The 71,684-nt window shown below is 40.5% G+C and overlaps 2 protein-coding genes and 1 pseudogene across 2 annotated transcripts; 1 reads left to right on the top strand and 2 right to left on the bottom strand.

Moving 5' to 3' along the window:
- The first annotated feature begins 4,980 nt into the window (after nt 1-4,980).
- On the top strand, nt 4,981-54,348 carry CDC5L (cell division cycle 5 like). The gene is made up of 16 exons (XM_032340137.1): nt 4,981-5,306; nt 7,590-7,693; nt 9,479-9,640; nt 10,678-10,805; nt 12,331-12,430; nt 19,698-19,916; nt 22,360-22,504; nt 24,204-24,392; nt 29,361-29,509; nt 31,539-31,701; nt 33,704-33,868; nt 36,928-37,008; nt 37,348-37,590; nt 40,884-41,081; nt 52,943-53,155; nt 53,916-54,348. The coding sequence occupies exons 1-16, from the start codon at nt 5,262-5,264 to the stop codon at nt 54,018-54,020; spliced, it is 2,409 nt and encodes an 802-aa protein (XP_032196028.1). The 5' UTR covers nt 4,981-5,261; the 3' UTR covers nt 54,021-54,348.
- On the bottom strand, nt 17,545-18,031 carry LOC116588699 (40S ribosomal protein S15a-like). Its single transcript, XM_032340138.1, has one exon. It carries the CDS (start codon nt 17,987-17,989, stop codon nt 17,597-17,599), a length of 393 nt encoding a protein of 130 aa, XP_032196029.1. The 5' UTR covers nt 17,990-18,031; the 3' UTR covers nt 17,545-17,596.
- Nucleotides 50,977-51,785, bottom strand: LOC116588698 (annotated as a pseudogene).
- Nucleotides 54,349-71,684: the final 17,336 nt, after the last annotated feature.

A 71,684-nucleotide genomic window follows, 5' to 3' on the forward strand; every position in this document is an offset into this window, starting at 1 on the left:
TTATGCTTCTATGTGTTAAAATATAAAAAAAGTCAGTTGCGACCGCTTGTGTGGATGGATAATGGAGAACACAATAGAAATGGAAAAAGTGATTCTGCAGGAATTTCCAGATGAAATTATCTAAGGAACAGGAAACACTCTGCGTTGTCAGTTTTGGAGGGAAGAAGTCCTACACAGTAAAGGTATTAAGGAAACCAACTGAAGGACAGTTTCAGAAGGTGTATATTAGCCTTTAGATTTCAAAGAGGTCTATGTAATTCTAATATATGGCTCTAAACAGAAGGAGATAGGATTAAAAAAAGAAGGCTATTGAATAATTGATCTGGAGTTGTGGTGCCACATTCCATCTCCTAGAAATCATTCACTGGATTTGGGGTGCTCTGTGAGCACATCTGAGTGGCCAGGTCTTTCTTACTCCTCGGCATTGCCAACCACGAGCAGCTGAGGAGTTTCGCTGCTAACTTTGGGCAGGACATAAATCCACGTGCATGCATCTTTTGGGGAGACTAAGGCATAGACCAAAGGGCTAAGTGGGAAAAATATGTGGCTGTCCTAGCTGTTCCAGTCCTTCTTCTAGGCTCAAAAACGTTGGACCTTTTTTTTTTTTAAGACTTTTATTTATTTGACGAGAGAGATCACAAGTAGAGAGAGAAAGAGAGAGGAGGAAGCAGGCTCCCTGCCCCGCAGAGAGCCCGATGTGGGACTTGATCCCAGGACCCTGAGATCACGACCTGAGCTGAAAGCAGAGGCTTAACCCACTGAGCCACCCAGGCAGCCCACGTTGGGCCTTTTAAGGCTTGAAAATACCCTTCACCCACTTTAGGTTCCTTGGTAAATAGCATGAGTGTGCAGGTGTGCGTATGCATGTGTGTGTGTGTGTGTGTGTGTGTGTGTGTGTGTGTGTGTTCATTTCTTTAAATAACTGCAGCTTGCAGTCTTAATAGAAACAACTTGTATGTGACATTTCTAAGTGAATGCATTAGAGTAACAACTTGACATTGTATGCAAGGTATTCTAATTTTGGATCTTGGGAAAAATCAAAACTGGCTCTTGTGGCCTGGAGGGAATATTCTGTTTAGTGCTAGTGGCCCCGAAGTCCAAATAAGCTAAATGAAGACCATTCCAAGACTGTTTCTCCAGTCTCTGCACTCTCAGTTGCCAAAATATTAAGATATTAGGATGTTAAACTTCTACAATTCCACACACAATTTATGAATATTTTGTATAATTCTGCATTTCCAGAAATGAGTATCCAGTTGGATTAGACTGTTTTCTTTCGCTCGTAGGCATTTGGCCCTCAAAAGTTGGGCAGATAAAAGCCTTGTTTATAGGATTTGACTTGCTGAAGTATGTTAGAGCTGCGATTCCTCTAGATTATGCTAGTGACTGAGAGACTGGAAAATCAGGACAGAGTGATGCCTTGACCTGAAACTAAGCAATGGGCTTGATGTGGAATGGTGTACCTCTTAGGGGGTCTACTGGCCACGTTCCCAGTGGGCTCTGAGAAAGGATGTGGGAGATCATTTGGTGTCCTTCCAATGCTGGGGAACTCTAGGAAGGATTATGGCTTGAGCCTATTCTAGGGATGTGGGGGCCCCTACTGACTTGAGGAGCCAACACTGAGGCTCCCAAACCCGAACTTTGTAAGAAATACATCTGCGAGAAATAAACACTTCTTAATGTGCATGGAGGGACCCAGCCTCATATCAAGTGCAAAGCCAAAAGTCCCAGTGATTTGTCTTCCGAGGAAATGTATTTTGGTCTCGACCATCAAATATGGGAACAGTGTGGGGACAGCTTCCAGGAGTGATGGTGTGCATATGGCTCTGATCATCTGCTTAGAAATGTGTTCTTTTGTTTGGGTGCACTGGGGGTCAGAGTAAAAATTGGGGTCCTTTTTTTTTTTTAAGATTTTATTTATTTGACAGAGAGATCACAAGTAGGTAGAGAGGTAGGCAGAGAGAGGGGGGAAGCAGGCTCCCCGCTGAGCAGAGAGCCTGATACGGGGCTTGATCCCAGGACCCTGGGATCATGACCTGAGCTGAAGGCAGTCACTTAACAGCCACCCAGGCGCCCCGCCTTCTTCTTCATATAGGGTTCCTCCTGTGTGTCAAAGTCTCTTCTCTTCTTCTAAGGACACCAGTCATTGGATTAAGGTCCACCCTACTCTAGTATGACCTCATCTTAACTTGATTACATAAGGTCATGTTTACAGGTATCAGGGATTAGAACTTGGAACATATTTGTTTGGGGTGCACAATTTAACCCGTGACAGGGAGAGACAGATTTCTTCATCTTACATCTATACTGGCTTTGATTTTGGCAACTGTGTAAAAGAGAGTGGACAGGGCACCTGGGTGGCTCAGTGGGTTAAAGCCTCTGCCTTCGGCTCAGGTCATGATCCCAGGGTCCTGGGATCGAGCCCCGCATCGGGCTCTCTGCTCCGTGGAGAGCCTGCTTCCTCCTCTCTCTCTGCCTGCCTTTCTGCCTACTTGTGATCTCTGTAAAATCTTTAAAAATAAAAAAATAAAAAAAAAGAGAGTGGACAGAGCATGCTGCTTTTTTCAAATTCAAATAATTATTTTAAAAGCCTGTTTATTTTTAATGGTCTGTCCCATGTAACCAGAGCTCTGAGGAACACATATGGGTGAATTAGAAGGAAGTGGAGTCTCTTTCTCATTAAGCCTCTGTCTGGAACTGACCATTTGCTTTCCTGAAGATCACAGTGACTGACTGTATAGTCTGGTTGCTTGATGAGGGCTGCTCGTTAAGGCTGCCATGCCAGAGATCCTTGGCAGCCCCTGGGGTGGCAATGGCCTCCTGAGTCCTGGCTGATGAGGTTGGAGTGACATAGTGGGGGTGCTGGCCAACCCATGCCATGTTGGAGGACAACTTTTTGTGTTCATGGCTATGCGGTCTTGTTTTAAACATCCTGAACTGGCATGATATTGCATTTTCTGAATCCCTAGATATGCAGTCTGCATAGTCAAGGGAGCCTTGGAGGACATTTGTCAGGGCTGCACCATCCCAGTGGGCAGGCTGTACAATGCATGCTCCTAGCGGGCACCATTTATGCTGTAGACATGGTTGATCTCACATTCGTGTACCAAATCTTTTGTTTCCAAAACATCAGTATTTTGTGACAATTATCCAGCAGGTGTTAATAAAGTGCCTTGAAGAAGAATCACCTTTTACTAGTTGGTACAGAGGTTGACATGTAGGATAAAGGTGGTCCTGAGGAGGAGAAGCCATCATCATGGACACTTGTAATGTTAGATCTGAAACAGCTCTTGAGAGAGGATGGTCCAACTCTGATTTGTAGGAATCTTGGCTACAAATAGAAGAAACCCAACTCCAACTGGCTAAAGCCAGAAAGGGAACTAATCGTAACTCAAGAACAGGGATGCACCTAAGATCGAGGAACATACTGGATTCAGGGACTCTGGCATAGTCAGGACCTACCTCTGTTGTTTTATGCCATCCTCTCTGCTGCTCTCAACGAATCGAGAACTTGCTTTCTTCTCTTCTTAGTCTACATCATACAGAAAAGTGGTGACAGACAACTCCTGGTGTCACATGTTAGAGATTCATTGGCCAGCAGAGAGACTGGCCTCTTCTAGGTTCCAGGGTTAAAATTCCTGGGGAGGAGACTTAATTGGCTCAGCTTTGATCAGATCAATCAAATGGCCAGTGTTGTGTGTGTGTGCGTGCCTGCGTTGTGTGTGTGTGTGTGTGTGTGTGTGTGTATGTGTGTGTGAGAGAGAGAGAAATATATACATATATATAGAGAGAGAAAGAGAAAGAATGAGACATTGTAACCACAGTAACTGAGTGGATGATGGGAGCTGGGGTGGGTAGGAGATTCTACATTCTATAGAGGAGGTCACACATTCTATAGAGGAGCATTGTGAACAGAGGTCCAGAGACAGAAAATGGCTTGTCACTGGTCACAGAGCCAGTGGATAGCAGAGATAAGAGTGGACTGAGATCTTACCTGGACAAGTCTATGTGTCCTTCACAAGCCAACACTGCTTTCAACAAAGTAGTCATTTTATTGGTACAACTTCCCATTTCAAGGCAAAAAAATTTAACAAATATGTAATTAGAAGATTATGTAGCTTTTCCAGAAGAGGCAAATGAAGAAATACAAAGAGAAAAGCATTATATAAATACTCAGATGTTTCTTAGTCCACTAAATATTTTCATACTTTCCAGGGTTGGCACCAAGGGGATGTTTTGAAATGGCAAGGGACACTGAGTGAGGCCCTGGGAGGTAGAATGGCAGTTTGACAATCTCTACTTCATTGGGCTTTAGGTATGTTTCAATTAATTTGCCACCCAAATTTATGAGTTAGGCTTTAACCCCACTTTTCAGTTGAGGATACTGAGATTCAGCAAGGTTGTTACCCAAGTTGATGGGAGAGCTAAGATTTGAATCCAACCTGAGTTTGTCTAATACGAGTACCTGTCGATGATAATTCTTTAATATCAATCCACATAGACTGTCTAGCGATGTATGACAAACTCTGACGAGGTATTTTTGCAGGTTTCTGGGACAATCACCGATCATCCGGTGTTGTCCTTCTTGTAACAACAGCTGCCACTTTCGGGCGCAGTTATGTATCAGATACTGGGCTAGGTTTATGATCCCATTTAATCCTGGGGACAACGCTATGAGGTTGCTATACTATTACCTCTATTTTACAGATTAAAAAAAATTAGACTTAAATAAGCATTTTCCTTTTCCTGAGTATTTTGCGAACAAATCCCTATTGGTTAAATGCCTAATAAAATGCTAAATTAATAAATTAACAAAGCTTTTCTCAGAGGAACGGCGCCAATTCCGCACGCGTGATGTTCCCTCTCTTCGCCACTAGGTGACGTCACGATCAATTCCACCACAACCTTTTCTATTGAACATTGCAGGTGATATCTCGCGAGAGCCGTGGTTTCCTCCAACCCGTTTTGGGCATGCGCGCGGCGCAAGGCGCTTTACCTAGAGGTGTTTGATGGTTTTCTGCCAGTCTTCCTAGAGCTGAGTTTTAACAAACAAGGCGCTTATTCCTTTCAGCAAACGGGTTCTCGCGATACTTGCTACTCTGCTTCCCCCACCCCCACCCCAGCCTTGCGCCTGCGCAGATCTCTTCAAACCAGAAGGTCGCGCTTGGAGGAAGTGGCAGCTTTAGGTCCCGTGGCCATAGCGCCGTTACTACTTTTGTGAAGCTCCTCTCGGCCACTTGCCGAGACACCCCGCAGCCAAGATGCCTCGAATTATGATCAAGGGGGGCGTGTGGAGGAATACCGAGGTAAGTCCCCTTTTCCCGCCGTCCGCTGCCCTCCGCCCCCTTTGGCAGCTTTTGCGCACGCGCGCGGAGGTCGGGGAGGAGAGGAGGATGCCCTGCGGGGTCTGCATGGCGGGGCGGGGGGGGGGGCACCGCGGGGCGGACCCTCGGGGTCTTAATCTGGTGTCCCGCCTGCGTTATCTGAGCACCCCAAGGACAGGGACTGTGATTTAATCACTTGACGGCGCGCGAGGCACATGTTAGGCCCTTACTGAATATTTGTTGGATTGAGGACGCGCCCCCGCCTTGGAGGAACTCGCAGTGTAGAGGGGGCGGGGCAGAACAGCAGTGAGAGTTGGTAATCTGTTACACCCCCTTCCCTCAGCCCGGCCTGGGTGCCTCTCTGGTAACTCAAATGTAGAGAAGTGCTATGGCCACAACTTTGTTCCTTCGTTGACTTCCTTGCAGAGGGGAAGCAGCTGGAGTGCCAAGTTCAGAGCCCGTATATGCGCGCAACCTTCTTGTTATCTGTTATCAAGGCATAGCTTGTCTGTCGTCACCACAGATTCAAGGCCTGTCTTCCTGTCACTCCGCCTCAGCCAGAATAGAAGCCAGATAGGACAAACTGCGTACGATAGTCTCTCTGCTTCCAGAAATGCAATGGATGATGCCAGTGGCTGGCTGAAGGGCAGCGGCGAAGGAGTAAAATACTAATTAAGATTTTGGTGCAGTTTGTGTTCAGAGTGCACTGAATTTGTCAGTTTCTTGAGCACATTGTATCTTTTTACGCAGGGTCTTTTTACTTCTTGTACCTTCTTGGAATGTTCTCCTCCTAGTGCTTGACATCTTCCTGACCATCTTTCAAAACAGAAACTCTTGGAATTTTGCTCAGTCACTCTGTAAAAATAATTTACACCCCCAGTGGTCCCATGGCACCTCTTGCTTTACCCTTTTGCAAGCATCACATTCTCCTGTGTGATGCTGGTAAATTTCTTACCCTCTCAGAGCCTCAGTTTTCTAATGGGAATCTTCTTCTTCGAGGATTAAATGAGTCAACAATGTAGAACGGTCTGGCACGAGGAGTCTTTCAGTAAATGCTAGTTGATAGCTGCTTTTTCCTAGCAGACAGCACTGCAAGAGGACCAGGTCTTGGAATCCTTAGAACCTAGGACTGTAATCAACATGAAATAGGTTGTTTGGCAGATGTTTGCATAATGAATCTAGTAGGGTGGATAACTGCTATATGTACTTAGTTGAAGATGTGTCTAAGTCTAGCAGTGTTGCAGCATAATTAACATAAAATCTGTGACAATCTTGTCTCACAACTTGCACAGAGGGAACTAGACTGTTTAAATTTGAGAAGAGATGACTTCTGGAGGAGAGACAGATGTATAAAATCAAATAACAGTGGGATTCCTGTGTAGTGGCCAAAGCTCTGCAGTCTTTTTAAATCTCTGATGTGGGGGGGGGCGTTGTGCGGGCATGCGGTGGAATGTATTAGGTATGTATCTCAAGTTCAATGTGGAAAAAAGGCTAAAATACCCCAAGTGCATTCATCTATTGCTCTATTATCCTTGGGATGGATCTATGGCGTACCCTTGGACTCCCCTGGAATTCGTGAATTCCATATCGGGTTGGTCCCCTGGTGAAACAGTAAATGAACTGACTGGTGTAACAGGGAAGAAATTCTTAATTCGTAGGTTAGACCTGAAATGTGGATTTTTGAGTCGAAGCAAGGGCTGTGGGACTAGGGAGAAAATGATATTTGTAAACTGGAGTGGAGAATGGATTCATTAGAGTCTTGACTTGCTTCTTGAGGCCTGGATGGGGCCCATTTCATTCTCTTGCTAAGTATGCAAGCCTGGTACCAGGTAGGTATTCAGGGAATGTTTTTTGAATGAATGAATAGATGATTGAGCTGTATCCTTTTGAGAGGATGACAGCCAAACATTGGAGAGTACTTTTTGTTAATCACTGCCAAGTAGGTTTTCTCAGATTGGGCTGTACTCCCAGTTTATTGGTGTGGGGAAGGGTTTGTGTATGAGGAAGTATAGCTGTCCTGCTGAGGGATTTTTTTTTTTCCTTAATTTTTTGCATTTTGCCAGTTCTGTTTTGTTGTTTGTTATTATAGTAAATGCAGTTTTTGTACTTTTCTCCCCCCCTACCTAGTGTGTGTGTGTGTGTGTGTGTGTGTTTATGACTTTCTCTTTCTTCCTAGGAATCCTGTCAGAGTTCATTTAAATTTTGTCTTTTCTCACTTGGAATTTTGTGATCGAATAAATTGTTTTTATTTGACAATTTTTTTAGGATGAAATTCTGAAAGCAGCGGTAATGAAATATGGAAAAAACCAGTGGTCTAGGATTGCCTCCCTGTTGCATAGAAAATCAGCAAAGCAGTGCAAAGCCAGATGGTATGTACCACTTAATGAGTGGAAAGCAGAAAGCGACCTTAATTATGATGAGGAAAATGTCAGTTCTTTGAACCTTGCCAAAGAAAGCAGGCAGTGTGATAGAACAGAAAGTACGGAGTGGGAGATGGGAATTTAGATTTAAGCCTTAGCTGTCACTTGCTTCCTGTGTGATCTTAGGCAAGCCATTTTTCTGTCCCCTCTCTCCTGTCCCTGTTTTCTCCCAATTGGGATAATAATACTTGGTCTTATCTGATGGAAATATGAGGTTCAAACAAGTTAATGTGCTTGAAAGTGTTTCGTGAAGTGTTTAGTACAGATGGACCTCAGCTTCTAGGTGGATTGCGTTCCAAAAGTTTATAAGTTGATGTGGAACTTATTTTGCCGAAGAAGTTAATGATAAGTAATGGTTAAATTTTTAGGCTAGCTCACAGTTGAGTTTCCTTATAAATACAGTTGAAATACTGTTTGTTAAAAGATATTATTTATTTATTTCAGAGAGAGAGAGGCGCACAGAGTGTGAGGGCTCTTCATCCAAACATGAAGAGGAGAAAGGGCAAGACTCCAGGCTGAGCAGGGAGCCTAGTTTGAGGTTTGATCCCAGGACTCTGGGATCTAGGGTCCTGAGCCGAAGGCAAACCCTCAACCGATTGAGCCACTCAGGTGCCCTTATAACAATTGAAATACTGTATATTTGTTACCTCAGAATATAACTTAACCCAGCATTGTACTTGTGGTGTTCCCTCTTAAGTCACTGGGTGGTGGGCACATTAAGCTCTTGGCATGAGTCATCTGGCCCCAGCCTTGACCCATGTGGTACTAGGATCATATTTTGGATTGTGCAAGAGTGATTTAATTTCCTAGGGACCTGGGTGGGAGAAAGGTTCGGAATGTAGAGATTGGATCCCAAAGAGGAAGATGGTCCTCAGCCTGAAGAAGTTTTGATTTCTGCTTCTGTTAGTGGAGCTAAGCTCCTGACTTAATATTTAGTAAGGTTTGTATCCTGTTTGCCAGTTAAGTAAACTGGATGGAAAAGGTGGGTTGGGTGGTGTGATAGGGAAGATAGAGGATGGCATAGTAGTTTTACTAAAATTTAAAAACTCCACATAAAGCAGCATATGATGTTGGAAAGCATTTAGTGACTGTAAGTCAGATTCTTGAAGTAAGCCAGGGTGTTGTGGAAACTGAATCAAAGTATGAGACAGTGTTTTGAAAACTAGAAACAGTAAAAATGTGAGGTGTTATTGTCATATTTCACATAATTTCAAAATCTCTAATAAAAATGAATGAAAACAATTGATGAGAAGGCATATGATCATGTTTCCGTTGGGTTACCTTTTCAGGCATTACTTATCTTGCATAATTTTCTTTTTTAAAGATTTTATTTATTTATTTGACAGAGAGAGACACATAGAGAGAGGGAATACAAGCAAGGGGAATAGGGGAGGGAGAAACAGGCTTCCTGCTGAGCAGGGAGCCTGATGCGGATCTTGATTCCAGGACCCTGGGATCATGACCTGACCCAAAGGCAGATGCTTAATAACTGAGCCACCCAGGTGCCTCCTAATCTTGCATAATTAAAATATAGTAGAATTTGGTGACTTAGAGAACATTGAATGGGGTCAAGTTAACTAAATAATGAACATTCTGTTGTGAACAAAGAACAGCTTTCATAATTGAAGACTGGAAGCTTGTGTTTTCCGGACACTAGAGGTTAGCATATCTAATATTTAAATAGGATATTCACATTAGGTGACCAGTTAATGTGTAACATGGTATCTTTAATAGGTACGAGTGGCTGGATCCAAGCATTAAGAAAACAGAATGGTCCAGAGAAGAAGAAGAAAAACTCTTACACTTGGCTAAGTTGATGCCAACTCAGTGGAGGACCATTGCACCAATCATCGGAAGAACAGCTGCCCAGTGCTTGGAACATTACGAGTTTCTTTTGTAAGTCAATTTCCAAAAACAGTATTAAAATGATGTATTTCTATTGAATGAGGCTGAATAAACTTTTAGCATGTTCTGTCTTTAAACATTTAGTTGCATATCTGAGTAAAGCCAAAGTAGCTAAAGCTATTGAATTACATACTCTTAAGTCTCATATGACTGATTAAAATTATATACTTGTTATATATATGTGTGTGTGTATATATATATATATTTATTTATTTATTATTATTATTATTTTTTTGTTTTAAAAGAGAGAAATCACAAGGAGGTAGAGAGGCAGGTAGAGAGAGGGGGAAGCAGGATCCCTGCTGAGCAGAGAGCCTGATGTGGGGCTCGATCCCAGGACCCTGAGATCATGACCTGAGCTGAAGTCAGAGGGTTAGCTCACTGAGCCACCCAGGAGCCCCACTTGTTAGGTATTTTTTAAAAGAAAAATTTAAACATGTTAGACACATAATATGTATTTATTCTAGAAAATTGGGGATGAAGTAGTAAAAAAGCAAATAATCACCACATTGCTGAGAGTTAACCAGAACATCTTGGTTCTTTTTTTTTTTTTTTAAAGATTTATTTATTTATTTATTTGACAGAGAAAGAGAGAGATCACAAGTAGGCAGAGAGGCAGGCAGAGAGAGATAGGAGGAAGCAGGCTCCCCGCTGAGCAGAGAGCCCGACTCGGGACTCGATCCCAGGACCCTGAGATCATGACCTGAGCCGAAGGCAGCGGCTTAACCCACTGAGCCACCCAGGCGCCCCGAACATCTTGGTTCTTAAAAATTTCTTTATTTGTATGGCTTTCCTGCATTTGTGATTAAGGAGCTGCTTGGATTGTATTTCATAGTGAATGGAAATACTCATTGAAATTAGAGTTTTAATACTATGTCTTTCAGGTGAAGCAATAGTAGAATCACTTTATTTTGTGAATGCCTATCTGTTTGGTTTTTGAAAGAAAAGAATGTCAGTGCTAGGAAACCCAGTATTTCTAAGACTGTATGGTGTGATAGTGTGACAAACTTCTCTGGGCCTTTTTCTAGGGATAAAGCTGCACAGAGAGATAATGAAGAGGAAACAACAGATGATCCACGAAAACTTAAACCTGGAGAAATAGATCCAAATCCAGAAACAAAACCAGCAAGGCCTGATCCGATTGATATGGATGAGGGTGAGGAATTTATTTTTTTCGGTAACCATAGATTCCTCCAGTCTCTTTATAACTCTTTGAGTTTCTTTCTAAGTTCCTCTGACTTTTTAGAACCGCAGTTCTGTCTGCAGTAGTTATTCTCTTTCTAAATGTGTCCAGTCTTCTGTGACAGAGTGATTGCTCTTTCTGGACAGTATGTCTTTAGCTTTTGATTTTTCAATTCATGTAATGAAGCAGCGTAATACTACTAGACAGATTTCCCAAAGGCTAGTGGTAAGCCCTTGAGGATTGTTTTCTCATTCCCATTCCATGAAGAGAGGTGGCAACAAGAAGACAGGAATTGGGGTTCCAGTTCTGTTAACTAATTTGACTTCAGGCGGGTAATTTAATTTTCATGAAAAGGCAGCTCTGCAATACTGAGAGGCCGACTCATGACCCCTTCTTCAGACATTGGATCAAGAATCAGAGGAACTGGATTTTAGACTCAACATCTGCCACTTACTAGCTATTTGACCTTAGTCAAGCTGTATAATCTTTGTGAGATTTGATTCTCTTTCCTGCCAGATAGAGATCTTACCCCACAGGGTTGTCGTGAAGCATTCAGTGAGTATTTGTTGAGATTTTAAAATTTAAAAGTTTAAAGGTAGTGGTTTCCACCTACACATTTGTCATTTGGTGAACTTCTAAAAAAACAGGTATGAGGGCCTCCACAGAAGACCTGAGTTAGTTAGCTGGAGCGTGGAGGGGGTAATTCTGGAATCTGAGTTTTTTAAAAAGTTTCCTTGTGAGTCCACTGGACAGCCTTCTATAAGAATTGCTCTAAGGCATCAGTAATGAGATCTCTTTTACTGTGGGAGCCATGGAAATGTTTTGGAAGAGAGAAATAAAGGGAAAAAAGGTGTATCTAATGGGGATTATCAATTTCTTTATAATTAAATAGTAGTTGTTTACAATAGTTTTTCATGACTGGTGCTGTGCCAGTTGGTTGATGATAATGAAGGATATAATTATATGATAAATATGCTTTACCTGTTATATTTTACTTAGTTCTTCTCAGCATTCCTGTGAAATAGGAATTGTTACTCTCTTTTATAAAGAATTGTTATTTATTTATTTTTTTTCAAGATTTTATTTATTTATTTGACAGAGAGTAGGCAGAGAGGCAGGCAGAGAGAGAGGAAGGGAAGCAGACTCCCTGCTTCGCAGAGAGCCAGGTGCAGGGCTCGATTGCAGGACCCTGGGATCATGACCTGAGCCGAATGCAGAGGCTTTAACCCACTGAGCCACCCAGGTGCCCCTTGTTATTCTTTTTTAATAGTTGATAAACATGCCCAGGGAGGATAAATAAATTATCCAGGGTCACATAGCTAGCAGGTAGCGGGCCTAGTTTTTAACTTCGGTTTTTCTGACTTCAAAACCCAAGCTATATCCATTACGCTATGCCATATAGTGATTACATTTGTGGTTTTTCTTCTAAGCAGTACAGTGTCTCTCACATACCTTGCTTCTGTTGGAGAACTTAGTTTTTCTTCTCTTATTTCTGAAGATGAACTTGAGATGCTTTCTGAAGCTAGAGCCCGCCTGGCAAATACTCAGGGAAAGAAAGCCAAGAGGAAAGCAAGAGAGAAACAATTGGAAGAAGCAAGGTATGGTTGTTTCCGTCTATAGTTGAATAATTAGTCTGTGTATTTTCAGGCCCAGTAAAACTGTGATTTATCAACTCCATTGGGTAAGTAATAATTAGAATTGTCTAGTTCCAGTTTTGGTAATATACTTTAGTTCTTTATTTTGGAAAAGTTTTTTGAAGTTTATTTTTTAAAGTAATCTGTACATCCAATGTGGGGCTTGAACCCACAATCCCAAGATAAGAGTTGTATGCTCCTCCAGCTGAGCCAGCCAGGTACCCCTATCTTTTGGAAAAGTCTTATTTCCCCCTTAACTTTTGCAGAATAGATACAGAGAAAAATGTAAAAAGTAAAAGTAAAACTAAAAAGATGTTGTAAGAAGTAAAAGATGTTGGCAGAGGTAATGCCCAGATAGTCACTTGATATGTTAATTTGTTCTGTTCCCATAGGAGAGCTTCATTTGTTATAGCCATCTTGGAGTCAGATGGCTAGAGGATGCACAAGGCTATGTGACTTTTTGCATGACTGCCACTTAATCTTCTTGATTAGTGTTGTGCAGGCACTGGCTGTGAAATAGGAAACCTGGCTGAATGTAGAAGGAGTTAATGAGCCTTGAACCAAATTTTCAGGCTCTCATAGAAATTTTCACTTAAAAAGTGAGTGGAATTAAGTATTGCCGTGTGTTCAAGGTTTTCTCCACTTTCCCCTTCCTTTTTCCTTTTGGTTAGATCTATGATTGACATAATTTCTAATGGCCCAGAAACCAAGATGAAGTGGGTAAAGGGAAAATCTTAATTGTAAAAAAGCTTACTAGCTTTTGGAATTCAGGCATTGGCATAACCCTCTCAGCCTGCACAGCTGCCTTTTTTGGTCCCCACACTGGGAAGTGCTTCTTGACTTGATGACTAGCATGGTGTTGATGGTTTCCCTGGTAATGACTTCAGGGTACCAGATCCTGTGATGGAGGATTCTTTCATGCCTGAGGATGCTTGTTGGCATAGCTGGCCAGTCACTAGACCAAAATAGTTATGTAAAGGGGTATGACTGCCTGGAACAGTAAGCAAACTAAGAGGAGATGCTCAGTTTTCTGCCCAGTTTTAGTCATTTTTCTCTTTTATACACTATTGAAGGTTAAGTAATGTGAGTAGAGTTGAAAAAAATTCACGTTTTCATTTTTGCCCATTGGTGTTTGGAGACCGAATATTTTGAGCCTTTTAACCATGGAGATTGGGCCAGGGATGCTTCTCTCTGAGTGTAACTGGTATCGCTTGCTTTAAATACTGTTTTGCAGATTGAAATTTATTTTATACTGTCTCATAGATTTTTTGTATAATTTATACATCTTAATAACCTGTGTTGTACATATATCTTAAAATAGATTGATTTGTATGCAAAATACATTGCAGGCCTATTTCCTTTAATGCTAAATTACAGGTCTGTTTTAAAGCTTTTTATTGATTATGAAAGTAATACACTTTTTCTCCTGTGTTGTACTATTTTCTCTTTGGGGAATGGTTGATATAATGCTGAAGCTTGGTTTTATTCACTTAGCTTTATATTGTAAAGGTTTTCTGATGTCATTTGAAGTCTTTATTTCCTGTATTTAAAGAATAAAATTACTTTGTAAATGTATCCTTGCAATCTTTCTTTCAATGCAGAGCTACATTTACGTGTACATACACACACAGTAACATTTGTCTAAAATCAGGTCATATTATAGATGCTGTTTTGTTGAGAGGTTAGTTGGTAATCTTACTGGAGTTCATTGTAAGCCATGAAATCATCTTTATTTTGCTGCTTTCAAGATTTACTCCTTGTCCTTGGCTTTTAGCATTTTTAGCACGATGTTTCTGTTTGCGCTCCCTTGTGTTTGTCTGAGTTGGAGTTTGCTGATCGTTCTGGGTGTATAGGTTCAGTAAATTTGGGGAATTTTCAGCCATTATGTTTTTGCATATTTTATTCTTCTTTTTCTCTCTTTTTTGGTATTGGTGTTGTGCATATGTTGGTGCACTTAATGATGCTCCATATTTCTGTGAGGCTCTGTTCCTGTTCCTGTTTTTTTTTTTTTTTTAAAGATTTTATTTATTTATTTGACACAGAGAGAGACCACAAGTAGGCAGAGAGGCAGTCAGAGAGAGGCGGGGCTAGATCCTGGTACTCTGAGATCCTGACCTGAGCCGAAGGCAGAGGCTTAACCCATTGAGCCACCCAGGCACCTCTTTTTTTTTTTTTTTTTTTTTTTAAAGATTTTATTTATTTATTTGACAGAGATGACAAGTAGGCAGAGAGAGAGAGAGAGGGAAGCAGGCTCCTTGCTGAGCAGTAAATTCATAATTTCTTCTGTTGGTTCATACCTACTGTTGCCCCTCTAGTGAAGTTTTCTTTTTAGCTTTATACTTTACAAGTCCACACTTTATATTTGGTTCTTTTAAGTAATTCTCTTTAACGGTTTTCTCTTTGATGGCAATATTTTCATCTTTCCCTCCTTTGGTTTTTTTTTTAAATCACAGTTTCCTTTTGTTTTTTGAACCTAAATGGCTCTGTTGATGTCAGATTTAGTAAAATCTGATGATCTGGTTGTTCGCACTGGCAGTTTCTGTTGCCAGATTTTTTTCTGGTGTATGGGTCATTCTTTCCTGTTTCTTTGCAGGTCTCAAATTTTTTTTGTTGGGAACTGGACACTTTAGATGGTATATTGTAGCAATTTTGGGTACTGTGTTCTCCCCACCCCTAACTTACTATTATTTGTTTGTTTAGCGAAGTGTCTTCTTTCCTTCCCTCCCCTCAGAAATGTCAAGCCTCTGCCTTATGGGGGGTGTAGTCATGGGTATGCCTACCGTCATCCTGGGATGATATAGGTTTTTTTTTTTCCCAAAGATTATTTATTTATTTATTTGACAGAAATCATAAGTAGGCAGAAAGGCAGGCAGAGAGAGAGAGGAGGAAGCAGGCTCCCCGCTGACCAGAGAGGCCGATGGGGGGCTTGATCCCAGGACCCTGGGATCATGATCTGAGCTGAAGGCAGAGGCTTTAACCCACTGAGCCACCCAGGCACCCCAGGGATGATACGGTTTTGACCATACTTCTTTGACATCTTTTTCCCTGGCTATACCCATCTTTTAAACTCTGTTAATTGCCCACTGATTGCTGTATTGTTTTCAGCAATGTCGTGGGGCATAAATTTCCCCACAAACTGATGCAGTTAAATTTGGGCTCCTTTGAAGGGATAGTTGCAGAGGTCAGTGTTTGCTATTTGTTCTGACCCTAGGAAGGCCCTCCCATTTTTCTCTTCCTTGGTTCTCTCTGGGAAACTAGTGGGCCTATAGTTTAGCTTGTATCTTCAGTGAATCTATCAAACTCCTCAGTTACCTCTCACATGTTCCACTGTTTTTGAGGGTGCGCTTAGGCGTGAACATTTTCTCCATACTCTGACAAATGAAGTCAGTTTCTTTTGGGGGGAGATTTGGAGTTCTCTGTTCTACCCCTGGGCTCTCAGTGACATACTGCCATAGGAGCTGGATGCTTTGTGTGGGCAGCAGCTGCAGGTCTCCATGACTTGCTTCTCCTACTGTGGAAGCCTCATCTCACAGGCTGGGGCAAGGACTATTTACTGGAGCTCCAGTATTCTTAGGAGCATTGTGCCCTAAGATAGAGCCTCTGACTGGGCAGAAGAAGGAAGTCGTCCTGGGTCAGGGCAACTCTTGTTGGAATTTATCCTCTATAACAGGTTTTTGGAAGGCAGGATGGGACTTGGTGATGTTCTGTCGCTGCTCGAATGAAAGCCCGCCTATTGGGAACTGGAGCGGGAAGAGAACCCTGTGTGTTTGGCTGCATCAGTGTGGAATAGCATTTCTATCTCCCAGAGCTGAGAGGGGGTGAGAGAAGAGAAAGTGGGTCTTAATTCAGCTGCCACAGACTCTTACTTTTTTTAAATCGAGTTTTACTAGATTGGTAGCCGGGGCGCAGCGGGGGAAGAGCACCCGGCTCCGGGTGTCCCAAACCTACCAGGTTCCGCCACTCGCTGCGACCAAATCCAAATGCAGAGACAACTGGTGATGGAACAAGAAAAGTATTTTGATGAGGCCACCACCGGGGAGACCATGGACTAGCATCTCAGAGACTGTCTCCAAAGTGCCAAAAATATTTCCAGGTTTTTTGGAACAAAGGTCAGTGGGTACCTGCATGCTACCCATGGGCAGCATGGGCAGGTCAGTCACTGTCTTAGAGTCAATCATGCAGCGTCTCGCTGGCTCGGGGTAGTCCTTATTGCTTGAGGGGGTAGTGTCTGTTCCCATCAGGGGTTGCTTTGCTTCCAGGGTCTTTTCCTGAGTTAAGAGATAAGTTGGAAAAAATAACTTAATCAGTTAGAAAGTACAGACTAATATCACCCTGGGGGTAGTTGAAATCCTCTTTTAGATTTTCTTGAATAAATGTTTCTTCATGTACTGTATCTCCTTAGGATCCTTTCCAGAGACTTAAATATTTTTCCTTTCAAAAGACTTTTAAACGTTTTTTTCTTATTTTTGTCAGTATATAGGAGTGGCTTCCAGCACGAGGCTCTGCATACTGATTTCTCCCATTGATAATTGTAGATAACTTTTCTCATCATTAAATCATTAAAATTATAGTGTCATGGGAAAGTACAAAAAAGTAAAGGTGAAATAAAATTCCAACTTTTATTTTATTTATTTATTCATTTTTAAAAGATTTTATTTATTTATTTGTCAGAGAGAGAGCACAAGCGGGCACAGTGGCCCGCAGAGGCAGAGAGAGAAGCAAGCTTCCCGCTGGTCAAGGAGCCCGATGCGGGACTCGATCCCAGGACCCCAGGATCATGACCCGAGCCGAATGTGGCGGCTTAACCAACTGAGCCACCCAGGCGTCCCAAAATTCCAACTTTTAGTGATTATTACTGTTAATATTTTGGTGGGCGTGTTTTGTATCTTATGTGCATATGTTCACTGATAGATACGCATGTACTTTTTACACGTTGCTCTGTAATATGTGAACTTGGTAACATTTTTGACACACCAGTATGTTTGAAAATTTCTGTGGCAGAGTAGATTTATAGGTTTTTTTAAAGGTTATGCAGATAACCTATATAATAACCTATCTTACAGCTATGCAGTAAATTCTTTTTTTTTTTGGTTCACTGAGGCATTTTATTTGCATGTGTGTATTATATCCCTAGAAAAAGAATCCCAGGATTTTCCCTCCTGTGTGTTTTCGTTTTGCTTCTCCATGGTCCATGATGCCAGCTGAGGTTGTCAGTACAATGAAACCAAACTGGCGGTATGGGAGCAGGTTATTCTGCCATTTTTCTAGATCTTTCAGCTGTACATCAAATCTGGGGCTGATCACTCCACACTTGTTCAACCTGCCTCTGAGGTTCACAACAGTCTTCCCTGCTCTGTAATCATCAGTGATTTCAGATTCGTCAATGTAACCGTGCTTCATCATCACAGTGAGAAACCGGACGATGACGTCAGAGCACGGTCTAATAAGAACCTGGCATTTGCCTCTCTTTTCAGCATTGTTGATGCTCTTGAGAGCATCTGCCAGGACATTCATGCGCACCATTATGGTGGCAAAGAAAGATGGCAGAAAGAGCTCAGTGAATCCTCTTAACTAATTTCTTACTATTGGATGTTCAGATTGTGTCCAGTTATTAGCTAATAAACAGTGCTTAGTGAAGTCTTATAGCTAAGGCCTTGTTCATGGTGTTTATTTCTTTTAGGCTAAAGACTGAGGAGTGAAATTTTTGGGTTAAAAAAGAAAGGTGAGAAACTTTATAGGGTTTTTTTTTTTTTTTTAAAGATTTTTATTTATTCATTTGACACAGAGAGATCACAAGTAGGCAGAGAGGCAGGCAGAGAGAGAGAGAGAGAGAGGAGGAAGCAGGCTCCCCGCGGAGCAGAGAACCCGATGCGGGACTCGATCCCAGGACCCTGAGATCATGACCTGAGCCGAAGGCAGCGGCCTAACCCACTGAGCCACCCAGGCGCCCCTTTTTAGGGGTTTTAATGTGTATTTCCAAATTCTCTTTGGGGAGAGCGATACCAGTTTACTTTCCATTACCAGGATGGGTGACTGTCCATTTTTTGCATACTTGCCATTAAAACAAAGAACTGAACATTTAATGAGTTATGCAGAATTGGTACTTGATTTGATTTATGATTCTTAGTTATGTATACCTTTTATCATTTTGGCTATTTGCATCTTTTCCTTAGTGAACTATTTATTTCCTTCTGCTTTTTTTTCCTCCTTAGGCTACATTAAAAAAAAAAACAAAAACAAAACCTGCATAGATTCTTTATATCTATCTAACCATTGCCTATATATATATATATTTTTTTTTAAAGATTTTATTTATTTATTTGACAGAGAGAGAGAGAGAGATGACAAGTAGGCAGAGAGGCAGGCAGAGAGAGACAGAGAGAGAGAGAGGGGGAAGCAGGCTCCCTGCTGAGCAGAGAGCCTGATGTGGGGCTCGATCCCAGGACACTGAGATCACAATCCAGCTGAAGACAGAGGCTTAACCCACTGAGCCACCCAGGCGCCCCAACCATTGCCAATACTAATTGCAAATGTTTTTTCCTGTTATTTTCCTGTTAATTTTGTTCCATGATTAAAAATAAATAGTGCTGGGGCGCCTGGGTGACTCAGTGGGTTAAAGCCTTTGCCTTCTGCTCAGGTCATGATCCCAGGGTTCTGGGATTGAGCCCCACATTGCGCTCTCTGTTCAGGGGGGAGCCTGCTTCCTCCTCTCTCTCTGCCTGCCTCTCTGCCTGCTTCTGACTTCTCTCTCTCTCTCAAATAAGTAAATAAAATCTTAAAAAAAAAATACTGCTATAGAGATACAAAACTTGAAATTCAAAGCTGTTGGGGCAGCTGCCTGGCTCAGTTGGTAGAATATGCAACTCGATATCAGGGTTGTGAGTTTAAGCCCCATGTTGGGTATAGATATTACTTAAAATCTTAAAAAGAAATAGAAAGGTGTTGATCTTTATCTTTGCTCTTTAATTTATATCAGGTGAATACATTCCCGTCCAGAGATCAGACACACATATTTACTCGTAGTTCCTTCTGGTTTGTCTTTTTGCTTTCTTTTTGTTTGTGTGTGTAACCTTTAAGTCAAAAGGGTTTCAGTCTTCAGTGTTTTGGTAATGGTGTCAGATGAGGATTTAAATAAATATTTCATCCCCAAATAACCAAATAGTTTTCTTAGAATGATCCATCCCTTCCCCATGGTATGTAATTTTCAAAGTGATCTTGTCTTTTTCTTCAGGCGTCTTGCAGCCCTCCAGAAGAGAAGAGAACTTCGAGCAGCTGGCATAGAAATTCAGAAGAAGAGAAAAAAGAAGAGAGGAGTTGATTATAATGCTGAAATTCCATTTGAAAAAAAGCCTGCTCTTGGTTTTTACGATACTTCTGAGGAAAACTACCAGGCTCTTGATGCAGATTTCAGAAAATTAAGACAACAGGATCTTGATGGGGAACTAAGATCGTAAGTTGCCTTTCTGATTTTGAAAATGAAAAAGTAAGGGTGCCTGGGTGGCTCAGTGGCTTAAGCCTCTGCCTTCAGCTCAGGTCATGATCCCAGGGTCCTGGGATCAAGCCCCACATCAGGCTCTCTGCTCAGTGGGGAGCCTGCTTCCTCCTCTCTCTCTCTGCCTGCCTCTCTGCCTACTTGTGATCTCTGTATGTCAAATAAATAAATAAAATCTTTTAAAAAAAGAAAATGAAAAAGTATAGTAGGAATTTTACAGAGGGCCATGCATTGTCCTTGTCAGAGCCAAGTTTTTATGGTTCAGGACAATGTGGCCTACATAGTGTTTTTATTTATTTACTGTGTTCACCTTTCTGAGAAAACCAGTGACCCTTGCTGTCATGTTTTTGGCACAGAAGGCTCTTTGGCTCTCTTGAAATGTCAGCATTTGGCTCTTAGTGTACTGTCTGCTCACTGAGTCACCATCTTAACATTTATGTACATTTGTGAACGGGTTAGTTATTTTACTAATGGCCTGAGGCATCTGTCAAAGTCTGGTCTGGTTCTTTTTGTCTTTTCTAGTGAAAATTCTGACTTGTTTTTCTTCGAATTAAAAGAAGAAAGTTACTGATGCATACCTAAATCTTTTTAACTAATGGGGATAAGTATATTTATAAATTGTCTAAGGGTGCAGAGGATTTTGCCCATTTTTAAAAAAATTTCTTATTTTTTTTATAAACATATAATGTATTATTAGCCCCAGGGGTACAGGTCTGTGAATTGCCAGGTTTACACACTTCACGGCACTCTCCATAGCACATACCCTCCCCAGTGTCCATAACCCTACCACCCTCTCCCGAACCCCCTCCCCCCCAGCATCCCTCAGTTTGTTTTGTGAGATTAAGAATCTCTTAGGGTTTGTCTCCCACCCAATCCCATTTTGTTTCATTTATTCTTTTCCTACCCCCCAGGATTTTTCCCATTTTTAGGGATTTTTTGGGTTTCTTCATTCTTGTATCTGAATATTACAGGGAGAAGCTTTTCTGATTGTCAGAGAGTTTTAGTTTTCTGCTACCTCACTGACGTTCCATTTTTGATGACATGAATTGGTACTAAATGACAGATGTCAGGCATTGTAAAACAGGATTTTCTTGGATGTACTCCATTATATTTATTTCCCACATTAAGACGCTGTTTTAGGTAGCGTGTGCAAATGAAGAGGTTGAAGTGGGAGCAGATCATCTGGAAGAGGCTACCATGTTGACAGGGAAGGGGCATTCTTAGAGCTTTCAAAGGTGGCCTTGAGCCTGATGTTTGTATCCAGTTGTCAGGGCTTAAATATCCTTTAAAAGTTTTTGTGAATTAAAAAGAATCTTAATGGGGGCGCCTGCGTGGCTCAGTGGCCTCTGCCTTCAGCTCGGGTCATGATCTCAGGATCCTGGGATCAAGCCCCACATCAGGCTCTCTGCTCAGTGGGGAGCCTGCTTCCCCCTCTCTCTCTGCCTGCCTCTCTGCCTACTTGTGATTTCTCTCTCTGTCAAATAAATAAATAAAATCTTTAAAAAAAAAAAGGATCATAATGAAAAAGAAAGAATCATAACAAACAATTGAAGAACAGATCTTTCTTTATTTATTTGACAGATAGGGGTCACAAGTAGGCAGAGAGAGGGGGGAAGCAGGCTCCCCGCTTAGCAGAGAGCCCGATGCGGGGCTCGATCCCAGGACCCTGGAATCATGGCCTGAGCCGAAGGCAGAGGCTTTAATCCACTGAGCCAGCAATGCACCCCGAAGAACAGATTTTTAAAGATTTTGTTTATTGAGAGAGAGAGTGAGAGCAGGAACCAAGGGAGAGGGACAAGCAGACGCCACAGTGAGTGGAGCCCTCCTCGGGGCTTGATCCTGTAACCCTGAGATCGTGACCTGAGCCGAAATCAAGAGTCAGATGCTCAACTCACTATACCACCGAGGTGCCCCAAAGAACAGTTTTAAAGAGAAATTTAAAAATTCAGTGTTTTAATCCCATCCTGTTCATATAATTAATTCCCATTTTGTATGCTTGTAACCTTCATTTTTGTATGCACATATACGTACTTTTGTAAGAGTATTATGATGTAGGAGTAGTTTTGTTTTTGTTTTGAAATTATACATAACATTTTGCTTATCATCGTAGTCTTGTATAGGCTTAATGTTTGGTACCTAATTTACTCAGTACTATATCTTATTTTCTTAATAATTGTGTTTCAATTCTAAGTCACATTCCTCTCGAGTATAGTGGGTAACTGATGGTATAGGGCACAACTTAATGTATTTGGATTTTGTCTTTTTATCTTTGATTTTCTTAGGAATGGGATTATTTGGTTCAATAATTTGTTTAATAAGTGTATGAGTATTTATATGACTTTTGCTGTTATTGATTATGTGTAACTTTGCAAAATCTCTTACCTACTTTGATTCATGACAGTGAAAAAGAAGGAAGAGACAGAAAAAAAGACAAGCAACACTTAAAAAGGAAAAAAGAATCTGATTTACCATCAGCCATTCTTCAGACTAGTGGTGTTTCTGAATTTACCAAAAAGAGAAGCAAACTAGTACTTCCTGCCCCTCAGGTAATCTGTTAAAGCAGTTTTTCATTGTGTGAACTCATATCTTTATTATTTATTTAGTAAGGTATGAGGGTTTATGTGCCAGGTTTTTCTTAGGCATTGGGTGCCCTTAAGAAGTTCACAGTGTAAGAGGTGAACCACATAAAAATAAGTCTTTGTAATATAGTATGATAAATAAGTAACAGTTTTTCTGTACAAATTGTTGTATCAGGCCTTAAACTGTTCTTGTGATGGTTTAGTAAGTAATTGTCTTAACAATTTGCAAAGAGGTTAGCACTCCTGGACTCTTATTGTAGCTCACTAGTGTAAAGGTGATATTTGGTTTTGTGGACTTTAGGCTGCTTTCCTTTTTAAAGATTTTATTTATTTGAGAGAGAAAGAGAACATGTGCTTGCATGAGCATGAGTTGGGGGAGGGGCAGAGTGGGAGGTGGAGGGGCAGAGTGGGAGGTAGAGGGGCAAGCGGACTCTACTGAGCACAGAGGCCAGTATGGGGCTCTTTCTCACAACCGTGAGATCATGACCTGAACTGAAACCAAGAGCCAGAGGCTTAACCAATTGTGGCACTCAGGCACACCCCTCACCCCTTTTTTTAAGGTAGGCTCCAGTACTGGGCTTGAACTCATGGCACTTAGATGAAGAGCTGAGCTGAGATTAAGAGTCAGGTCCTTAACCATGTAGCCACCCAGGCATGCCTAGGGTGCTTTCTTTTAGGGTGTGTCTTATTGTGTCATACTTTTCTTTTTGGGACAACACTGTGAAAATTAATGTGGGAGCTGTGGAGAAGAGAGAAAGAAACATACCCTCATTCCGCTTATCCAGGCTCTCTTCCTTTGACTTAATTATAGTTGATCAAAACTATGGGAGTTTTGAATAAGCTCTAGTTTTATTTTGAGTTGTACAGTACCGTAGAATTGGGTGGTTTAGTGGAGCAGAGAGATGGAACTAAGGGGATGGAAGAGCTTTCTCCAGTTGATGTGCTGGCTGCATCTACATGAAATGTGACTGACATAAGTTTCTCAGATGCTGCCATTCCAGCCAGGGATACTTTTTAAACTAAGAGTTTGCCTATAACTTTTTTTCTTAGCTCTCTAGGATGTTTATTTTTGTAAAATTACTAAGATAACGCTTTTAGATTTTTCTCCAGGATCTTGTGGCTCAGGGGACTCTTGATTTGTTTTTAAGATTTTATTTGGCACACAGTGGGTCAGGGAGAGAGCAGGAACAAGCAGGGGAAGCAGCAGGCAGAGAGGGAGAAGCAGGCTCCCTGCTGAGCAAGGACCCTGATATGGGGCTCGATCCCAGGACCCAGGCACCTGCTTAACTGATTGAGCCACCCAGGTGTCCCAGACTCTTTTAATTGGCTTTCATTCCGCCCCTCCCTCTGACAGTTTTATAAAAACATGAATCTTTTACATTCTTGGTATATTAGTATGTTAGTTGTTTTGAAAGAATTTCGTTATGGAAATATAAAACTTTGCAGCTTGATAGTATATTGTATATGGAATTTTCCCCTATATTATGTAGGAAAGACTTAAAAATTTTATCATAGAAATTTTCAAATTGACAGTTAGTTAAGAAAGTAGTACCCCTGTGTACTTATCACATAGCTTCAGCAGTTCATCTTTTTGGAATGTGTGAGTTTTAAAATGTGTTACTCTCTGGCTAAAATTGCTGCATGGGTGATAACTGTGTCTTTTTAGATTTCAGATGCAGAACTCCAGGAGGTTGTGAAAGTAGGCCAAGCAAGTGAAATTGCACGTCAGACTGCTGAGGAATCTGGCATAACGAACTCTGCCTCCAGTACTCTCTTGTCCGAGTACAATGTCACCAACAACAGCATTGCTCTTAGAACACCTCGCACACCAGCTTCCCAGGATAGAATTCTGCAGGTAAGCTGTCATATAGTAGTGTGAGCCTTTTACCTGTAATCCTTGAAAATGTCAGAAGGAGAATGCTATGTGATTTGGTTTCTTTAAGGGTAAACAGTTTGAAACTGAGTCCTGAATGCATAGATTCTAGAGATTTTATTAGGGAAGCAAAATTAGCAGATTAATTAGGTGGTTTCATTTCCACATTTATCAATTCATAGGGTTGTTCCCCCCCGCAGCCAGCTCTTCCTCCTTCATTAATCTTTAGTATCTGTTAATAAGGCACAGCATTTTAAAATTTCACAGTGCCTAGCAATTCTAGAAAGCTAGTGTATGTAGTTTTTTGTTGTTGTTTTTGTTTAAATTTAACAGTCAGAATTGGTCTCAGGAGTTGTAATAGTGAATTTTATTTATTGATTTTTATTTATTTATTTATTTTAGAAAAAGATTTATTTATTTGACAGAGATCACAAGTAGGCAGAGAGTCAGGTAGAGAGGAGGAAGCATGCTCCCCGCTGAGCAGAGAGCCCGAAGCGGGGCTTGATCTCAGGACCCTGAGATCATGACCTGAGCTGAAGGCAGAGGCCTTAACCCACTGAGCCACCCAGGCGCCCCTATAATAGTGACTTTTTAAACTTCCTTGGATTTCTGTACTTAGCTTGGGACAGGCTGCCATCAGTACCTTCCCTCTCTGTCCTAAACACATAAGGTGTACGCTCTGTGTGTTCTTAGGGAGTTTATATGTCAGAGAATAGATAAACCTAACAAAACACTTGATTACTCTTACATCTCATTTCCTTTTCTCTGATAGCCAGAAATAGAATTATTTATTTATTCATTCATTCATTTTTTAGACAGTGAGTGCATGCAGGTGGGGTATGTGGAGGGGCAGAGGGAGAGAGAGAGAAAGAGAATCCTGAGCCTGATGCAGGACTTGATCCCACGACCCTGAGATCATGACCTGGGCTGAAATCAAAAGTCGGATGCCTAACTGTGCCACCCAGGTGCCCCCAGAAATAGAACTTTAAGGTCTTGATTTGGTGTCAGATAGTTCTATAAACTTACAAAGAGGAAAGGTTGTGTTCCTCGTTGTTTGCTCTCTAGAGGCACCAGTTGCAGCTATTGGTTTTTACCATCTTACTACTAGGACACTTACAATTTACTGACTTATTTTTAGTTCTAGCCATATTTCCACTTGGGAATTTGAACATTTGGCTCTCACGCCCTCTTCCTCTACCATGCATATGCACTCTTTTTCCATGCCTTCATATTTCATTATGGTTACATCATAATTTTGGTTAGCTCTGTATCATAGTTTACTTTATGACTGTGTAAACCCAAGTTTGTTACTGAACCTATGAAATGCCTAATAATTACTATACTGCTAATAATTATTATACATTATTAGTTTTTCTTTGAGTTAATGCTTATTCAGATGCTGAGTTTTTTGATTACTTAGCAGGAATTCAACTCTAGACTTGATACTATCTCTGTAAATTTCCTATAATCTGATCAAATTTAGATATTCTTAGCTTTTTGAAGAAGTCTTTCCCAGAATTTCTGAATGTTCTATTCTGGACTGATTACTCTTTAGATCTTGTTAACAGCTTATTCTCTTGATTTCCTGGCACCCTAGAAAGTCTGTTGGATCGCCTCTTCCCTGGCTCCTATGCCTTTGGTTTTCTTGGTTTATGCCCTTGTTAGTGAAGCATTTCCTTTAGTAACTTTCTGAGGATGGTTTCATGGCAGATGGAATTTTTAAGACCTTGCATATCTATAAATTATGTTCTATCCTCTTAACTGATTGATAGTATAACTGGGTGTAGAATTCCAAATTGAAATCTTTTTTCTTTTTTCCCCCCTTTTTAAGTAAGCTCTTTACCCAGTGTGGGGCTTGAACTCATGACCCTGAGATTAAGAGCTACGTGCTCCACTGATTGAGTCAACCAGGCACTCCCAGATTGAAGTGGTTTTTATTTACAGTTTTGAAGGCCGTGCTCCTGCAACTTCTGGGCTTTTATTATAGCTTTTGAGCACCTGTGTCACTTAGGTTGTTAATAGCGAACCGCTTTTTCTCTTCCTCTGGAAGCTTATATGATCATCTCTTTTTCACATGCATATTTCTTGGTGTGGGTCTGTTTTCAGTCACTGTACTAGGTACTTGGTGCATCTTTTCATTCATGGCCTTTGATTCTGGGACATTATTTTGAAAATTTTTGTTCCCTCCTTTCTTTGGTATTTCCCTTTTTATGAACCTTAAATTTTCTTATTCCTCTCTGGTTTTCTGTTTTTTTTTTTTTTTTTTTAAAGATTTTATTTATCTATTTGACAGAGAGAAATCACAAGTAGATGGAGAGGCAGGCAGAGAGAAAGAGAGGGAAGCAGGCTCCCTGCTGAGCAGAGAGCCCGATGCGGGACTCGATCCCAGGACCCTGAGATCATGACCTGAGCCGAAGGCAGCGGCTTAACCCACTGAGCCACCCAGGCGCCCTGGTTTTCTGTTTTAATGGACTTTTTGGTTTATTGTTAGGAGATTTTCTGAATTTTATCTTTGTTCAGGTTTTGAATTTTTATTATCACATTTTAGTTTCTAAGAGCTCTTTATTTAATGAATATTTTGTTTTCTTACTTTGAGGCTATTAATGATGATTTTGTTTTTGTAAGTTTTCTTTTCCTTGAATAGTATTTAAGTTTCTTTGGTCTCTGTTTTTCATATTAGATGTTTTCTCAAATATCTTTTCATCTTTAGCTCTCTGCCTGTATCTAAGGGTTAAGGCATGACAATTAAAAGTAGACTAGAAGCTCCTTGGGTATGGGTAAGGCCTTCTTGATTCCAGGCTGAACTGGCTAGTGGAGTTTTATTGGCAAAATCTGTTCTTTTCTTTTTTTTTAAAGATGTGTTTATTTGTTTTAGAGAGAGCTCACACGCACAGGGGGAGGAACAAAGGGAGAGGGAGAGAATCTCAAGCAGATTTCCTGCTGAGTGTGAAACCTGATCTGGGGTTAGTCTCATGACCCTGAGATCATGAGACCCTGAGATCATCGCCTGAGCCGAAATCAAGAGTTGGATGCCCAACCTACTAAGTTACCCAGGTGCCCATCATTGGCAAATTCTTGATGTCAGTATTTCTACATCTTTAGTTTTGGGTTAGGTTCCTGAGAGAAGTGGCTTCCAATCTCCTTCCCAGAGGTATAAAGCTGGCCAGCCTTTTGAGAGCCTAGTTGAGGAAAAGTGTTTTTTATTTGGACGAGCAAAAAGAACACACACAGGGCCTTGATAATGTGAAATTCATGTTTTTTTCCATGAATATGAACCAACAGAGTAATGGAATAAGCCTGTCTCTTGTTATCTTCATTTTGCATCAAAACTTACTGGCTTAAAACATTTCATTGTGCTAATGGTCTTTGCTGGTCAGGAATTTGGACAGGGCACAGAACGATGGCTTATCTTGGGGCGCCTGGGTGGCTCAGACGGTTGGGCCTCTTGCCTTCTGCTCAGGTTGTGATCTCAGGGTCCTGGGATTGAGCCCCATTTTGGGCTCTCTGTTCAGCAGGGAGCCTGCTTCCCCCTCTCTCTCTGCCTGCCTCTCTGCCTACTTGTGATCTCTCTCTTTGTGTCAAATAAATAAATAAAATGTTAAAAAAACAAAAATGGCTTATCTCTGTTCTGTGATGTCTAGGGCCTCAGCTAAGAAGACTCAACATTTGGGGGTCTCTTGACACATCGGGGCTTGAATCATCTTTCTGTGTCTGGTAGTTGATGCTGGCTGTGGGTTGGGTCCTCACCTGGGAATGGGGAGTAAATCTACATGTGGCCTCTCTGTGGCTTGGGCTTTCTTTCAGCATGTGGCCTCAGAATAGTTGAACTTCTCCCATGGTGCCTCTAGGCTCCAGTGGGGGTGTTGTAGAGTGTGCTAGAAAGTTGTGTTTTTTGCTTACCCTGCCTTGGAAGTCCAGCAGTGTGACTTTGTTGCATTTTGTTAGTTACAGTTAATTCACAAGGCTACCTGGATTCAAAAGGAGGGGACATAGATCCTGCCTCTTGATGGGAGGCATATCAAGGTTGGATCACAAGAAGAGCACAGGAGATGAGAGATATGGCTGTGACTATCTTGAAAAATGTAGTCTCTCACAGGGCTGGAGTTGGGGATGAGGAGATTGTAGGTGCAGTGATTGTAGTGAGTGTAGAGTTGTGGTAGGGGGGCTAAAGAGCATTGTCAGACTTGCCTTACGAGAACAGCAAGACTTCAGAAAGGAACCTGCTCTCAAGAGTTTTTTTTTGCAGGAAGTGGATAGGCCAGTTAGTGGTATCTTAACTTCTCAGTAGAAGAAACTGAGACTCAGGGGCTAATGAAGACTGAGTAGAGTTCATAATAAAGCCAGACTAAAATCTGGGTATTCTGGGGATGCCTGGTGGCTCAGTCAGTTAAGCTTCTCATTCTTGATTTTGGCTCAGGTTATGATCTCAGGGTCATGAGGTTCAGTCCTGGGTTGGGCTCTGTGTGGAGTGTGGAGCCTAAGATTCTTTCTCTCTTCCTTTGCCCTTACCCACCTCCCCTGCTCACGCGTGTATGCATGCTCCTGTGTTCATGCGTTCTGTCTCTCACTCTCTCTAAAAAAAAAAAAAAAAAAAATCTGGGTGTTCTGACACTTAGCCTTGGGTCACATTGGGAAATTTGAATTCTTAATTCTTTATGAATGTAAAGAGATTTGGGACGGGTAATAAAGCTTTTGGGTCATGATAATTTCATTTCAAAACATTTCTTGACATTTTAAACTTCATTCCAAAACCTTTGATGTTAGACTGACAGAGGAATGGAGATACTGAATTCTGCCATGGCCTGAAGTTCATTTTCTCTCTTGGTGTTCGTTAAGATAAGGTATAAGAATTCTGTCTCCTTTGAGATTCATGTCATGGGACCAGAAGAGAGGCTTCTGCTATCCTGCCTGAACTGTTAAAACACACTTCTTTACCTTCTTGTTTATCAGGAAGCTCAGAATCTCATGGCTCTGACCAATGTGGACACCCCATTAAAAGGTGGACTTAACACGCCTTTGCACGAGAGTGACTTCTCAGGTGTGACGCCACAGCGGCAGGTTGTACAGACCCCAAACACAGTTCTTTCTACCCCATTCAGGTACTGTGAGTAAATTGTTTTTTTTCCTGTTTTAGGAAAACTGGAATCCAAGGGTTGGGCGTGTTTGCTTTAAATGTTGATGGAGAATGGAAATAAGTGTTTAACCTGCCTTTTTGGTTTCTTCTCACTCATAGTAGTAAATAACATAATAATATCCAGGAATTGGTTAAAACTATCTGGGACTTATTTTTTATTTCAGAGTTTCTGATGCTGTCACCTTGTTTCTGAATTCATTTTATCTGATTGAAAGGGACGAATGAGGGCACCTGGGTGGCTCAGTGGGTTAAGCCTCTGCCTTTGGCTCAGGTCATGATCTCAGGGTCCTGGGATTGAGCTCCTCATCAGGCTGTCTGCTCAGCGGGGATCCTGCTTCCTCCTCCCTCTCCGCCTGCCTCTCTACCCACTTGTGATCTCTGTCTGTCAAATAAACAAATAAAATATTAAAAAAAAAAAAAAAAGAAAAGGACGAGTGAGTCCACTCTTCATGATCATTTGTTGAATTTTATGAAAATTGTAGTCCTTTATCTGTATATTACTACTGCTTTTCTCCCAGCACTTTATTATGAAAATTTCTAACATTCAGAGAGGTTGGAAAGAGTAGGAAAACAAACGTCTATATTACTTCCCACCTAGATTCTGCAGTTGTTAACATCTTACTCTGTTTGCTTTATCATATATCTGTCTGTAAGTCCATCCAATTTTTAAATGCATTTCAAAGTAAGTTGCAGGTTTCTGTGCCTTTCACTTCTACCACTGTCTTGTGCATATCATTAACTAGAGGTTAAAGTCAGTCTTTGTTTATAATTTTTTTATTTATAATTTTTAAGTTAGTTTTTTTTTTTAAAAGATTTTATTTATTTATTTGACAGAGAGATCACAAGTAGGCAGAGGGAGAGAGAGAAGGAGAGGGAGAAGCAGCAGGCTCCTTGCTGAGCAGAGAGTCCGATGCAGGGCTCGATCCAGGACTCTGAGTTCACGACCTGAGCCGAAGGCAGAGGCTTAACCCACTGAGCCACCCAGGTGTCCCAAGTTACTGTTTTTTAAGATAAAAATGCTGTAGAAGCGAGTCATATTAAAATGAACTTTGAGCTTTTAAGGTTGGAAATCTTTGGGCTTTACTTTTAATTTTCAGTGTTAGGGTAGGTCCTCCTCCTGGTTGTTTGGTATAGGAAGCATCTCAAACTATTAGAGCTGTACCTGACAGCAGGATTGAGAAACATCGGCAGCCAAATCCTTAAATGATATTTAATACTTTTGGAAGGCTTGTAGGAGAGCCTAATCCCTTTTTCCATGTATGTCTTGTCTCAACTAGACTATAAGCCCCTTTGGGACAGGGACTGTGTCCCATGATAATACCCCACCTCACCTTTGGGAACACCTGTCTGGCAGTGCCACTTGTCTGCAGCCGAGCCAAGATACAGGAAATAAGCAACAATAACAACAAAACAATGAAAGACCTTGATCAATTAAAATATAAGTTGCAGAGTCTGTGGACTTTATACCTAAGAGAATCTCTGTCCTCACTCATATATAGGCCTGGTATTTGGTTTCCAAACAAAATGTAAAGGGAGGAACTATCATGTACACCCGTGATAGTGGTGCTCTAGCCAACAGACCCTGGTGGTGAGGGGCAGATGATAAGATGAAGACCCTGAACTCAAAAAGAGTTTCCTGGGGGTGTTAGAGCTTGGTGGCTGACCTCCATGTTCTTAGCCACCCTGCAGTGTGCCACGGAAAGGTTGAAATAATGTTTGGTGGGCCTAGTTCAGCAGGGCAAGAGAGTGTCAAATGTAACTTGAAGTCATTGAAATGGAAAGATGATGTGTACATATTAAGCTGCTAGAATTAAACCTGTATTTTAACTTAGAGAGCTAACTTAAAACCAGGTAAGGAGACAAAATTTCTGTGATCTTTGTTTCTTTCATGCTTTCACATTATTTTCACATAAAATAGTTGATGTTAAAAACATTTGAAAGCATGATCCAGATAAAACTGGCACTTCTGTTAATTGGAATTTCTGCCTTTCTAGGACTCCATCTCATGGATCTGAAGGATTGACTCCCCGCAGTGGGACAACTCCCAAACCAGTTATTAACTCCACCCCTGGTAGAACACCTCTTCGAGACAAGTTAAACATTAATCCTGAGGATGGAATGGCAGACTACAGTGACCCCTCTTATGTGAAGCAGATGGTACATGTCAATTCCCTTTTTTAATTTATTTTTATTTTCTTTTATTTTTTTTTTAAAGATTTTATTTATTTATTTGACAGAGAGAGACCACAAGTAGGCAGAGAGGCAGGCAGAGAGAGAGGAGGAAGCAGGCTCCCTGCTGAGCAGAAAGCCCGATGCGGTACTCGATCCCAGGACCCTGGGATCATGACCTGAGCCGAAGGCAGCGGCTTAACCCACTGAGCCACCCAGGCGCCCTGTCAATTCCCTTTTAATACTTTTTAAAAAAAACTGTTCTGTCTCATGAGTGCCGTATTAAAATATTTCCCCTTGTTGGTGCATATTGCATACACCTTAAGAAACTACACCTGAGGATGCCAGAAAAGAACGATTGGAGATCCTTTTGGTTCCATAAGCCTACTTATTCGTAATATGTTTGTGAATATTGATTACACTGATAGGAATGCTCCTTGTATCTCATACGGTTTTATTTTTTATCGTTTAATGACTAAATAGTTTACTTTCTTGAATGATACTTTTTTATTCTATTCCTGTAAAATAAAATTTGAGTTTGGAACATCTCATAAATTAGGTTTTGAACCTTGATTCCTCTGTTTGCTCTATATTTTTGGAAAAACAGTCTAGATCTCAAAGATAAGTTGATGTTTATTGCTTATCTTAGTGAAGTTTTCCTTAGTGTATTTTGCAAACTGATCTAGACAGCTAATTATAAAAGCCACAGTTTTATTTCTGCCCTTGTTATTGCTTTTATTATGTCACTATGAATCCTTTTATGTGATGCCACAGAAAATCATTGTGAGTTTCCTTTTAATGAGTTCCAACTTCATTGGTCTATTTTCATTTTACAAATTTAATTCTAACTTAATGTATAGATTTGGTTAGTTTAGAATTTTTTTGATGCCCAAGTTGATACCAACTAATGTCAGCTGTGAATGGCTAAATGATAACAAATGAAGAATGTAATGTGTGTAAAGCACTGATCTGGAGACTTGAAAGGATCTGAGGTTGAGTAAAGATGTCCTTTGTCTTAAGGAAGTTTATACTCTGGCGAGATTGGCATACTAAACCAAGTCTGAAAATAGTTATAACATAAGAACAGAATAAGCTCTCTCAGTAAAACCAACATACTTAGGGTGGCCAAAGATAGAAATTACCACATTTGCTGGGTGGGCCTTCGTTGAGGAGGTATGCTCAGTAGATTGGGGGCTATCTCAGATGGAGGCTATGATATGAGTAAGCATGGAGCATGTTTTGGACATAGCAGCTCATCAGGTCCTCACACCTACCATACATGTAATGCAGCTGTGGGGAATGACACTGGAAAGGTAAGCCAGGGATGTGCTGGGGAAAACTTTGGGTACCAGGGCATTTCTCTGGGGAAATGTAGACTGTTTTCTTTGGCCATTATATGATCTAGTAATTCCTTCCTCCTTTCCTTTCTTTCTCTCTCCCTCCCTCTTTCCCCCTCTCCTTCCTTCCTTCCATTTGTTTTTAAGTAAACTCTGCCCAACATGGGGTTTGAACTCAAAACCCCGGGATCAAGAGTTACATGCTCTACTGACTGAGCCAGCCAGGTACCCTGTGATAATTCTATTAAAAATAAACACACACAAAAATTCAAGTTATCTTTTCAGATTAGGTTTTATTAGTCCAAGGACAAATTGACTTTTGAACAACTTCTTTCCATTTGCTATTATATTTCAGTGTCAGAAATGTTTTCCTTAAATGGAAATCTGAAAGGATTTTTCTGCCCCTACAGAGGTAATTCCCAAACCTTCTGTAGAATATCCAGAGTAATTGTATTGGTCAAAAATCAGAGTTTTTAATCTTAATTTAGAGAAGAAAGTGAGATAGGAATCAAGCAAAAAACTTACCTCAGCTTTGAAGTTAGGGATCATTTTTCTAGAATTGAAATAGGCTAATTCTTTTTCAGGAACTCTTAGAGAATATTGGTTGAATTCTTAATGTGTGTGAATTGAGAAGGACCAATTTTTTTCTACAGGAAAGAGAATCTCGAGAACATCTCCGTTTAGGGTTGTTGGGCCTTCCTGCCCCTAAGAATGACTTCGAAATTGTTCTGCCAGAAAATGCTGAGAAGGAGCTGGAAGACCGTGAAGTAGATGATACTTACATAGAAGATGCTGCCGATGTGGACGCACGCAAGCAGGTAGGTGATCATGCTTGGAAGGAAGTATGAAGTTGCTGAGTGTGTCAGTGTCTGAGAGAGTGAAGAACGGTCGTTAAATGTTTCAAGATCCCTACTTAAAAAAAAAGTTTTTTCAATATTTAAAAAGATTACCCTGAAGTAAATTATTTACCGTCATTAATAATACATACAGTCATGTAATTAATACTACACTGAGAATATTTTGATAGGTGTTTTTAAAATGTGTATGTATGTTAATGTGTATTTATATAATAATTTAAATATCTCATATCAAATTTATTATACCTCTTTAAAATACACAGTCTTTTTTTTAAAAGATTTTATTTTTTTATTTAGAGAGTGTACAAGGGGGGATGGAGAGGGAAGTTTAGAGTGTGTCGAAATAATATTAGTAACATCTTGTACTGATACATCTTACCGTTAGTTACTTACTCATTGCACATACCAGCCTGGTGATGTAAATGGGATGGGTATTAGCTTCATTTTAGAAGTAAGGAAATAAGCTCAGGTTAATTAACTTTCCCAGCTTTCATGTTTGGAAAGTGGTGAATCTTGAACTCACACCGAGGTCATTTTGGGAATTCTTGCTGCAGTCCATGTCAGGATAATTTTAGAAATTGAGTAATTTTATGGTACTGAAGTGTGAATAGCATCAATACAAATATATTTTAGAAATCACATAAAAAAAAATCACATGAATGTGCTTTTCAGTGGGTGATACAGGGTAGTACTTTTTGTGTTTAGCTCTTTTAGTTACTTTGCTGTATATTTACTCTTTGAAATGCTGTGAAATTCTAATGTATTAACTCAAATTATTCATGATTTGAGAATCAGGAAACAGCACGTTCAATGGCTGGGCTTTTTAAATTAAAAATCAGTAACTTTTGGGGTGGAAGTGAGGGTTGTATTGCAAGAGGAACAACTGAGAGTCCCTTCTAAGTTTAGGATTCCAATTTATTTTTATTTTTAAATTTTATTTCAATTCCCATATAGTTAACATACAGTGTAATATTAATTTCAGGTGTGTAATGTCATGATTCAACACTTTCATATAACACCCAGTGCTCATCATGACAAGTGCCCTCCTTCATCCCTGTTACCTATTTTACCCACCCCCCACCCACCTGCCTTCTGATAACCATCACTTTGTTCTCTGTAGTTAAGAGTTTGTTTCTTGGTTTCTCTTTCTCTTTCTCTTTTTTTTCCCTTTTGCTTGTTTTATTTCTTAAGTTCCATATACAAGTGAAATCATGGGGTATTTGCCTTTCTCTGACCGACTTACTTACTTAGCATAATACTCTCCAGCTCCACCCATGTTATTGCCGGTGGCAAGATTTCATTCTTTTTTATGGCTGAAGACCGAATAATACTCCACTGTAGTATGTGGATGTGTATTATGTCTTCTTTATCCATACACACATGCACACACACACATACAGATATGTATATACACACAGACATATGCCACATCTTTATCCATTCATCTGTCCATGGATAGCTCCTTCTCTAATTTGGCTATTGTAAATAATGCTGCCCTAAATAAGAGTGCATGTATGCCTTTGAGTTAATGTTTTTATGTTTTTTTGTGTGTAAATGCCCAGAAACGTGATTGCTGGATCATAGTGCAGTTCTATTTTTAACTTTTTGAGGAACTTCCCATACTGTTTACCTGAGTGGCTGTACCAGTTTGTTTCCCGCTAACAGTACAGAAGGGTTCCTTTTTCTCCACATCCTTGCTAACACTTATTTCTTGTGTTTTTGATTTTAGCCTTTCTGACAGGTGTGAGATGATAGTTCATTGTAGCTTTTCTTTCTTTTTTTTTTTTTTTTTAAAGATTTTATTTATTTATTTGACAGAGATCACAAGTAGGCAGAGAGGCAGGCAGAGAGAGAGAGAGAGGAGGAAGCAGGCTCCCCGCTGAGCAGAGAGCCCGATGTGGGGCTCGATCCCAGGACCGTGGGATCATGACCCGAGCTGAAGGCAGAGGCTTTAACCCACTGAGCCACCCAGGTGCCCCTCATTATAGCTTTTCAAAAAATTTTTTTTAAGTAGGCTCCATACCTAGTGTGGGGCTTGAAGTCACAACCCTGAAAGCAAGAGTCAGATGCTCTACAGACTGAGCCAGCTAGGTGCCCCTATCTCATAGTACTTTTCTTTCTTTCTTTTTTTTTTTTTAAGGATTTTATTTATTTATTTGACAGACAGAGATTACAAGTAGACAGAGAGAGAGAGGGAGGGGGAAGCAGGCCCACTGCTGAGCAGAGAGCCCGATGTGGGGCTTGATCCCCAGACCCTGTGATCATGACCTGAGCCTAAGGCAGAGGCTTTAACCCACTGAGCCACCCAGGTGCCCCTATCTCATAGTACTTTTGATTTGCATTGCCCTGATGGTGAGAGATGTTGAGCATCTTTTCATGTGTCCATTAGCCATCTGGATGTCATCTTACAGAAGTGTCGTCTGCCCATGTTTTAATTGAATCATTTGTATTTTGGTGTCAAGTTGTGTAAGTTCTTTATATATTTTGGATACTAACCCTTTTTGGGTTTTGTCATTTGCAGATATCTTCTCCCATTCAATAGGTCGCCTATTAGTTTTATTGATCATTTCCTTCAGTGTGCAGAAGCTTTTAAATTTTGATGTAACTCCCACAGTTTATTTTTGCTTCTTTTTCCTTGCCTCAGGAGGCATATCTAGAAAACGTTGCTACAGCTGATGTTAGGGACATTACTGTCTGTGCTCTTTTCTAGGATTTTTTTTTCTAGGATTTTTATTAGGATTCCAATTTAAACAAGAAAAGAATGACTATCTGATGGATGGAGCCATGTAAGCTTGGAGAATGCTCTAGTAGCTGTTGGCAGTTCTTAATTTGTATTGTAATGAGAGAATGAATAGACTGATTTCTGTTGCCTTATATTGTCTTTCTACAAACTTCCACAGATTTCTATAGCATTAGCTCTTGAGCATACATGTTCTTACAGATTAAAGTGTTTTCAGCTTTATTGAAATGCGGCAAATACTGCATAGCTGTAATAATGGATATAACAATAATTTTTTAAGGCTATACGAGAAGCAGAGCGTGTAAAGGAAATGAAACGAATGCACAAAGCTGTCCAGAAAGATCTGCCAAGACCATCAGAAGTAAGTGTTAGAATTTCTGGCTTAGGAAGTTTTAAGTTTCTTCTATGATTGATGTTTTTATTATCATTCATAAAGTCTGTGAAACCATAATTTTATCTACTTTCTGGAATATAGTAAAGCAGTTCCCAGATTTAATCTTTAAAATGTTTCACTGGTACAAATAAGAGTTTAGAAGAGTTTAGAAGAGTTAGAATAAAAGAAACCTAGAAGAAGTTTCTTTTGGTACAAAAAGAGTTTCTTTTAAAAATGTAAAACTGCTGTTTAATTCATGCTAGAACAAGTAATAGCATCACAATTGCAGTGATATGTTTGGTGATTGTACTTGTTTTAAAATTTTAGGTGAATGAAACCATTCTAAGACCTCTAAATGTAGAACCACCTCTAACAGATTTACAAAAAAGTGAAGAACTAATCAAAAAAGAAATGATTACAATGCTTCATTATGACCTTCTACATCACCCTTATGAACCATCTGGAAATAAAAAAGGAAAAACTGTAGGATTTGGTACTAATAATTCAGAACATATTGCCTATCTGGAACATAACCCTTACGAAAAATTCTCCAAAGAAGAGCTGAAAAAGGTATGATGGAGTAGGAATATTTCGGTCTTGATTCAAGTATTTATTAAGTAACTGTGTATCACGGACGAGAGTGAGCTTATTTTCTCTTCCTGATAGTCATAAATGAATTATGTGATTAAGAGATAAATGTTCATCTTAAGTGTTAGGAAGAAGACATACTTGACCACTCCCCCTTCCCCTTCTGTGACAGAGCTTCTTCAGGTGATCACTGGCTTAGATGGCAAGGTGTTTTTGTTTCATGGGTCTATGTCTGATGGATAGTTGCTGCAATTGCCATTTCCTGTGTTTAACTCTGCTACTTCTGAATAGAATTAAATACCTTTAATACTTAAACCTCATTTATTTAGATTAATATGAAAAGCAAGCATATATTCAAAATGTTCCTTTCACCTAGTCACCAGTTACAGAAAGGAAATACTGTTTACTGAATTTATTCCCCCCTCAGGATTTCCCACTATCCTTTTGGATAAGTAAATACAGAAACGTTTTCTTGTATGAAGTCTGTCCTGCCTCTTCCTCCATATGCATTTGATTATATCTGCTTTGACAGAGCGAACAGCTGTGATTGTGAATAGAAATCTGTTCCATGGTATGAGAAAATACAGTTGGTGCCATAGTTGAAAGCAGACTGGTCATTAGCTTTACTCTTTTTTTCTGTAGGCCTTAGCCCTGAGGGGCAGTGACAGACCTGTTGATTGGTAAGGGCTATTGTGCACTTGGGAGAAAACCTATAAGATATCTTTTTTCTATCTTCTCTCCTGTGCTTTCGCTCTGCCTTTTTCTTACTTTCTGTTTTTCTTGTTGCAAAAGTAATACATGTTTATTTAAGGATTTTTAGAAAATGAGAAAAGGAGGGTTTAGATTTATATTTAAAAAGTTTGTCCCTGATTTCTGAGTGAGTCTCAGTTACTCTTTTTTAGTAAGTGCGATGGGAAACTGACATCTGTTGAGGGCCTGTGCTTGTGACAAGCACATTTAATCATCGGACTGAGGTTGAGAATTACACTCTGAACTCCATACTTGAACAGTCTCCTCTTTTTAGAGTGAAAATAGGGGGAGATGGGATTTAGGAATTTATTGTATGTTTGGAAACCTGAAATACGGATCATGTATTATTATGCTAGATAATTATTATCATGACCTATTTTTGCCCAGTAGAATATACGCTCTGTGGGCGTATATTCTAATAAAATTTTTGGAAAATAATAATTGTAGGTAGTGCTTTCGGATTATTTGAAACCATTACAGAGTAGTTTGAATATTCTTTTATATTTTATGTATGTATTTATATTTCTCTGTGTTCCAGAAAGAATCTAGCAGCTGTTTACTTAGCATATTCTTCAGATAACTTAGTCATACTCTCTTCTAATAATTTTTTTTTTTTAAGATTTTATTTATTTAAGAGAGAATGAGAGAGAGCACGACAGGGGAGAAGGTCAGAGGGGGAAGCAGACTTCCTATGGAGCAGGGAGCCCAGTGCGGACTCGATCCTGGGACTCTGGGGTCATGAACTTAGCTGATGGCAGGTGCTTAACCAACTGAGCCACTCAGGCGCCCTCTCTTTTCTAATAATTACAGGAGCTGAATTTGCAAATTTTTCTTAAGTACAGTTTGGGAGTGAAATACCATTTCTGTTATGAAAGTGTCAGATTTTCATTAAGGATGTTAAAATTGGCTTGTTTTCATTATTTCCCCTCAGAGATACTGTTTTATTTTATTTATTTATTTTTAAAAAGATTTTCTTTATTTATTTGACAGAGCGAGAAAGCACAAGCAGGGGGATCAGCAGAGGGAGAAGGGGAGGCAGGCTCCTCATGGAGCAGGGAGCCCAGTGCAGGACTTGATTTCAGGACCCTGGGATCATGATCCAAGCCTAAGGCAGACGCTTAACTGACTGAAGCCACCCAGGCGCCCAGAGATAACTATTTTAAAGTATCTAGTCTTTATCTTCTGTAGGTTTTATTTCCATTGTTTAAAGTTTTTTGTATTTGATTTTATGTATTTTATGCATTTTGGTCTGTCTTATTTTCTGATGTACTAGAATGATTGGAAGCTTTCTTTAAGGCACAAAAAAATTGTCAGTTTTGAGCTATGAAGCAAAGGGCTGGAAAAGGTTCATGTGGTATGCTCATGGAGTCATTGTGTCTGATGTTGGTCTAGGCTCTTTATGTATATTGTATCACTTAATCATAATAACATACATCCTCATTTTACAGATGAGAAATGGGTTCAGAGATGTTAAGTTCAGACAGCTCCTTAAATGGAAGCTATGATTTGTATCCAGGCCTGTCCCACTCTTTCCCCCTCATTCTGTCATCTTTTTTTTTTTTTTTTTTAAACCCCATAGAATTACCTTTGGGTTAGAAATTGGTTTTATTTTACTTTATTTATTTATTTTTTAAAAGATTTTATTTGTTTATTTGAGAGAGAGAGACAGCGAGAAAGGGAACACAAGCAGGGGAAGTGGGAGAGGGAGAAGCAGGTGTCCCACAGAGCAGGAAGCCCGATGCAGGGTTTGATCCCAGGATCCCTGGCATCATGACCTGAGCTGAAGGTAGATGCTTAATGAATGAGCCACCCAGGTGCCCCCCTTCCCCTTTCTATCATTTAAACTTTCTTTAGTAGTAAGTAAAAGCCGGTCTGTGATCCATTATTTTTTGATCTGTGCCCTTCTCTCCTTCTCCGGCAATGTCGGGCATTTCATCAGATGAGAAAAAGGCATATATAAAAAGAAATGTCTAGTTCCCCTTCACAATCCTGTGAACTCTAAAGTGTAGGGTGGGATTGGTAGAGTGGAAGGAGCACAGCCAAGCATAGGCACCATTTGGCTTGGTCATGATTCTGCCTTGCCTTTCCTAGTGATAATGTTTTTGAACAAGTTGCTTAATCTCTCTGAGCCTGTTTTATCACCTTTAAATTAGGTTAATACCAGCTACTTTGTAAAGTGGTTGTGGTATATGGAGATAAAGTAGGTGAAACCTGTAAATGTTTCTGGCATATAGTAGATACCCCAGAAATGGTGGCTATTATTACAATGAGTGTAGGCAGAGGATGTTTATGTTATTGGTGATACATGGACGCTTGACTTTTCAGATCAGTCTGCACCGACTTACTGGCTTCTTAGTTCATTTTGCTTAGGTATTGTTCCTGCCTTCCAGGAAAAAATAAAACCAACCCGTCAACTATAACTCCTTGCCTTTACCCAAAGAAAGAGGACAAACTAGTCTTATAACTGTCTCTTGATGGCAAATTATTCTGGTACCCAAACTTACTGAAATTATTACTGCACACAGGCCCAGGACGTTCTGGTACAGGAGATGGAAGTGGTCAAACAAGGTATGAGCCACGGAGAACTCTCAAGTGAAGCTTACAACCAGGTGTGGGAAGAATGCTACAGTCAAGTTTTGTATCTTCCTGGGCAGAGTCGCTACACGCGGGCCAACCTAGCTAGCAAAAAGGACAGGATTGAGTCACTTGAAAAGAGGCTCGAGGTTGGTATCCTTTTAAAATTCTAATTTAAAGTGTACCTTGATTGAAATAATCAAATAATACTGCTGGACACTATTTCAGAAAACTAGACCTGAAGTCTGAGATGATTATTGCTTTTGCAATTTTTTTTTTTTGGTCTGTTTATTTGTTTTAGTAATCTCTGCACTCACTGTGGAGCTGGAGCTCACGATCCTGAGATCAAGAGTCATATGCTCTTCTGACTGGGCCAGCCAGGTGCCCTTTGCTTTTGCAGTTCTTGAGGGAAAACTACACTGAAGTGTTTGATCTTCTTTGGCTTTTCGTTGGTTTTCATAATTGCTGGACTTTACAATAAAGAGCGCCTTCCAGGTTGATCACAGGTCAAACAGAGCCTTTTAAATGTGGGAGCAAGAGACAAGAAATGTTAACTTCTCAGAACAGTGTACATCAGTGCTAGAATAAGGAGGGAGCTCAGTGGTACCAAGAAGATTTTTTTTTCTTCTGTAGCCAATGGAGCATATTTATAAAAGTTTGGTTCCTTTCTGTTAATTCTTCAATTCCTTTGAATTTGTTACAAGAGAGCATCAAGCTGGATTAGACAGTGGCTTCTGTGATTTTTTTTTCACATCTGAGGAAATACTGAAATGTACTAGATGGGAGTTTCATGGCATATGGTTTCTTAGTATAGTCTGCGTGTTTTGAATTCCAGAGTCTGTGTAGGCATTTTGCCAATGGCATGTAAATTGTGGTTCATGGACCACTAGGCTGCCTTGTGGATTTTTAATGGTGGTCTTTAGGGATGTTTCTGAGGCTGGGATGGGATGGGGGAGCAAGGGGTGCTACAGGCAATCACATGCAGAAATGGTCTCAGTTTCCTCTTATGTGATTACCAATTTCTTTTTATAGAAAGCAGTTTGGAAAATATTTTTATTTAGGGTTAAAATAAAAAATGGTAGTACCTATTACCTAGCGTGGTTGGTGCTGTGTGGGGCTAAGAAAATGAACCTTAAAAAGCATTCTTTGAATATGAAAATTTTCTAAGTTTTAGAACTTTAAGACCACATGTATAGGCACCTGATGGTTAATGCCTGTGAGCCTCTTTTATCATTTAGTGGGAAAGTAATTTCTTTTGGAAGTAATTCTCATATTGGGTGAAATCTTTACAATCCAGTTGCTGCTAGTTCCTCCCGTTGTCATACTAACTTCCAGCAGGGTGTGCTGTTGTGCTGTGTTTTAATTCACAGTTTAAAGTCCGGGAAAGGAGAACATCAGTGGTCACATTTTAAGTTATATTTTCTGTTGTGAAAGTTTCGTTTCTTATTTAATAAATGGTAGTTAGCAGTGTAATCCTGATCTAAGGTCACATCATAATTGATTAGAAAGCTATTTGGAAAGCTTCTTTGTAAAACTGATATGTAAATACTTTGGTCTGTCACTTAGTTTGGAAAGCTTCTCATTGGAGGTGGGTAAACTTTTTCTGCCTCAAGTAGTAAGGACATTTTGTGCTCTTTAAGATATAAAAAAAGTTTTTTCCCTAAATCTCATTTACTTTGTTGAGGCACTAACTTTCATGACAGCAAATAAATGTGTCACAAAGTGAGTGGTGCCATAAAGTACAGTAATTTTTATTTTTATGTTGAATTGGTCTTGTGAGTTTTGAAGGGAAAAATACAGAAAGAACCACTGCTGTTCTTTTGGAGATTTATTTGGGTCGTTTATGAGCAACCATTAAAAACATGTGGTTCTCTTTGTTCAGCTCAGTACCAGGAACTGAAATCTTCCGTTGAACTATTTTTGTTGAAGGATTGGTGATTTTGGAAGAATATTCATAAAACAGTCTGAAGTAATTTTTCTTTTCTTGACTTCTGGATAACTTACTTTATTGTTTACCCAGCTAGTTACTTTTAAAGAATATGTAATCAAATCCTTTAATTTAGTAAACTACACTTATTTCAAATGAAAGTTCATTAACTCTTTAAAAAGAAGAAAAGAGATTCAAAAACCCAAATAAACAAATCCCCCATTTTATTTGTAGCCATCCCTAATTCAGAACTAGGTTTGCGTTAGCTTATTTTAGTTTTTGAAGACACAATTCTACTGGTTTGAAATATATAAATATTTTATTTCAATTGTGGTAATTCTTTCATCATTTCAGTTGATTGCTAAATTATAAACATTATTCAAAGTTTGTTGTGGGGAAGGAACTCCAGTCATATTATATAAACTAAATGCTATACTTAAATTATTCTTTCCACTCTTAGGTTCAGGGAGATATGCCTTTCTGTGCAAGCACAGTACACCATGGCTGCCAGTGTGTTTGATTTTTGCTGTCATGAACTTTGGAACAGTGAATCTAAATTATGGCCCTATCACAGTGTATCAAGCAAGATGAAATCCAGCTTTGTCGTGGTTGGTGTCTCCTAAATGGATTAAAAAATATGCCCTGAGGTTTATATCGGAGCTGGTCTTTGAGCCATTACTCATGATTAGTATTTGAAACGTAGAACTTAAATGAAAACCCTTAAGATATTCGTTTAAAACTACTAGAACCATTTCAGATTTTATGTAGAATGTGGTGGGTAGTGTAAGGAGTCTGTTAAATGCATAGAATCAGAATGTAGTCACAGGTCAGAAGTAAGCGGAAAGACCAGAATTGTAACCAAGTTCATGTATTTTATTCTGCTTTGGAGGCAGATTTAATTTTAGAACCTTGCCAGACAAATGTGTGTAAAGGCAGCAGCAGCAAACAGAAATGATAGCTAATATGAGAAAAGGAAAAGTTAGGAAGCATAGCAGGTTAAGGTCATTTAAATACGGTTTTTTAATAACTTCGCAGGGTATTGTAGGTGTGTGGTAGGAGAGTAGAGTGATTGCTGTTTGTAGTGATGTCCCAGATTAAAACAAACAAAATGCTTAATTTTTGTTCAGGGTTATTTTCTTTTTCTTTTTCTTTCTTTTTTTTTTTGAAGAGGGATGGCTGAAACACTAGGAAAATTTTTATTAGGTGGTAAAAAATAAAAGGGCTTTAGTACTTGATGTCATCCTATGTTTAGTGAATATTACTGAGCATCTTCTCCGTGCCAGCCCTTGTTCTAGCCCTGGGAACACAGCAGGAACAAAGCAGACAAGCTCTGTGCTCTTGCGGACTTCAGTTATCTGGAAAATGCTCCATGTGGAGAACCTCATTTTCTGATGATGCCAGATAAATGACTCATTACTGTATTTGGGAAGTGCAAATAGAATTTGAAGTGTTTTAATTTGTTTCCACTTTAAGTGGAAATAGGAAATCGTCTGAAGGCATAATTATTTTGAGTGAAATAATTTCCAGTAGGTGCAAAAATGAAAAGAGAAGTCTGAATTTAGGCCTGCTATTAAATTTAATAGTATTTGAAATAGTATCTAAACTGCTGTGTTGAGGAAGTTTGGCTGAAAAGTAGATTTTGTCATGTTAGCTATAAAAACGGAAAGGCTTTCCTTAGAGGTGGAAACTAGGTCCAGAAGTAATACTTCTCCCTGTATTTTACTGGCACAGGCAGCTTAGTCAAGAAATACTATGTAACATCGGCTTCTTGGAAATAAAGTAACAACACAGATAACACATTTAAAATCTTTCTCCTCTGCATATTTGTAGAACTCTTATGAGGACCCTTGCCTTTACTGAATGGTTGTATTTCAGCAAAATTGACTGCACAATGGGGTCATACTTTCTCAGCAATTTTTTGTTATAAAGTCAGATATTTTTACATGGGAAAAAATTCACCTTTAATACTTTAGAGAGTCAAAGCTTAGGGTAAGGATCAAGTTGTTGGGCAAATCTGCGTGGGGGACTGACTATATGTTGTAGTCACTCGGCAGGTTTATATTCCCTTATGGGTGTGTGTGGGGAGGGGTGACATGGGGCACAGGAGAAAAGTTTATAGTACTCTGGAATGCACCCTTTCTCAAGTTCTGCTCTTTGCCTTGACCTTTAGAGGCACTGACAGATTTCTTGGTAGTTCCTATCAAGAACTCTAGACTGGATCAGAGATCTCCTTGGTACAGTTGTGTTGCTTCTGTTATGCCTCAACATGGAGTTGAATTTGTTTTGTGTGTTTCATTTCCTAACTCATGCAGATATAAAGTGCTCTTGGTATTGCTTTGTTGGTACATTACTGTTCTTGAAAAGGCCTTTAGTAAGGTTTTGCCTCACTGCTTAGCTTGCTTTGTGGGGATGCAGCCTCGTGGTTGCTAACGTGGGGAGGTGCTAGTAATAATCACTTACTTGGATTAATAATAATAATAATCACTTAATAATAAGTAATAATCACTTACTGCATCTCATCAGTATGGAGAGGCTTCACTGATAGAACTGAACCCTAGTGAGTAGTATAGAGATTAAAGGAAAGGCACTCACGGACTCTTGTTGTTTGCAAACATTTCGGTGGTTGAACCGCATCGTTACTACTATAGGATCATGTTGCTAAATGATAGACTAAGAAGTGGAGCTGCCATCAACTCTGTATTTATTTTGGGTATCCTTAAACCTGTTTTTCCAGTGGTATAAAGTTATATTCTGGGCCCCTAAGCAAGAGTTTCACTGAGGGATGCTCTTAATGTTTCTGAACCTCACTGTAACAGACTTGAACTGAAGACAGTATTGACGACCCAAGGATAATGTGTTTATTTTGGAATTACTTAGGCTTAGTAACCTTAACAAACTTAGTGAGTTTGAAAGTAACAATTACACTTTTATAAGTCCCATACAGCCCCCTTTTGTAATGACCCGAGGAAACACTTATGGTTCCACTGATTCATCTCCTGGGGACCATCAGTTTTCCATTGGTCTCTGGCCAGTCTCTTTTAGACAGTTTCTCTTCTATGCATTTAAAAAATAACATTTGTAGGCGTTTTTCTAAAAATAATACCTGTACTTTGTAGAAAGTTTAAAAAGAAATTAAAAAACAATTTGAAAAGAAACCTACCATCCAGACATAATTACCTTAAACATTTTGAGGAATGCATATGTGTGCATGTATATATTTATTTATATATGTGTGGGATGTGTGTGTGTGTGTGTATGTATGTATGACTAGAGATAGAAAAAAATTACCATATGCATCTATGTGTGGATTAAAGGAGGAAGGTGTTTAGAACTGAATTGGAATCACCATATACTACTTTGTTAATTTAATAGTATACTATTACAGATATCATTAAAAAAAAAAAAAAACCAGATCACTTGCTCTCATTTATAAAGTTGTGGCAAAGAACAGCTTTGGCAAAATCCCCAAGTAATTAATACACTAGTTATATTCTGTCCAACTTCTTAACAAGTTATTGAATAACCTTTTCTTCCCTGTAAAATTTTTCTGAGATATATTTGTTTTCTTATGATTTTATAGCTTGTTAAGAATAAAAGAATTAGGAATTTAAAAGTATAAGCTGGGGAAAGTCAAAGCTTTTTTCAAGTGTCAGATAAAATTCTTGTAGGCTAATGTCTCGGAAAGAATGATAGGCAGATTCATTAAATTAAGATCTTGTTTATGTGTGTCTAGAATAACTTGTTTTCAGGGAACTGTCTGATGGCATTAAGCCATTTAGACCCACAGCTAGAATTTCTTCAGGCATGTTTGCATTTCAGGGGTTGAGGCAAGCAGGACTTTGTCCATTAGGTGTGGCCTAATTTGTTGAACTTTGAAGTAGGACACATTCCGTAGCTGCTTCACTTCATTGCTGTTTGGCCTAGGGCAAGTTATTTAACCTCTCTGAGCCTCACCTGTAATATTTTTCCTTACCTGTAATATTTGAGTGGCTAATAGTTTTTATCTCACATAAGTGAGAGTTTGAGATACTCTAAGATTAAATGAGATACTGTGTGCCTTGCAATTAGGAGGTTTAGTGAATGGAAATTCTCTCCCCGTCTCTTCAGGTCTGTCAATACCCTTAGTGTTACCTGAATTGAATTAAACTTGGTTTGATGTTCTCAGATATCAAGAAGTAACTTTTGGTACCTTAACAACAGAGTGGCTGAGTTTTTATTCTATAAATTTTGATGACTGTCTGAAATTTGAGACATGGTTGATTTTCACAGAGAGATTGAGTATGGCTTAAGGCTCAGATTTTGGTTAGTAAAAATGGATTTTAACATAATTGTGGATTGTAATTTAACATTTCATATATACATTTTGGTGTGTTGAAATCTTTGACATACTTGTAAATTTTGATTTCTCTTATATTTCACTGTATTGATGGTTCATGGTTTGTGGTGTACAGTCTTAACAATATAGCCTCTGCAGTAGATACTGAATTTGAATTTTATAGAACCTTTTTATTATGGGAGTTCTCAAATATACCCTACCATAGATGAGTTTAATGAGTCCTCAAGTGTTAGCATCCAACTAGGGTTATCAGCTCACAGCTGCTTTTGTTTCCTATGTTGTTTTCCCTTTCCCATTATTTTGAAGCAAATTCCAAACATTGTATTGTAAAACTGAGTTACAGTACATGAAATTTGTCAGTTTGGTATCCCCCACACATTGATATATAGATACATTCTCATTCATCTCTTTTGGATTGAATTTTTACTCTTTCAGTGTAGATGTAGTCAGCTTTAATTATATTAAGTGTTATCCTACTTTTTAAATTTTCTCATAGTTACAGTTTTCTTTCTTCCTTCCTTCCTTCCTTTCTTTCTTTCTTTCTTTCTTTCTTTCTTTCTTTTTAAGATTTTATTTATTAGAGTTTATTTATTAGAGAGAGACTGAGGTAGTGACAGGGAGAGGGAGAAGCAGGCTCCCTGCTGAGCATGGAGCTCGACTCAGGGCTCCATCACAGCACCGTGAGATCATGACTTGAGTGGAAGGCAGATGCTTAACCCACTGAACCACCCAGGTACCCCTAAGCACAGTTTTCTAATAGTGAATTTTATTCAGTATTATTAGAAATTTTGTGCTGATACATAAGTAAAGCACAAGCTTCCATTCTAACCATATGTGGTAGGTTTGTCTGGTGACAAGTTTATAAAGTAACCTTATCTCCACTCCTATCTCTGCTACTATCTCTATTAGATGTTTTAAGAAGAATTTGAAGTGCATTTCTGAGTGCAGATAAGGATTTGGAAAAAAAAAAAAAGTTCTGTAACTTAGTTCTAACGTACTGGGGAAGCTTCTTAGGCCAATATTGTTTTGTTCAATATAAGTTGTCCTTCAGGAATGGCAATTGCTAATACTTAATTTTTTTAGAAAAGCTTAGATTAGAAATATAAATTTGGTTAAGTCACAGTATAGTTTTTCCTTTTTTTCTTTATTTTTTGTATTTTAAACAATAGGGTTTTACACCTTGTTGGACTTTTAATGTTTCTGTGGTGTATGAGTATGGGTTGGGGGGGTTGGACTAATTTAAGGCAGCTCTGTTCCATGAATCTATGTACATTTCATGTTTGAGGTTTCTTGGCTAGAAAAAAGCCAGACCTTATAGGTTAGTGTTTTTTACTCTTAAAGCACATTGAGCAGGTATAGGTTGAACATTTTACAAAGTGTACAGATAATCTTCCCTCACATTTTAAAGATCAGATGGCAGATGTCAGGTAGCTGAGCTTAAATTGAATGTTTAAAGCTGCATTTAATTTTTCTTACACTTTTTGTGACTAAATTTATGTAGTTATTTGACTATAAATTAATTTTTTCCTGTGCTTAATTTTTTTGGTATAGTTTATCCATATTTTCTTGGAACCTTAGGTACACTATTTGAGCCAGAAGATTTTATATAAAGCTTGAGCTAAGTTAAATGAAATTGTTAGCATGAAATGGAAGCTAGCAACTTTGCAGTTTTAAAATCCTTGATAGTTTGGGAAGCGTAATAACTCAACTGTAGGAGGTGAGGTAATGCCCAGTTATGAGGTATCAGTCATTCTAAATGTGCCCTGATGACTAATTAAACACTTTTAGAACATAAGTATTATGCTGTTTTACCAAATTGGCAATTGAAAATTCATGGAGTACAGTGCATAGCTAATTGAATTATCTTAATCAATGAAAATGAAAATTTGTATGTCTGATTTTTAAAATGTGCTATATATAGGGGTGCCTGGGTGGCTCAGTGGGTTAAGTATCAGACTCTTGATTTCGGGTTGCGTCATCATGATCTCAGGGTGGTGAGACTGAGCCCTGTGGTAGGGCTCTGTGCTCAGCAGGGAGTCTGCTTGAGATTCTCTTTCCCTACCCCTCCTTTTTCTTTATCCCCCTCTGCTCTCCTGCTCATTCACTCTCTCAGAAAAAATGTGCTGTGTGTATTAATTTGAAATTCTGTGCTGTTAATGTTAGGTTTTTGGAATGTTTATTTGAGTCTACATATGATTAGAGTATCTTAGAACATGCTGAATTACAGTCTAAGAAATTGGGTGCAACTCTATCCTGATGCCTAGTAGAGTCATCTAGGGCTTTAAAAATACCAAGGTCTGAGACCGTTTAAATAAGGGTCTATGAGTTTAGGGCACTGGCACTGGTAGATTTGAAAAGCTCTGCAGATGAGTCTAAAGTTGAGCTGGGGTTGAAAGCCACTGGCTTGAGAATACACGTTCCAGTACCTGTTACTTGCTGTGGTTGTCCTCGAAAGGCAAACTGCCTTCTTAAAAGAAGAAACAGCTATTTTTTCCTTGCTTTATTTTTAGGAAGGATTCTGGGTCATTTTTTATTAAAGTTGGGATTTTAAGGATTTAAAGCCTCATCATTAATCCCGTGGTCCATTGGAGAGGGGAGAGCAAAAAGGTTAAACTCTTAGTATATATAAGATAATTGTAATCAGACCTGACAATTTGTTAACTGTTTCCTCCGTGCTAGTCACTGGGAGGCTAAGGGTTTGACATCTGTTGTCTTACTTAAGCTCCATAATAACTTACAGCAGTGATTGCCATTTTACTGATGGGGAAAGAACGTTTAAGTAATTTGCATTGACTGAGAACAGTGGGGTGGCAATGCTGGGGGCGAGAGTGACTTGCTGCCCCCTCTCCTGTGCTGCCTGACTCCACCCAGTTTCCTTAGACACACATCATTGCCATGGAATTTACTTCGATTTGTTATCTATTAGAGGAAAATGGCTCCTTTATAAAGGACATTATTTATTATTCAAATGAATTACACTCGAATAAAAGCTTACTAGCTTTTTATGGATTGTCATTTGGGTGTACATTATCTTGAAAGTACTTAGTTTTGGAGTCACTTGATGGAATCAGTTGAGGTGGGGTGGGGGAGAGGGGGGAGAGAGGAAGTAAGCTGAGAGAGGGAGGGAGGAGGAAAGAAAACAGACACATGCATAGGAAGGTAACACAGATTTAATCATTATTCTTGTGGCTCTGACCTTGTAATTTGTATGTGTCATTTGTTGAAAACGTGTATTTGCAGATCACTTTAAAATACAAAGTGATAAAAAAAATGCAAAGTGATTATATTGTGGGACTTAGAATATACACCAAGAGTAGGTGTAACGTGAATGGGTTTCTTTTTGTTTGTTTGTTTGTTTAAAATAATTTTTTATTGCCCAGGATATTTTTTTTCTTGTGTCTTGTTTTTTTGTTTGTTTTCTTTTTTGATAACTATAAATTCAAGCTTAGTGAAGCTTGCTTTGTCTTGAAAAAACAAAACAAAACAAAACAACAAAGCTGTTCTATCATTTGCTAATCTGATCTCATTTGAAGAGAGAGATGGTAGTTATCCTGCAAGTATAAAATTTATACCATGAATGATGCAGGTCTAAGTCTAGTGGCACTAAAAGGAGACGATAGCATTGTTGACAATATTATAATCTGCTGGTGGCATTTGCGGAAAAGAAGCCCTTTCAAATTTCTAAATAACAGTAAACTCTGTTAGGAAACTCTAAAGTGTCTTACAGGCCAAAAAGGCAATGAGGTTAGTAAAATGCCTCAATAGACTTTGAATAAAATACTGGATTTGAGAGTTACTGGAACTTGGATATGTAAATATAGGGTGGCAGGTTGGGTCATGCTTACAATGGTCTCAAGTTCAAATAAACTATTGTGACAATACACCACTTCACAGGTCACACGCTTTTCTGGGGCTGTTCTTTCCTTCAGTAGGTGCTGGCAGAAGGTGTGCCAAGTCACTTTCCAATACAGATGCCTAGGCCCACAGCCAAAACATTAGAGAGGAAGAGAGAAGGAATGAACACCTTAAGGAATTCTGCAGAGAAAATACTCCCTTTCTTCATGGCCCCACTTTTCCTCATGCTTAAAGAGACAGAGCGTTTGGGGTGTCTGAAGTGGAACTCCTTAGGTGGAATGTTTTCAGGTCTGCTGGACCAGTCAGACACCCAGTCAACGCTTTTCTTCAACAAATCAACTTCTTTCTCTCCTTCTGCAACTTTTTCTGACTGAGAGCTATGGTCCCTGCTGGTGTGCCATCTCCACATCAAACATAATCTGCCCATCTTCTTGTGGGGAAGGGCTTGTCACAGTGAGAACTGGCTCTTGAACTACTCTGTCCTGATTTGTATTGTGCATCCAAAAGAATCTTCTCCATGTCTCCATTGTGGATAGAGGATGAGGATGGTTCATGTTCTAGCCCCCCATTTTTCCCATTGCCATTATCATTGCCATTGCTGCTGTTCATGGGTAGCTCCACCCAGGAACTGTTGAGGCCGGCTGGCGGGGGCAAAGGTTGTTCACCTTCCTCGCAGTTGTTGTGCGGGAGCGGTGGCTGCTCTACTAAATGAGATAACATTGTCAGGTGGCAGGAAGGGCTTGCGGCCGCAGCAGGACCGTCTCTGGTTCTCCGGCAGCAATACCGTGAATGGGATTCTTTATTACACACCTGTTTCCTTCTCAACCATCTCTCCTTGGACTCTTAACTGGGGCTTTCTCTCCCCTGCATCAGCTCTAGAATTTTGTTGATACATTGCTTTGTTAATGGTCTTCCTCCTCTTCTTTAGTGAGTTTGAATTCTTTCCCCCTAATTTTTAGAATGAGTTGAGGAGGCAGCCCATCTGTGCTCAGTATACATATTTATTTATTTATTATTTTTTAATATACATATTAATAGGAAAACTGTCTCAATTTTCTGGTGTCTTCACTTTTCAAAAACTAAAGATTTTTTGCTTTGCCAAATGTGATATTCTTTTTCCTTTAATGGGTTTTGTGCCACATTTAAAATTAAAACATTCTAAAAATATTTATAATTTAAGGGGGTTATATTTCAATTACAACCATGGTGCATCAGTTGGACATTATTCAGTTGTTAAAAATGTACTACATATATAATACAGAAGTGCGTTTTCCTGACTTTTATTGAGAAATAATTGATGTTCATCATTATATAAACTTTAGGTATTCAGGATGGTGGTTTGATTTACATGTATTGTGAAATGATTATTGCGATAGATTCATTTAACCTCCATCATCTCATAGATTAAAAAAAAGGAAGAAAGAAGAAAAGAAAAAAAGAAAAAAATGTGATCTTAAGGTTTACTCTTTTCAAACCTTCTGTATATCATACAGCAGTGTTAGCTGTAGTCTTCATATTGTATAGAAGTACATTTTGGGGATAAAGGTAGTAAAGATGGGTCTCTGCCAGTCCTCAAATCAATGCAGATTAATGATAGCAGAAGTTATTTTCAGAAGTAGAGATTAGTTTTTCTTATACTACGAAATTCAAGCTTGCTTTGAAGTTGAATCCTGGGTGAAGTTACTATAGATAGATGACGTTGGACTAAACTGTGAAACCTCTAGGGCAAGACAAACCCTTCTCAGGCCAAATTTTGTGTTACGGTAGTTAAAATATAAGGAATTCTGATGTACCTTTGCTTTGAGGAGATAAACAAAGCAGTAGTGCTTTTTAGTTCTATTATTTAACCTGCTTTTCTCATGCCTGCTGATGTGATCTTCCCCCGACCCCAGATAAACAGGGGTCACATGACGACGGAAGCCAAGAGAGCTGCAAAGATGGAGAAGAAGATGAAAATTTTGCTTGGGGGTTACCAGTCTCGTGCTATGGGGCTCATGAAACAGTTGAATGACTTATGGGACCAAATTGAGCAGGCTTACTTGGAGTTACGTACTTTTGAAGAACTCAAGAAACATGAAGATTCTGCCATTCCCCGGAGGCTAGAGGTAACATTATTGCTTTGCAGCATTGCTTAAAAAGAGAATTGCAAAGAATTACCAGGGCCTTCCTGTTTTTTCTTTTTTCCTGTGCAGACTTTCTCTGAAGTTGATACTGTCTGGCTTTTTTCAATGAAAGCCTGAAGTTTTTGACTTTCTTATCTAGAATTGTCTGTGTGTAGATGGTTAGACCAGGCCAGTGATGGATCCAATGGCTTTTCCTTTACTAATTTTCTGGTTTGTTTATTGATACACTGTGAAATAGAATGAGTAACCCTTGTGATTTGTCTCCCTGAAGCTTAATTGCATCCCATCCTTATAGCTCTCTGAGGTATATTTAACCAGTGTCTGTTTTATAATTTAGGATGCTGGAAATATAGCTGGTCATTCTAAAGCAGGAAATTCCTTTGGCAGGATTTAGTTTAACTTTATTTCCCAAGTGTGCATGATAATTGCTGCCCAGGTAAAGGGCAGTCAGGGCTTATTGAAGTGCGTTTAGGGGTGTTGATAGGGTGACAGTGGTTTGTTTATCTGAGATGGCAGCAGAGACTTTGCAACAGGATGGTAGTTATTTGGCCAGAGAATAGTTGCAGCAGTGGTTTTATAGCGTAAGTAGTTGCTATTTCTTGTTTCTCTGGGGGAATACTTAACTCTTTAAGAGTCATGATGTAGCTCAGCTATTTGTAAGATGATAAAGTACCGTAAGATATTTTTAATTTTCAGTGTGTTTGCATATGAAATAATTATTTAATATTTTTGTCTCTTCAAGTGTCTAAAAGAAGATGTTCAGCGACAGCAGGAAAGAGAAAAAGAACTTCAGCATAGATATGCTGACTTGCTGCTGGAGAAAGAGACTTTAAAGTCCAAATTCTGAACATAGTTTATATTCTGTCACAAGATGAATTAATTACTGGTTTTCATACTCTGGAAGGCTGAAACTGATGATTATCTTCATTGACAAATTTGCCCACAATCTGTGGCTTTTCAGTTGTTTATTTTAAATGATATCGATCTTACACAGTCTACGTATAAAGACTTTAACTCCACAGGACATTTTAGGGTTTAAATTATTAAGATGATCATTCTTTTAGCAGTGTCATATTTGCAAAATTTTTTTAGTTTTGGCCTTTAATTTTAAAAGTCTGATTTTAAGTGCTGCCTGTGAGTAAACTCCTGAATAAAAACAAAATATAAAAAATTGAGAGTGTAGCCTTTTGTTTGAAGTAATTAGATACTTAAAGTGCCCACAAACCAGCAAGTATGTACTCTGTGTCATATTTAATGAGTAACTCTTGGGTAATCAAAATGGTGATCCAGTATCTTAATTCCTTAAGAGGAGTCCTTTTGTGGCTTTGTTTTAGCAGAGAGTACTACTGTTTCTCAGTACACTGACAAGATAGATTAACATTTTAACACCTTAGAGTTTTTTTTTTTTTTTCTTTTCTCAGTTTAACTTTAGGGAAGGTATCTTCTCTGCTCAGCTACTCAATTTATGGATTAGGACTCAAGAGATTCAATTTTTATCGACCTGTTCTTTTCTTGTAAATGTCTTTTTGACAAAGGCATGTTAAAGATTAATTTTAATAAGACTATTGAACTTTAGTAAAGCTTTGTGTTTATCTTAGCAAGTTCATTACCAAGTATAGAATTTGGGGAATGGGTAGGAATGGGAAGACCTGACTCTATAATTCACATGAAATCTTTTGGGACAGTTATTAGTTGGCTACAGTGTGTTGGACTTATGTGGGAAATTTCCCAATCTTAAGAATCCTAGGGACTAAAAGGAGGGAAGGAGGGATTCATTCATGAAGTCATCAGATATTTATTAACTATATACCCAGTGTCAGAGTCTTGGAGATAGAACATTGAATAACGTAGGCATGACTCCTGCTTTGTGGTGCTTACGGTCTGTTGGGAATTTTAAAAAGTGACCAAGGTTCGCATAATTTCAGAACTGGCAGTCTCGGTGCGTTGTAGATAGACGGCGAATGCTTTTGCCATATAGCAGTGCAGGTTTAACTGGCAGATAGCTCTGCATTATCTTTGTTAGTACCCTGGAAAGCCCAGGGTTCTTTACCAACAGGACTCCGAGAGCGATTTTGGTAACTGTTTTCACATTCACATTTATCGACTTCTCTTACAAGCATTCATTAAGTGATTGTGTTAAAACTAGTGTTGGAAAGCATGTTTACGTCTCAGTAACTTTGGGACAGAAATTAATTACGCTAAAGAGCCAAAAAACCCCCACCAGCATGAGTGAGATCTCTTTGAAATACTAGAAATAACACTGAGATAAGAAAATGCAGTCTCTAAAGAAAAAAAATACCTAACAGCAGGTGTAGACTTAAGCTGTCCAACCATTTTATCCTCCCTATTTTCACATCTGCTTTTCTGGGAAAATTAGTTGTGAAGTATGATGTCCTACAGTACATTTCTCCTAAAATGTGACTGCCCTATTGGCCCTGTAGAATTTGATTTGCTAATAGATTATTTAGGAAAATTGCATTTTTACTAAGTGAGTTTAGTCTCTTGGGCTTTTGTTCTTTCTTTTTTTTTTTTTTTAAAGTAGGCTCCACATCTAGATCTAGGGTGGAGCCCAGACACAGGGCTGAACTCACAACCCTGAGGTCAAGACCTGAGCTGAGATCAAGAGTGGTGTGCTCACCCAACCGAGTCACCTAGGTGCCCCAGTCCAATTTTTGACATGGGGATTTTGCTAGCTGTGTAAGACGAATAGGATAACTACGTATATTTTTCTTTCATCAAGCAGTTATGTTATTGGAGTGATTTGTTCCATTGAAGATTGAAGATTGCGCTTAAGAAACTTCTGATCTGAGAGCCTTTTTGGGAAGTAATTTCTTGCTAACAGTTTCTTCTGTGACTATGTTACCTCTTTTTAAATGGAAGTATCTTTAAATTTGATTTTAAAATTTTGTTTTAAAAAATTTTGTTTTAAAATGTATTTCTCCTTTTGTGTTTGTTATTTGCTAAATTTAAGTAATTTATACTTTTCCAGAAAACTTAATTTGGTTGAAATTTAAGACATTTATTTGCAGAGGATTTTAATAGAGAGTAAGAAATCTCATATTAAGTCTGTTACTGGTAAGTTAAAGAAATTGACCTTAGTTTTACCATTTCCTGTTTTTTTCCTTGATTTGACTTGCTAAAGGTAATCTTTTCTCTTCAGAAAAAACCCTGGTGTTTGGATTTATCACTTGCCATTTGTTTTAAAATATATTAATTTTTCATTTTATGTGTATTTCTTTTGTTTTCTGTAGAGTTTCTTGCCCTGTTTGAGTCTGATGATTTTGTTCTTATTTGTATACAAATGAAGGGTTTTGGTTATCTCTAATTTCAGATATCCCAGCTACTGTTGTGTCTTGTTTTCTAAGTAGTTTATTATTATTGTCTTAAATTTTTGGTTAAATAAGAATATTTAAAAATTTCTGTGTGGTTGGCTTTTTTTTTTTTAATTGTTGCTACTTGTAGCATTTTTACCTTGTAGCAAGGAAATATGGCTTATGTAGTTTCTGCTTTTTAGAATTGAGGTTTTGTGGGCTCCTGGGTGGCTCGTTGGGTTAAGCGGCTGCCTTCAGCTCAGGTTCTGACTGAGTCCTGCATCAGGCTCCCTGTTCAGCGGGGAGCCTGCTTTTCCCTCTCTCTCTGTGCTGCTCTGCCTACTTGGACTGTCTGTCTCTCTGTCAAATAAATAAATGAAATCTTTCAAAAAAAATTGAGGTTTTTGGGGCCCAGCATTTTAAAAACAGTTCTATGAATGTTGTAAGTGAAGCTTTATGCAGTTTGTATGCGACAGAGGTGAATGAACAGTATTCAGTCACTCTAATTATATTATTCAAACTTTATTTTCTTATCTTGTATAAGTGTCTTAAAATCTTCTAGATCTTTCTCTCAATTTCAGCTTGTCTTTCAAGCTTTTGTTTCATACATTTTGATACTGTTGTTTAGTATGTAAATTCTTGTGTCTGTTGGGGTCATTCATAAAAGACTTGCTAGTCTATAAAGTTACTCTTTCTCCTTTATACTTCTGCTTTGAAATTTACCTCTTTGAGATTGGAATATTCTTTTTTTGTTATTTATATTTGTTTGATTAGTTGTCTTTTTTAAAACTTCTATATATATATAATAGTTTTCTGTCTCTAAATAGGATGTTTTGTTGGATTTTATATTTCATCCCATTTGGAGGATTTTTGCAATTTAATAGGGGAGACTAATCTATTTGCTTTTATGTTAATTACTGACTCTGGTCTTCTGTGATCATGTTTTATGCTTTCTCACTGATACCCTCTCATTTCCTAAATGGACTGTAATGTCCTGGGCTTTAATTTTCTTAGTGATTTAGGAAATATGCATTCTCTTTTACGTTTTACAGATAATGATGGTATCATTTCGGGTTCAGGATCCATTCAAGAGAAAGAAACCATGGGGTCCCTGGGTGGCTCAGTCGCTAAGCATCTGCTTTCAGCTCAGGTCATGATCCCAGGGTCTTGGGATTGAGCCCTGCAATCGGGCTCCCTGCTCAGCAGGAAGCCTGCTTCTTCCTCTCCCACTCCCTATCCTTGTGTTCCCTCTCACTGTGTTTCTGTCTGTCAAATAATAAAATCTTTAAAAAAAAAAAAAAAAAGTAAAAGAAATAAACCATACCAGTAATTTGAGCAGGGAAATTTAATATGAAGAATTACTAGTAATAGGAGGTTAACCACGAAGATGGGCAAAGACAACTTTAAAAGAAACACAGAGCTAGCAGATGCAGAGAGGAGCCACTACTTGTAGATTAAGAGTACTCAAGTAGGGAACATTCTTTTTTTTTTTTTTCCTAAAGATTTTATTTATTTATTTGACAGAGAGAGATCACAAGTAGGCAGAGAGGCAGGCAGAGAGAGAGAGAGAGGAGGAAGCAGGCTCCCTGCTGAGCAGAGAGCCCGATGTGGGACTCGATCCCAGGACCCTGAGATCATGACCTGAGCCGAAGGCAGCGGCTTAACCCACTGAGCCACCCAGGCGCCCGGGAACATTCTTTTTTATGCTGAATAATATTCTATGTGTTTGTGTATATGTGTATATGTATCACATTCTTGTTAGATAAGAAGAATTCATTGGTATTCATTGGTAGATTATCTGGGTTGTTTCCACATCTTGGCTACTGAATGGTGCAATGAATATGAGGGTGCAGATGGTTTTTGGAGTCAGTGTTTTCATTTTCTTGAATAGATACCCAGAAGTAGAACTGCTGAATCATATGGTAATTCTATTTTTAATTTTTTGATGAGGCTCCATACTGTTTTTTACAGTGGTTGCACCAGTTTACATTCCCACAAACAGTGCATGGGGGTTCCTTTTCTCCACATCCTCACCAACACTTAATATTTCTTGTATTTTTGATACTGGCCATTCTGACGGGTGTGAGGTGATGTCTTATTGCAATTTTGATTTGCATTTTCCTGATGATTAATGATGATCATCTTTTCATATGCCCTTTGGCCATCTGTATGTCTTTGGAAAAATGTCTCTTTAGGGCCTCTCTGCCCATTTTTAATCAAAATTTTTTTTCTGTTGGGTTGTATGAGTTCTTTATTTATTTTAGATATTACTCCCTTACCAGATACATGATTTGCGAATGTTTTCTCCCATCCAATAGCTTGTTTTTTCATTTTGTTGTTGGTTTCATTTGCTGGGCAGAAGATTTTGAGTTTGATGTAGCCCCACTTGTGTATTTTTACTTTTGTTGCTTTTGGTGTCATATTTAAAAAAAAAAAAATCACCAAGACCTACGTCAGGGAGCTTACTGCCTGTGTTTCTTCTTGGAGTTGTATGGTTACAGGGCTTACGTTTAAGTCTTTAATCCACTTTGAGTTAATTTTTATGTGTGGCATAAGTCGAGGTTCGACTTTCACTCTTTTGCCTGTGGCTGTCCAGTTCTCTCCCAGCACCATTTGTTGCGACTGTTCTTTCCCCAGTATATATTCTTGGCTCCTTTGTTGTAAATTAATTGGCCGCATATGCATGGGTTTATTTCTGTGCCGCGGGTTCTGTTCCGTGGATCTTTGTGCCTGTTTTTATGCCAACACCATACTGTTTTACTTACTGTAACTTCCTAATGTAGTTAGAAATCAGAGAGTGTGATAGATATGACTTACATAAAAGATTTTTGGGGTCATCAGTTTTTGAAAGTGTAAAGGAATCCTGAGATGCCCCAAAATTGAGATCTGCCAGTTTAGATTAAACTGGCTGGATATATGGAATATCTGCTCAGGATATCCATAGACCTCTTGGTCTTTGATCAGAAGTGTGGTGCTGAGAGAGAGGTGGGTGGTGGCTGTGTCCTGTGTGTGCGATGTGGCACTGTCCTGTCCTTACTCTCATTCTTGGATTCTGAGGCTTTTCAATTTAAATAGCAGCAGAAGTGACTAGATTTTGTTGTTTTTTATTCTTCTTCGTATCTTGATAATAGAGAGGTGAACACAACAGCAATTAGTGCAGTAAAAATCTCCTTTTCAGATGGGGTAACTGAAATCTCATGAGGGGAGTGGATTGCCCAAATAGTGAAATTGGTGTTCAGACTGAATGTAGGCCTTGTTTTTCCACTGTAGCCAGCCATCATGGGATCTGAAATCTCAAACACAGTGAATCCAAGGACACTTGTTTGTTTTAAAACAACCCCTTATACTGTGTCTGATAAACTTGAGAGACTCCTCTCCCTGAACACTGGCATAAACAAGTTTTAAAGAAATCCATCTTTTTGAATAATTTGAATAATACACCTGTCATGAATAGTCACAAATAATTATGGAGGTTCTTTCTTTATCTTGGGAGTGTGTCTTGTGCTGATTCCCCTTGAAACTGATTTCATGGGAGAGCATTTGTTATCCTTTCCCACCACCATCACTTGATGTTCTGCCCCCATGTCCCTCCTTGCACAACGTTTGGTGGAAGGTACTTGAAGATTGTCCCAGTGTATAGTGAAGTGGCCAGAAAACAGAAATTGGACCAGATTTTAGAAGTAATGCATATGGCTTGCCTCTAGGAGGCATGTTATGGGTTAATTGGAAGATTAAACATGTAATATACTCTCTGCTTCCAGAATAGCCCTTGCAGGGAAACTTAATTTTCTTTTCTTTTCTTTTCTTTTCTTTTTAAGATTTTATTGATTTGTCAGAGCATAAGCAGAGGGAGAAGTGCGCTCCCTGCTCAGCAAGGACCCTGAGATCATGACCTGAGCTGAAGGCAGCCGCTTAACCAGCTGAGCCACCCAGGCATCCTTGAAACTTAATATTTGACAGAGAGTAGAACTGTTCAAAAAATGTGGGTAATGGTTATTTCATGACTTCCAAGGAGAACTCCGTACTCCCCAACAAAAAAGGCTAGGTCTGCTAACTATAGTTTTAAATTTAAAATTCTTGAGGAAGGAGATGTCAAGAAAACTTGTCCAGATTGAGGATTTGCTTGCTTGGGGAATCTTTAAGTTTTTAACATCTGTGGAAGTGTCCAGTGTCTGCCCTTCAAAGTTCAGAATTGGTCCACAAAATCTGGTAGAGGAAGAAGAAAGGGGATGGCAGCCATGTTTTAATATGGTGTTTGGTTATGAGAACTGAGGCCCAGCAGTGAGCCAGTTCATCTGACCTGAGACTTCACGCTCTCCCTCAATGGACTGAGCTCTTCATGCCTCACTATCTAGCCCTAGTAGGGGCTCCCCAAGTGTGGACGAGGCAGCGAAGGTCTGTACTTAATTCCAGAAGTGCTGCTGGTGCTTCAAAAACAAAAACAAAAGCAAAAACAGGTCTTTGGAACTGCTTCTTGGAATTGTTTTGCATTTCTTTTTCTTTCTTTTTAAAGATTTTATATATACTTACATGTTGGAGAAAGAGAGTGAGCACACAAGCAGGGGGAGTGGCAGGCAGAGGGAGAACAGACTACCTGCTGAGAAGGAGCCTGATGCTGGGCTTGATCCCCGGATCCTGGGTTCATGACCCGAGCGGAAGGCAGACTCTTAACCGGCCGAGTCTCCCAGGCGTCCTTGTTCTGCGTTTCTTCAGTGGTGCTCAGGAAAGCCTGACTTGGAGGCCGTTTCTGTCATGGGGTTGGGAATGAGAGAGATGGAGGCAGAAAGACTGGTGAGAAGTTCTTGCAGGAGCTCAAGGTTGGGTCACCCCAAGGTGATGAGGGTGGAGACAATGAAGACAAGCATCCAAGGGGTTTTCTGAAGGTAGAATTAAAAAGTGATGGGACCTGGATATGGAAGCAGAAAGATAGTGCTGGATTAGTCCTCTCTGACAGAGGATGGTGAGGGGAACTGATTTTGGAGAAAAGATGAAATGTTCGCTTCTGGTGGAACTACCAAGCAGGCCTTGGGTCTGGAGGTCAAAAGGACTGTCATCCCCAGAGACTGTACTGATTCAAGAAACAAACACTGTGAAGTGCTTATAATAACAGCTTGCATTTAGTAAGCACCTGTCATGAGAGGGATAGTGCTAAATCCCTGTGTAGTAACTTAATCCTCACAAAACCGAGAAGTATAGGCGCTCTCATATCCTCATTTGATAGATGGAGGGAAAGTGGTTCCAGAGGGCAAATTATACCCATCTCTCCCCCAGTTAAGACTGAATTAAGTGAGAGTAGGAAACAAGAAGTAGTAAATGAAAATATCACCGTTATTACAGATTAAACAGGACTGGAAAATAGGGCATAGATTTGTGCTAACAGTGGCTTCCTAGTACTTTCCTCCGCTCAGCACAGCCCCCTATGAGCCAGGGCGAGTTTGTGGAGGAAATGCCTTCACTCAGACTGCTGCCTCTCTGGCAGAGACACTGGTCTCTGAGGGCTTTGGTCCTCTGTGTTTGAACGGGTCTGGCAACTTCACGAAGTTCTGTTGATTGCTTATGGCCGCAGGTCCGTTTATAAAGCAGGACCGATTTCCTAGAAGACAGGCTTCAGGATGATAATTTCGAGAGAACCTAGCCTTCAGCAGGCAGAGGGGGCTGGGGGTCATGGCACTGGAACCACTGCTGCCTCTTCTCGGTGGAATGTCTCCATGGACTTCAGGAGCATCGTGGTCTTAGGCGTCACTACACCAAGGGTGGCCTCTGCGCCAGTGGCTTTAGTATCACTGGTCCCACTGGATGGGAATCTGCATTTTAAGGTGGTTCCCCAGATAGTGTGCATGCACACTGAAGTTTGGGAAACTGCTGAAACTGTACCCAGGAGCTGCCTTATCCCTGAAGGAGAAGCTTGTTTTTCTCCTGCTTGCTCCCCACTCTGAGGAAGCCTTGATTAATATTCCCCTCCCTGCAGAGGCCTTCCTGCTCTGAAGGCTGCCGACCACCCCTTCCTTCGATCATCATTATATCAACAATTTGTCCGTTATTTGGGAGCAGTGAAAAAAGCCTTCTCAAAACATGCCCTGAAGCTCATGGGGCTTATGTGATAACTTACTCAAACCAACCTGATACTTGCTTCATTTCCCTGCATAGTCCACTCCAAAGAGTTTTTAAAAAGCAATTTTCTGAAACCTTTGGATAGGCCATTTGTTTCAGTATAAGACTTTTCCCCAGAGGGATTTGTGATTATAACTGGAGTGAGAAAACTCTGTTATTAGAAATAATATTTGGTCTTAGAAAACTCTAGAGACCTTGGGTTGAAGAAAGGTGGTAGAAAGGGCAGGTGGAGTCAGGGGTGAGGATGGGGAGAACAAGGACTCTTGCTGTATCCATAAGTTGCCATTTTTGTACTTTAACAAAGAGGCAGAGAAATCCAGGGAAAAATAAAGGTTCAGAAAGGTGCTGGTTCTAGAGCTACACTGTCCAGTATGGACATCAGCTCCATATAGCTATTAAAATGAATATATTAGTTAAATTTAATAAAATTATGTTCAGTCATCCTAGCTACATTTCAAGTGTTCAATAGCCATATTTCCACAATCAAGGACGTTCTTTTGGGCAGTGCTGTTCTAGAAAGTTATATAAGGTTGACATACTGACTGCTGGCATGTAGTAGTAGTTTTTTCTTTTTAAGATTTTATTTATTTGAGAAAGAGCACAAACAGGGGGAGGGGCAGAGGCAGAGCAAAAAGGACAGGGAGACTCCCCACTGACTTAGGGTTTGAAGTTGATGGCCAAGAAAGCACTTTTGAGACATCTTTGGTACAAAAAGGGTGGTTTTGTGAAAGCACAGGGACAAGACCTTTAGGCAGAAAGAGCTGCACCGGGGTCATGAGGAGTGGCCCATTATGTACCCCCAAGTTGGGAGGGGGTTAGGGATAGTATAAGTCTCTAAGGAATTTGGAAGCAAGGTTTCCAGGACCTTGAGGGGGCTGGCTACTGTTGGGAAAATGTCATTTATTACCATCTAATAAAATCTTGGTCATGAGACCCTTCAGATATATATTGGTGGGCCATATATGCTTGGTGGATGATTGCCAACACATATATTGGGGGACTTAGAGATAAAGGAAATTTCTAAAGGAACTTTTGTATGTTAAAGTAGACTTACATGATCCTGTCCAGGAGCAGGAGGCCCAGTGGTTTGGGCTAGGATTGCCTTTTGCCCTTAGCAAAGTATTGACATTGAGGCAGTTGAGTCCCTAGAGGAATGTCACTCTGCCTGTTTCAAGGACTTGCCAGTGGGCAGTAGGTAGTAAGGAAATTTAATAATTTCTCTTTGGCCTTTGTTTCCCATATCAAGGACCTGAGCTGATGTCAGACGCTTAATCAGCTGAGCTGCCCAGCCCCCTAGTAGTCACTTATTTCTCACTCAAAACGGAATTGTACAAGAGGAGATTTGAAGGTCTGCATGGTCTTCCCTCGACATGGTGGGCTAAGTGTGCCTTTCAGCTCTGTGATTCTTGGAAGACAAAACAAGGGCATCTGTGCTCATTTCGTTGAAGTGATAGGGAGCTGTGGGCCTTGTATTGAGCTCGAAGACCTGGTTTCATTGTCTTCTGTCACACTGTGTGTCACACACACACAATAGGGAATGCTAGTGATCTCATTATGTAAGGACAGTCACTGACTGGGAAGTGTGCTTGGGCACCAGAGAGAGGGAGAGAGAGCTGGTGTGGTTCTGATTTAGGCACAGGGCTTAGAAGTTGAAAACTCATGCATCCTTACTCAGTTAAATGCAGCAGCAGCAACAAAAGCAAAAACCACAATAACAAAAAATGCGCTCTTGTCTCCCTGCACTTTCAGTAACTTGCATATTATTCTCTCTAGAAGAAAACTGGCATGGTGAGCAAGGCAGAGGTGAGTGCGTGACTTATTTATTTTAGCGAGCTTGTACTAGGCCGGGAAGAGGAGGAGAGATAAGCAGACTCAGCACTAAGCATGGAGCGCAATGGGGGGCTCGATCCCACTATCCAGAGATCATGACCTGAGCTGAAATCAGGAGTCTGACACCTAGCCGGCCAAGTTCCCCAGGTGCCCCAGAAGTGAGCTCTCTAAACTGTATTAGAATATGAAGCTGTCCAAGTTTAGCATTGCTTTTGAGGTTCAATTTTAACAGGTTAGAAACTAATCTTGAGGTAGGCTGATTTACATAACAAAACCTTAGTCTGGCCTCTCAGCAAAATGGGATTTTCAAACATGGAGGTATTCCCTTTCTTCTAGAGCTCAACATTTTATGTAGGGGTTTGCACATATAAAATGTGTCTGTACATTGCCTGCCTAAAATGCAAAGCGCCTTGTCTTTGCAGTTTTTCTCCTCTGTCGCTAAGCTTTTTTCTTTTGACTCATTTCATAGCCCTGTTGGTTGGTTCTCCTCGCACATAAGTACAACAGCATCCCAGAATTCACTCTGTGCACGGGGCTTTGATAGCCTTTTTCAGTGTATTTCAAACTCTGTTGAGATCACATGGACTCGGTGTGATCCCAGGTGCAAACCCGCTTACTCAGCAGTACTGAAGTGGATGGAAGAGAAGGAATGCCCAAGTCAGGCTCCGCAGCTGAAGACGAGATTAGGGTGAGGACAAGGGTTAGGGGGCCTTCACAGTGCAGCCTACTTGTCATTCTCATGTCTGCTTGGCCATCTCAGGCCCGGGGACATGGAGATTGCTGCCAGAGGACAGTTTTCAAGTGAGCCCAGCAAACGCCAATCCATCCGACAACCTGGATATTTCCCCACAGCGCGTCAAAGAGAGAGTGATTGTTCTCTGTATTTGAGAGTCTGTGTGGGGCATGCAGACCTGTCTAGGCCCTCTAGGATGTTTGAAAAGGACAAAAGAAGCTCGTAGACCTTAATTTCTACATTTCCTCAACTACACGATCAGGGCACATACCGTATCGCAAAGCTGGAAAGCAGCAGGAGGGCAGTTCAGGGGCTGTCTCAGCACTGGCAGAAAAACAACACCCAGTCCTGCAGTGCAGAGTGGGGTAAGCATGCCCACACGCTGCTCTTTGAGGGAGCAATCAGACAGCTCTAAGATTAACCGCCTACGGCTGCAGCCACGGCACGGGGGAGGTTCCGTGCTGTGCTGTGTCCCGGGGCCGGCCGAGATGTCCACAAAGGGATTCCAGTCATCACAGCAACACTCACACCATGGAACACTGTGTGGGCCTCTGTCCTGCCCTCTCACCTCTGTTTCGGTTTGGTCTTGACTTTGTTCTCTCGCTGGGCCCCATTCAAGTCCAGCAAGGCCAGCTTCGGCTTGCCCTCCTCCACTCAGCCCTCCTCTGTCCTCCGCGGCGCTGACACGTATTTGGTTTCATGTATTCTAGACCTCGTTTCTGCCCCTGCCTCATCTTAGCTCCTCAGCTAGATCAGGAGCTTCTTTGAACCACGTCTTCTCAGGGATCTCCTGGGAAAGATTCATGTGTATCTAAGTATCTTGCTCACTCTTTTTCTTTGGATCTGACTCTGTTTCTCTGACTCTGTGGGTCTCTTTCCCTTCTCCCTCTTGTCTCCTGGCCCTTCTGATCCACTGACACCAGATCCCCTCGGCAGTCCCCGCTCCTGACCCCCACGCCAGCACTTCATCTGGAAGTCACCAATGACTTCCACTGCACTGAACAGGAGGGGAGGGGAAGGGGGAGTCATTGAGGAGAAATTTCCTGGGAATGAGAACAAGCCCTATTCCTAGAGTCACAAGTCCTAGCTTGCAGTCCTGCCTCTGTATATTGTCAGGCTGTGTGACGTGGGGCAAATGACTTGATGTCTCTGAACTTCTCTGTGTGAGAGGCAGCGGTTCTGCTCTTGTGGATTGTCTGGAGAGTCTGGTTAGTGTGGCTTCTGAGCTCCTGAGCACCCACAGCAGCAAGATGCCTTATCACCCAGCTCTTCATGACTTCTTGATCGTGGTTCACGGAGAAAGACACCGGAGAAAGCCTCATGCCATGTTGAGAGCCAAAATATTGTTCTGTGGAGGAAAAGGGGCCTGGGGAGGGGGTGGGGGGGGGGACTGTCGGGGAGGGCCTGCAGATTCGTCATTCCACAGTGTCTTGACTCAGAAGTCCTTGGCATTGGTTTATATCTGAGTGAGTGGACGTGCTGACTAGCTGTCCTTGGTGAACCAAAATACGTTCCTTTGTGGGATTTAAACAAATTAACAGGAAGAGCAGTGTGGGGGATGAGTGTAGAAACACATTTCAGTTTGCGTTTTCAACCCTTCACACGTATGTTCTGAAAGTCACGCTCCAAAAACGGGCCCCTGTCAACCGTACGGTTAGCTGGGTGGTGACCTTCCTCCGTTGTGCTGATGGGGGAGTTAAGAGGGAGACGTCTTTCCCCCGAGGGGCAGGCCGCAGAGCGGGAAGAGTTTTGGATTCCTGCTGCCTCTACCACCAAGCAGCTGGATGACCTTGGGCAAGTGACCTACCTTCTCTGAGCATAAGTCTCTTGTCTTGTAGAGTGGGGGCCTCCTGTGAAGATAAAATGTGAAGTGTCGGGGCCCCTGCAGGCGCGGAGCAGGTCTCCGGTCCCTGGTAGGTATTATCGTCCGTTACCACACCCAGAAACAGGAAATGGGACCAAACCGCTGTTACTTCGGGGGTTTTTCTCTTATAGCTGAACTTAATCCTGACTAATACACTTACTCCACAAATAGATTCCACACCTTTCTTAGGACAGGCATCCAAAGTTAAAAGCCCCAAACTGCCTACACGTGTCCTAGCCTTTAAGCCTGTTTTGTATTTTTCCAAAATAACTCCCACTTTCTCAGTGAACATTTCCAGCGAGAAGTTTTCAAGTCCACGTATCAAAGACCTATCTGTCTCAGGCCTGTGGGACTCAAAACAGAAATGGGAGTGAGAGACGAGTTCTTTTTATTTATTTATTTATTTCACAGAGAGACACAGTGAGAGAGGGAACACAAGCAGGGGGAATGAGAGAGGGAGAAGCAGGCTTCCCGCTGAGCAGGGAGCCTGAGACAGGGCTTGATCCCAGGACCCGGGGATCATGACCTGAGCTGAAGGCAGACGCTTAACAACTGAGCCACCCAGGCACCCCAAGAGAGACGTGTTCTTAAAAAGAGGTCATGTGTCCCTCTTCCCTGTTTCCCCACTGTTTTTACTCACAGCACTTAGGACACCAAACGTATGGGTTTGGTTTCCCACACCAACCGACTCCCTGGTTCTCTCCAATTTCAGTATATGTGCTGCCGAAGCGAGCACTCCCTGGTTCTCTCGACACCAGCTGGGTGTCTGGCAATTCAGTTCAGCTCTGACACTACCGATCAGGGTCGGCGTCCGATCCTGTGGGGTGAGGGCTCTGTCGCATGAGACCGCCACCACCTGATGCCAGTCACAAGTGCCGGGCTGTCACCTGCCCTTCTGACCCACCTGGCTACACATCGGGGGTTCCCCTGGCCCCCTGTTTTGACAGTTTGCTAGAATGGCTCACACAACTCAAGAAAGCACTTCCCTTATTATTACTGGTTTATTAGGAAGGATACGATAAAGGCTACAAGTGGACGGCCAGAAAAAGAGGTACGTAGGGTGAAATCTGGAAGGGTCTCAAGCCCAGGAGCTTCTGCCCCTGAAGGGTTGGGGTACCCCACCTTCCCAGCATGTGGATGCATTCACAATCTGGGAGCCTTCCAAATCCTGTCATTTATGAGTTTTTACGGATGTGATTGGTGTGATTGATTTGATCATAACTGATTGCATTCAACCTCCAGCCCCTGCCCCTCGCTGGAGTGTGTGTGGGGGGTGGGCTGAAAGGTCCACTCTTCTAATCACATGGCTGGGTCCTCTGGCAACCAGCTGTCCACCCTGAAGCTATCTGGGGGACCACCAAGAGTCACCTCATTAGCATAGACTCACATATGGTCTAAAGGGGTTTGCTATGAATAACAGAAGATGCTTGTATCACCACTACCACTCAGAAGTCCTAAAAGGTCTTAGGTGTTTGTGCCAGGACAGGGCACAGTCGCCACCGTGCCACAAGGAGCTGGTGAGCAGGGAAGCCGGGCTGACAGAGAACAACATAAGAGGCTACTAGGTCCCCAACACCAGAGAAGGCTATGTTAGTCCTCATTTGACCACCTCTGGACTTCCTGAACATGCAGAGATAGCCTTAAAGAAGCTGATGGTGTCTCCCAAGGCACTACTGAGGAGGTCTATAGGTATAACCAGGCTTCAGCGACCGATAAGGGTGGGCCAGCTGTGAATGAGCGAGAGAAACAGGAAGAGGAAGTAAGACTTATGGGCCAAATGTAGCAATACGGTCCACAAGATGAGGCCGGGTAGTGGAATTTCTGATGTGGGTCCCATACACCAGTGGCCTCAGTATAATTCTAACTGCGGGGATTGTGTTGAGTTGTGCATTTGGGGGCAGTTGGCCATCAGCCAGAAGAGACTCAAACACTGCAGATGGAACAGCCAGTTGAGGAAAGAGCTGGTCGGATGGGACGAAATGAGGCAATAGCCTTGTGTTAGTTTCCCAGGGCTGCCAAAGCCAAGTTCTGGCCCAATGGAAATGAATTGTTGCACGGTTCTGGAGGCTAGAAAGCCAAGACTGAGGTGTTGGTAGGATTGGCTCCTTCTTCGGTGCCTCTCTCCTCACCTCTGGTGATCTACCAGTGATCTTCGACATTCTTTGGCTTGTAGACACATCAGCTCTATCTCTGTTTTTATCTTCATGTGGTGTTCTCACTGTGTCCAAATCTCCCCCCTTGATGAGGACACAGCCGCACTAAATTAGGGCCCACTCCACAGTGACTCCATTTTACTTGCTCATCTGCAAATTCCCAGTAAGATATTCACCAAATAAGATATTCCCAAATAAGATATTTACAGATACTAGGGGTTTGGACTTCAGCATCTTTTTTGAGGGGGAATACAATTCAGCCATAACACGTCATCTTCTAATACTTTGAGGGTTATCACATGAAAGAGGCTTTTCTCCCCCATGACCTCAAAGGGCAGGAAGCAGGCCGGGGTGGCTGTTCCACGGAGACAGATGACAGAGGCGCTGGGCTGTGCCTCAGGGGTTCTGTGCCTCTGGCTGTTTTCTGTGTAGCTCCATGCTTCCCTCTGCTCCCGCTGGTACCCGAGGGCCATTTTCTTCCCCCACCCTGGCCCCATCTAAGCAAAAACAAAGATGCAAATAAATTATTGGCCAAATAATGTATCATCTGAACTGGAACATTTCTGAGCAAGACGGTAGTGTGCGTGGTGGGAGCAGTCGGCAAGGAGGTACACTGACTCAAGTATGAAAGTATCAACAGCAACAACAAAAGCAAATAAAGACTGGCTTTTCACGATCCCCGCGCACGTCGGTAATAAGTAATTCCAAACCATGGCAGTGATAACCTATTCCTTGAAAAAATGTTTTGTTGGCTTAAGTCATAAACAATTGCTAGGTTACTACTGTTGTAACATACACGTAAGCTTCAAATTAGCTTGTCATAATTTTTATCCTTTATTGTCTTTTTAAGATTTTATTTATTTGAAAGAACGAGCATGAGGGGCAGAAGGGGTAGCAGACTCCCCCGCTGAGCAGGGAGCCCTATGTGGGACTTGATCCCAGGACCCTGAGATCATGACTTGAGCCAAAGGCAGACACTTAACCAACCTAGCCACCCAGGTGCCCTAATTTCTTCTCCTTTAAGAAGTAAGTATTATATTCTACCTGGAAGTTAATTTGGAGAACATCCTGTTCTAAGGTTGGCCTCCGACCCATGGGGACTCAGTGTACACATTCATTTGCAGAAGTTTGCAACTACTCAGAATCATTCAGGCTTAGTGAGCCATTCATGTCTCCAGCCCCTGGGTGAGTCCTGCTTTTATTAATTAATTAATTATTATTATTTTTATTTTTTAAAGATTTTATTTATTTATTTATTTGACAGAGACAGAGATCACAAGTAGGCAGAGAGGCAGGCAGAGAGAGGAAGGGAAGCAGGCTCCCTGCCGAGCAGAGAGCCTGATGTGGGGCTCAATCCCAGGACCCTGAGATCATGACCTGAGGTGAAGGCAGAGGCTTTAACCCACTGAGCCACCCAGGTTCCCCTATTATTATTATTTTTTTAAGATTTTATTTATCTATTTGACAGAGAGAGAAATCACAAGTAGGCAGAGAGGCAGGCAGAGAGAGAGGAAAACAGACTCCCTGAGTGAGCAGAAAGCCCCATGTGGGGCTCAATCCCAGGACCCTGAGATCATGACCTGAGCCGAAGGCAGAGGCCTAACCCACTGAGCCACCCAGGCGCCCCATCCTCCTGCTTTTAAACAATAGATTTGAAATGGACAATGATGGTGTGATGATTATAAAGACAAAGAAACAGAACTTGAGTCACGTTAAGTCTGCCATTCTTCAGAATGACAGAATAAATTAAAACATCTATTCTCTTGGATTCATTTGTAGGCACAATGGTTCATCAAACATATCTGATAATTTCCAAATTACCTGTTCACATTTAGGAACTGTTGGGGTGTGGGCTTGTGTTCATTGTGGCCGACCCTCCTGAGGTGATGCTCCTGCCTGGGCCATGATTTGATGCAGGAAATGGCATCAAGCTCTTCCAGCAATCTGCAATCTCCCTATTAAGCTCCCTACATTAGGTAACTTGTAGCCTCCATAAGTGAAAAATCTTTCTGAATGTCTGTGATATCATAAACGACACCGATCTCTTCTCAGATACTGCCAACCTAACAGCAATTAAACATTTTCCAGGCCTTATAAAATTATCTGAGCTTTCTATATATTCCATACCTTTAATTATTGACAACATCATTGAAAATCGTTCTTTGGAAGGTTGGAGGTCAAGTCCAGTGTTGCAGGCAGATGAGAAGTTGGGGGCAGCATGCTTGGCTGAGAGCATGGGCTCTGTTGCCAGACTGCTAAGTGTGAACTCTTATTTCTATTAATTAAATTAAGATTACTCATCCCAGTGATGGGCTGGGGCTTAAGGAGTTTTAATACACGTTCCGTTCAAAGGAGGTGAAATTCACCAGGGACTATGGAAGGAGGGACCTACACCCTACAGATCTGGGCATCCTATATCATCTCTGCCTTCCTCATGGGTGCCCACTTCTGTCTCTCACTGTCCGTCCCTTGGAGCCTGCAGTTCCTCCATGTGGCCATGGGAGGGCAA

Source organism: Mustela erminea, chromosome 4 (genome assembly GCF_009829155.1).
Source record: "Mustela erminea isolate mMusErm1 chromosome 4, mMusErm1.Pri, whole genome shotgun sequence".
Lineage (NCBI taxonomy): Eukaryota > Metazoa > Chordata > Mammalia > Carnivora > Mustelidae > Mustela > Mustela erminea.

Bases quoted from the DNA above. Each gene is read 5' to 3' on its own strand.
- CDC5L (XM_032340137.1), top strand. From the start codon at position 5,262: ATGCCTCGAATTATGATCAAGGGGGGCGTGTGGAGGAATACCGAG. The intron at 41,082-52,942 runs GTTGGTATCCTT...CCCCGACCCCAG, and splicing joins CACTTGAAAAGAGGCTCGAG to ATAAACAGGGGTCACATGAC. The intron at 53,156-53,915 runs GTAACATTATTG...TGTCTCTTCAAG, and splicing joins CCATTCCCCGGAGGCTAGAG to TGTCTAAAAGAAGATGTTCA.
- LOC116588699 (XM_032340138.1), bottom strand. From the start codon at position 17,989: ATGGTGCGCATGAATGTCCTGGCAGATGCTCTCAAGAGCATCAACAAT.